The sequence below is a fragment of the Ahaetulla prasina genome, chromosome 3 (genome assembly GCF_028640845.1).
Source record: "Ahaetulla prasina isolate Xishuangbanna chromosome 3, ASM2864084v1, whole genome shotgun sequence".
Classification (NCBI taxonomy): domain Eukaryota; kingdom Metazoa; phylum Chordata; class Lepidosauria; order Squamata; family Colubridae; genus Ahaetulla; species Ahaetulla prasina.
The window spans coordinates 130050942-130123030 of NC_080541.1; positions in this window are offsets into that span (position 1 = coordinate 130050942).

A 72089-nucleotide genomic window follows, 5' to 3' on the forward strand; every position below is an offset into this window, starting at 1 on the left:
TCTGTATAGATTCTTTTCTTTTGTTTCTTTGTACCATAGAATACCTATAAAGCACAGGTGTCAAACTCACCATATCACGTTGCCATCACATAATGTATCATAATGTTTTTGGTGTGGCCTGCGCATGACACATCAGGTCCATGAGTTGCCAGTTTGACACTTCTGCTATAAAATCCATTATCTAGGCCTGCTCTTCCTATAATTGATCTACTCTTGAATGAGATAATTTGGTGCACTGATTAAGGTATCAGGCTAGAAACCAGGAGACAACAAGTTCTATTTCTCCTTTGTGCAAAAAGCCAGCTGCATGATCTTGGACCAGTTAGTAACTCTCAGCCCTAAGAAGTAGACACTCCTACCAAGAAAACTGCAGGCACTTACCTGGGCAGCCACCAAGAGTTAGCATTGGCGTGAAGGCGTATGCGCACACAACAGACAGACAGACAGACAGACAGACACACACACACACACACACACACACACACACACAGAGAGTTTGAAAATGTAAGCCATTCTGTTATCCTCTGTTAATTGGCCATTTTCTCTGTAATGTAATTAGGAAAATCTATTCCACCTCTTTCTTTTGAGTTTTGCAAGTTTTTGTATCTTATAGTTTTTCTGCCCACTCCATATAAACCTGTTAATTATTCTTTGCCCATTCTGCAGATTTTTGTCTGCAATTGGAACTAGTGCCACATGAGTACACCCTTCGTCTTTCTGTCTATGGAGATTCTCAGTCATCCAGGTCATAGTTGTCTCAAAGGTGCTTTTTCAAAGGACAACTGGACTGTGTTTTTGAGGAAGAAGAAGATGTTTCGCTTCTCACCCAAGAAGCTTCATATTTATTTATTTATTTATTTATTTATTTATTTATTTATTTATTTATTTATTTATTTATTTATTTATTTATTTATTTATTATTTATTTATTTATTTATTTATTTATTTATTTATTAAATTTGTATACCGCCCTTCTCCCAAAGGACTCAGGGTGGTTCACAGCCAATAAAACCACAATACATATAATACACATTAAAAACAGTATAAAAAATTATTTCAATATACGGCCTAAAAAGTTTTAAATACAATTAAAAAACCCATTTAAAAGCCCCAATTTAAAACCCCAAGTTAAAACTACATTTAAGCTAATCCTGCACATCGAAACAACAACGTCTTCAGCTCGCGGCGGAAGGTCCGGAGATCGAGGAGTTGACGGAGCCCCGGAGGCAGCTCATTCCAGAGGGCAGGAGCCCCCACAGAGAAGGCCCTCCCCCTGGAGGTCACCAGCTGACATTGTCTGGCTGACGGTATCCAAAGGAGGCCCTCTCTGTGAGAGCGCACTGGTCGGTGGGAGGCTACCGGTGGCAGTAGGCAGTCCCGTAGATACCCCGGTCCTAAGCCATGGAGCGATTTAAAGGTGATAACAAGCACCTTGAATTGGACCCAGAAGATCACTGGGAGCCAGTGCAGACTGCGCAGGAGAGGTGTCACATGGGAGCCACGAAGTGCTCCCTCTATCACCTGCGCAGCCGCATTCTGGACCAGTTGAAACCTCCGGGTACTCTTCAAGGGGAGTCCCATGTAGAGAGCATTACAGTAGTCCAGGAGGGATGTAACAAGGGCATGAATGACCGTGCACAAGGAAGCCCGATCCAGAAAGGGGCGCAACTGGCGTATCAGGCGAATCTGATAAAAAGCCCCCCTGGCGACGGCCGTCATATGCTCTTCTAAAGACAGCCGTACATCCAGGAGGACGCCCAGATTGCTAGCCCTCTCCATGGGGGCCAATGACTTGCCCCCAATGGAGTTAGCTGACTGTTTCGGGCTGCCGGCATCCACAGCCACTCGGTCTTGGTGGGATTGAGCCTGAGTCTGTTTCTCCCCATCCAGACCCATACGGCCTCCAGACACTGGGACATCACTTTAACAGCCTCGTTGGGGTGGTTAGGGGTGGAAATATACAGCTGTGTATCATCAGCGTAACCATGGATGATTTCACCCAGCGGCTTCATATAGATGTTGAACAGAAGAGGCGAGAGAACTGACCCTTGCAGCACCCCACATAAGAGGCGCCTCGGGGCCGATCTCGGCTCTCCTGTCAATACCGTTTGCGACCGGTCGGAGAGATAGGAGGAGAACCACCGATGAACGGTGCCCCCCACTCCAAGTCCTCCGAGTCGGCGCAGCAGGATACCATGGTCGATGGTATCGAAAGCTGCTGAGAGATCTAATAGGACCAGGACAGAGGAATAACCTCTGTCCCGAGCCCTTCAGAGATCATCGACCAACGCGACCAAGGCCATTTCTATGCTGTAACCAGGCCAGAAACTGGACTGGAACGGGTCTAGATAGACAGTTTCATCCAGGTACTGGGGTAACTGTCGTGCAACCACACTCTCAACAACCTTTGCCACAAAACGAAGGTTGGAGACAGGACGATAATTTGCCAAAACAGCTGGATCCAGGGAAGGCTTCTTGAGGAGGGGCCTCACCACCGCCTCTTTCAAGGCGGTAGGGAAGATACCCTCCATCAAAGAAGCATTAACAATTCCCTGGAGCCAGCCTTGTGTAACCTCATGTAATCTTTCTGAACTTTCTAAACAATTCTTATTGAGGTAGAGGGACATCAATTAATCTGCTTATTTGTAATTTGTAATGTAAATGGTAATTTATTAAAATTAAACATCAGGTCACATGGAAGAATCAGAGTGTAAACAGTGTAACATCAAGGACAATCAAAGAAAGAAAGAAGTACATCATACATCAATATACTAGGTTTGCAATATACTAGGTTTGCAATATACCATATACTAGGTTTGCAATTCTGAATTACCTATAAATGGTTTTTTTAGAAACCTAGCTTTCTTTTCATGTTCTTTATGTGTCCCTTTTGGTTTTCAGAGCTTTACTAAGCTTTTGGTATACCACATAGGTTTTTTTTTTTAATATACCTCTCTTTACCTACTGAAAGTTTTTTGAATTATGCTTTTATTATCTCCTTTCTAGGAACCTTTATGATCAAGTTCCTTTTTCTATCAGCTTCTGCCACCATGAAATCCCAGCTATCATTGTCCTAAATTATTAAACACTTACAGTGCCTTAGTTTGTTGTTGTTTTTTTACTATGACTGCATTTGTATGCCTGTACACTTTTCTAGTATAGGCAGAATTAATCTATTTCTTGGCCCAAGGCATTTCCTCGCAAGCTTGCCCATACATCCAGTCTTTCTTATTTTCACATTAATCTAACGTTATTGCTATTTTAGTTTCGAAAATCCTGTAGGAAATTTCCCGTTCAAGGAAAAATTAGACTGCCTTTTCTGGAGATTTATATTCAAACTCTGATGAAATCGAGATATGAGCAGGATCTGGTGCTTTTCTTAAAATGAGCAGAACAGCAGCACGCCATCGTGCTGCCAGCTGTGCTCCTCTCATATATGCACACGACATCATGACAAATTGTAAAAGAAATAGAATTTGCATTGTGTTGGTGCCATCATCATCCACAGTCCCTTGAAAGGTCTTTTAAGACTATCCCACTCCATTGTTTCAAAGTTTCATCTGAGAAACTTTTAACTTCTCTTGGGATAACAGGCCAAGAAGGGGTCAATGTATTGAGAGTAGAAGAAAGAAGAGGAACAGCTCTTTATTTTCTTTTTCTACTCTTCTTTTTTCTTTCAATAGCATTCAGCATGTCAGTAAGTTGCAGTGACTGGACTATAAAACTATAAACTTGAATCCTCCATTAGCAATAAGCCTATCACTCAGCAGTAAATTCACTTCTACCTAATTCAATTGAGTTTAAATGAATGGGTTCCGGTTTTAATTTTTCTGCAGTCAGAAAGATAAGATTTTAGTCCTGTCACATGTCATAATAGAGAACAAATTATTCTTTCAAGAAAACCTAAATTTAACACTATTAGCTCATTACAGAAAGATTTTTCTCCCCAGAGAACACTCTAATACACGAGGGTTAATTATACATATCTTCAATGCTTCTTGTTAATTTGGAAAGCCTTGCCTTAGATGGGATTTTTCATGTATCACTTTATTTGATTTTGGGGTTGTTGTTTTAGTACTTCATTAGTGGAATTATTTCAAGTTTGGTGGTGGAAACAGAAAACAGAAAAATGACCCCTAGAGAAGAAGATTTCTTCTTCTTTCTTTTTTTACAAATACCTTTTCTTCAGATTTTTTTTTCATTTGCGGAAACCAGGAACAAACACCAGTTTTATGCATCATTTTGTATTTATGTGAAAAAAATTGTGTGACCTAGTCTCTACATTATTTCTGATAGCATTGACATGGAGCTAGAGTCATTAGTGTCAGTCACCATGTTGGAGTGAAGTAAAGAGGAAATTTCCTGAACAGGAACATAAATCACAGCCCCTAATTCTGGAAGTGTCAGGACAAGGCACTGTCAGGAATCCAAATCAAACGATACTGGAAAATGCCCTGGGCAGTTTCAAGCCATAGGTAGCTCCCATTGAACCTTTAGATAGGAACTGTCTAGTAGGTCATTGAACTGAAGCAAGCAACATAATACAGCATTCTATACATGTTGTGGCATGTCGGCTGCTGGCCCCTCCAGCAGCCAAATCAGAGGAGGCATGGGAGTCAGGATCAGATCTCTGAGGGGGTAGAGGGAATGGAACTGGCAGAGAGAGAGAGGGAGAGGGAGAGGGAGAGGGAGAGAGAGAAGGACAGAGCCATCCGTCAACCCTCAGATGGAGAGTCAACAGCCCCCAAGTCTGGAGGTGTCTGATGAGGAAGAGGAGGAACAGCAGGGTCTAGTGCAGCGGTTCTCAACCTGTGGGTCGGGACCCCATTGAGGGTCGAATGATGATTTGCCAGGGGTCGCCTAAGACCATCGGAAATATGGGAAGTATACTTGCGAGTCAAAGAATTGCGCTCCAATGGTTGACTCCACAAGCCAGCTGCAGGCTCTTCAAATCACTAGCCGAATTCGGCTTCAGGCGGGATGAATTAAAAAAGAGAGAAATCTTTGCTCTGATGTCTCCCTCTCAAGCCAGCTGCAATAATTCCCAATCGCTAGCCTAATCTGGCTTCAGGCGCGATAAACGTAATAGGGGAGGAATCTCCGCTTTAATGCCTCCGTCCTCAAGGCAATTGCAAGCAGTTCAGTCCAATACGGCTTCAGGCGCAATAAATTCAAAACGAAAATAATTTTACGGTTGGGGTCGCCACATTGTGGGGAATTGTATTAAAGGGGTCGCAGCACTATAAAGGTTGAGAACCAATGTGTTGTGACCCAGGTTCCTGGACCCGGACTCCTGGACTCGGATGATTCAGAAAGTGAGGGAGAAGACCTGGCAAGCCCTGCTTCTCTTGAGCCCTTTCCCTCCCTGGCACCCACTCAAAGGGAGGAGGAGGGGCTGGCAAGACCTGATTCTCTGGAGCCTTCTTCTGATTTGGCAACGCCCCAAGAACAGTTTTGGAGTGATGCAAGACTGCGCAGGCGTGAATGGCGCGCGCAGCAGAAGCAGTGTTGGGATAAAGCCAAGTCATAATTGTCATGCAGTGACATCTGCAGAGACTATAAATAGGAGGCGGGACTTCCTGGTTTTTTGTCTTGGACAAAGCAATGAATTTGCGCGGGCAAACTGTATCAATGGAGGGAAGAATATATTCGTGAGTAATTCTGGCCTTATCTATAATTTCCTCGTTATCTCCAGAAACTTGGCAGGCCCGTGGGTAGACGTGGCCAGGACATCTATTTATGTAAATAAAAGGAGAAAAGAAGGCCTCTGACTGACTCTTTGCTGGGAGTATTGGGGGGAGGGAAACAGAACACACTGGTCTAGTGCCTGATGTGAAGATGCACAGAAGGCAGAGGAGAGAAGAGCAGTGGAAATCTGTGAGCCGGTCCTTGGAAAGGAAGAGCCACCACTGCTAGTGAAGACCCACCCTAGCTCTGGGGATAAAAGGCAGGGGGCAGGGATGAATAGATGTGGCAGTCAACTATTCATCTTCCGGCTGGATGGACTTGTTAGCCTGCGGTTAGAGAGAAACTTTTTGCCAGGGCTGCTGGTGCTAATAAAAGAATCTTTGGATTAACTTCAGATGGTTTGTCATGTTTGGGGAGCTGGGTCAGAACAATACATTAATGTTGAATTCTGTTGCACCATATTAAATAATAAATAAATGTGACCAGCCCAAGGTGTGCTATTGTTCATATTTCCAAAAGATGTTATACCCTGCTACATTGGAGGCACTGTGAACTGGGCCTCTGGTGGTTCAGACTGCTAAGACAGTCTGTTATTAACACAGCTGCTTGCAATTATTGCAGGTTCAAGTCCCACCAGGCCCAAGGTTGACTCAGCCTTCCATCCTTTATAAGGTAGGTGAAATGAGGACCCAGATTGTTGGGGGCAATAAGTTGACTTTGTATATAATATACAAATGGATGAAAACTATTGCTTAACATAGTGAAAGCCGCACTGAGTCTTCGGAGAAGGGCGGGATATAAATGCAAATAATAATAAAAAAAACTATATTGACAGAAGACAATATTCTTACGTCAGGATTAAATTGTAGAAACCTTGGTCCTCCCTGAACTTTGTGGTTTTCTTGCAGACATTTCATTACCAAGCTAGGTAACATCATCCTGAATAATGAAACATTTGTAAGGAAACCATCAAGCTATGAATTACTAAATCACTGCATTGCATTTCCCAGATACTTACTCAGATCTCCTGACTTCATTTTCTGAAATTATATTGCATTAGGGTTATTGTAGGGAATTCAAACATTTGTTTAGCAGATCCAGTAATTTAAGGTGGGAATATGTGATGAGTCATGGTAGCTGCCAGATAATGTAGTACAGCATAGCTGAGTTTGACTACAGCTGTTCAGAAATCCCAAAACTTTTCCATATATAGAGACTAAAGAGCCTCTCTTTAAGTATCAGAACCTGTTTTGCGATTTATCTCTCTGTTACTTGATTAGTGAATGTCATGTTTTACTTAATTTCCATTCCCTCTATTGTGTTTAGAGCTGTCAATATTTGATTCCTTTTTCTTTTTTCATTTTCTAATAGTACCGTGCATTTTTTAAAAAAAAACCCTCCCTAATATTCCAACAAATATAAATCGTTGGGCAGAAATACAAATATAATAAATATGAGTGGAATCAAATAACATTGCACTCCAAGCGTAACCTTGAAACAGACATTGCTAACTTAGATGTCCCAAGAGCACTAATAAGGCATTATGACCAAAAAAAAGGCAGAAGACTTGTTTGCCAGTTCAGCAAATTCCTGCCACCAACTTTGTTCTTAATAAAAGGGCATAAAATTTTCAGTTGAACAATAAGTTTGTTTGTATCTATCTATCTATCTATCTATCTATCTGTCTGTCTGTCTGTCTGTCTGTCTGTCTGTCTGTCTGTCTATCATCTATCATCTATCTATCTATCTATCTATCTATCTATCTATCTATCTATCTATCTATCTATCTATCTATCTATCTATCTATCTATCTATCTAATCTAATTTAATCTATCTGCCTACTTACCATCTGTTTGTCAATCCATCACTCCATTGTTCCTCTTCCTAATAGCGGCTCCCACTTTCTAGCCAACTTCTATTTTTGCTATGTTATTTCTTGCCATATAAAGAATAAATTATCCTATTCTCCAATTAGCTTTGCATTGCCATTACAACTTAAACTGAGAAACACCTTTGCCGTTCTCCAAATCTGTTATGTCATAATAACAAAAGCAAAGAAGGCCTTTATAGGCAATGAAGAATTTCACAAAGATAAGTGGTAGGATTTAGCACAATGGATCATTTGACCCAGAACTTCACTGGAATAGAATAGCCACAATCCACAAAGCTGCACTTCACTAAATCAGCCCCGATTGTTCTAAGATACAGAGGGAAGGTAGTATTCCAACACTGTGACTCACATTGTGCTATCAGTGAAAGAAAGGACTTTGTAATGTATGATAATCTGTATCAACAGAGCTCTATTAGACTGGGCTACATTAGGCACTAAATGCTATTGTCTATTAAAAAAAATGAACAAGCCATTATCTCATTATATTTTTATATGTCAGAGAGGAGTTGCTTTGCTTTGGTTTCCCTATACCATAAAAGCATTGCCCATGACCTCATGGGAACAATATTTAATATTTAAGAGCTAACTGAGGAGCCATTGTGATAAGTATTGTTTTCTTTAGATCACAAATTTAACGTATTTCTTAAAATGAAGTAAGTCCATAATGACGCACTTTACATGGAGAGGAAGAGACTTTAATTCACTCTCTTCAAAGAAAGAAATAACTATAATAACTGCAGTGTCTTGGGTAACATTAAACAAATAATAATCATTTCATTATGCTAGCGACTTTCAAGGCTTCTATCCATAGAAAATCTCTTCCAGATCCACTTATCAATTGTAGAATCTGTTGTGCCTTTGATAGAAACAACAGAAAATGAAATCCATTGTAAAAGATTGTGTGACATTTTATTTATTTATTTATTTATTTATTTATTTATTTATTTATTTATTTATTTTGTCACAACAATATATATAAGCATCGTACAAAAGGTTATATAATATATAAACATATATATGAGTAAATATTAGGAGGTATAAGCATATATATATATATATATATATATATATATATATATATATATATATATATATATATATATATATATATATATATATATATATATATAAAGGAAGAAGAAAAGAAAAACAATAGGACAGGAACGGTAGGCACTTTTGTGCTCTTATGCACACCCCTTATGGTCCTCTTTGGAATGGGGTGAGGTCAATAGTAGAAAGTTTTTGGTTAAAGTTTTTAGGATTATGGGAAGAGACCACAGTCAGGTAAAGTGTTCCAAGCACTAATGATTCTGTTACAGAAGTCATATTTTCTGCAATCTAGATTAAAGCGGTTAACATTAAGTTTAAATCTATTGGTTGATCTTGTATTATTGCAATTAAAGCTGAAGTAGTCTTTAACAGGAAGGACATTACAATAGATGATTCTATGAGTTAAACTTAGGTCTTGTCGAAGGAGTTATACCTTGTACATCTAAGAAGTACATCTTCTTAGATGTACAAGGCAGGTGTAAACAAATGACTTTTCCTTATATATAAAACCAAGGAAACTAGCAAATGACTCCAGCTATTTTTTCTCGCACTAGTTTGTGTCCCATTCCTTGCTATCCAGGCAGAAAATATCATCCATCAACTGGAATATCACCTAAGAGAACTTGCAGTTATGCAACAGTATGAATGTTGAATCTCCATCTCTAATAGCACATAATTTCCGCTATCTGCCAAATGCATTACTTGTCCAGGGAATGTTTCATTCAGTTTGCAGGTGCTGGCTAAGGTCAGAAATGTAAGCAGTGGAACGTGCCAATTGCACACGGGCTGTTGAGAGCCGTCATTTCATCAACTACAGGTTCTCCCCTCTCACTTTACAACACTTTGTTAAGTGCAGGCAAATTGATAGATGAGTATTTCTTGGAAATTTGAAAAGCCCTTGCTAAGCAGGTAGAGGATGCCAAGCTTCCCTGAAATTCAATATACAAATACCATCATTATACTACCTAATGTAATAATGACAGATTTACACTACAGTTCCTATAGAGTCTTTCTGTTCAATTTCCAGTTGGAAACTGGCTCTAGATCTTGATGAAAGATTTGATTCCTTCTTTCTTACCAGATTTCGGGATTAGCTGTAATGGCACAGTGGTTAGAATGCAGTCTGCAGGCTACATCTGCTGACCTGCCACTGCCAGCAGTTCAAAGTTCAATTCTCAACCACTCAAGGTTGACTCAGCCTTCCGTCCTTTCAAGGTGGGTAAAATGATGACCCAGATTGTTGGGGGCAATATGCTGACTCTGTCAACTGCATAGAGAGGGCTGAAAATCACTGTGAAGCAGAATATAAGTCTAAGTGCTATTGCTATAAGAGGAGAATGGAGCTTGGGCCTCATTGTCCTCCTAGATTCCAGCCATTAGAAAAATGGCTCCTTTGCCTTAGTATATTATGTAAATTTATTATGTGATTATGTGCTATTAGAATATCCCCAATCACTGCATCATACCCTTGGGTCCTAGTTTGTACCTGTAAGATTACCCAGAAGATTGATATTTGTTTCCCAACACATAAATCAGTTGTTATTGTCCCACAATATAAATATGTAAAGCAGCTGACGAGATGGTACAATGCATTCTATCCCCAACTAGATGTGCTGATGCATGTAATATTTCAGTTTACCTTTATTTTGTGGCAATACATTTTAAGAGGCAATGCAGACAAGCTACCATGGTGCAGTAATAGGAATTGGATTATTGTAATCATCACAAAACTAATGTAAAGCAAACTAATACTTTTTCGTTTAAAATGACAGAACATTCATAATGATTTATCATTTTGTTTGGAAGTGTGCCCTGTGCAATGTTTTCCTCTCCTTTGACCATGAACTTTTGACATGATTGTTGATCAGTTGTTCTACACACAGAAATAATTCTTTTCACGTTTCATCATTTAGACGGGTTTTGGAAGGGAGCAGAATATATTTACTGGCATATTTCATGCTGACTAAACTAAAAGAGGCATATTTAAATCTGCAGTATGACAGAGCTATTTGCTTTGCTGCAGGCGTGAAAAGCTTCTAAAATGTACCCAGAGTTAAAATTAATTCTTTAATATCTTAGCAGCTCATGGCATTCTTGGTTGAAATGAAATGGACTTGTGATGTCAACAAAAATCCTTAAAATGAAACCTTCATTGTGTGTGTGAGTAAATGTGTTCATTTAATCACCAGGAAGGATATGTTTTCATAACTTGTGTTTAATATTATACTATAAATTCAATGCATTTTGAATTTTTAAAAAGTTCTATTTTATTTGACTGTTGAGTTTTCTCAGTTGTATATTTGGCCCCTCCCAAAGAACTAGTTATTTGCTTAATGTTATTTAGCTTCCTGTTCCCCAAACTTTATAGAATATTTTGCTTGCTTAATATATCTGTACTTCATCTCTTTACTGGTGAGACTAGAACACATTTTATTCTTTTTTGTTCTTTAGGCTAAAAGGTTTATTTGTGTTTGAATGGCTTGCTAGGAGCTACTCCAAAAAGTAAAAATGGCTAGAATGAAGAAGTAGACACGTCCAGGATAGCAGTGAAATGTCTTTTAATTTAAAATATTCAGATTTATTAATGATATTCCATTATAAAAACTTAATATGAGTATTCCCCATGTATTTAATCATTATTACCCTGAACCATAATGTAAAAAAAAAACAAAAACATAATTTGGAGGCAACTATTGGAAGGATCCTGGGGCCACACCAAAGCTTTGAGATTTGGAGGATGATTCAATACGTCTGTGGCTCAGACTGGTAAGACAGTCTGTTATTAACAGCAGCTGCTTGCAGTTACTGCAGGTTCAAGCCCCACCAGGCCCAAGGTTGACTCAGCCTTCCATCCTTTATAAGGTAGGTAAAATGAGGACCCAGATTGTTGGGGGCAATAAGTTGACTTTGTATATAATATACAAATGGATGAAGACTATTGCTTGACATAGTGTAAGCCGCCCTGAGTCTTCGGAGAAGGGCGGGATATAAAAAATGCAAATGCAAATAATGCAGCTTTGGGGGCTGAGATTGTATTCCCCTATTCGAGCCCAAGAAGATTACATTTAATATTATTTTGCAGTGAATGAACAATTCAGTGGGAAGGCCTTTGAATGAACACACACACACACACACACACACACACTATACAGGCTTTATAAGGCTATGTAGGCAGTTGGAGCAGTTGGAGAGTTCTTGACTAAATTTTCATTTTCTTCCTGTCTGCATAGCTTTCCAGCATCCATGTACAACTAACTAACTAATAGCTATCAAATTATAGAAAAGAGTAAAATCTCCCTTGAATCAAGGGAAATGAATTATGGGATATCACTATTATGGCCCGTCATAGGCAAAGAGCAATTTTCTCATAAACATATTTTTATCAGGAGCCAGTATACTGACTCAATGTGTATGTATCTATCGTGTCCCACTCCTCCTCTGACGGCTGGGTTGGGGAAGTCCGTATCAAGCGTGCCTCTGCAGCTCTGCCAAAGTCCTATCAGAGTCCTCAGGGCAGGCAGGAATCCAAGGTGTGACTTCAGCAATCCAGATTAGACTTTGCCTGACTCAGAGAATGCCAGAAAGCAGATCCTTTATATAGGCCATGCGGTGTGGCTCCATGACTCAGCACTTATCCAGGCCTGCCCCTCCCTTCCTTTTGCTGACGTCACCTCTCCATTCTCCGGAAGCGTGGATCTCTCCAGCTTCCGCTGTTGGTAATTCCAGCCCAGCTGTTGGTAATTCCAGCTCGTGACTGGCGTCATATTCCGCAGGCTCACATGCTGTGGGGAAGGGGCCCAGCTGCTCCGTTTGTCCGGGCATGGTGCCAGGACTGGGGGCTGGAGGCATCTCAGGCCATTCGTCTTGCTTGGACTGTCCGGGCGTGGTGCCAGGACTGGGGGCTGGAGGCATGCCAGGACATTCTTCTGTACTATCAGTGTCTGGCAGGAGATGAGAGGGGCCCGGCTGCGGTGAGGGGGGTGAGCGAGACACAACAGTATCTTTCAGGAAAATTTTACTCCAATGAGAGGTTCCAATCAGGGGTGAAATGCTCCCTGTTCAGACCGGACCAGCCAATCCAGTAGCAGTGGCAGTTGGTGGTTTGGAGAACTGATAGCAAAAATCCCTGGCCCCCATGTCCACCCAATGCCCGGTCACCCACTTCCCTGCTTGCTGCTTCTTTTAAAAAAAGCTTTTAAAAGGTAAAAAAACAGAGCCTTTTTTATTTTTAAAAACATTTTTTACAACCTATTTGGCTGAATAGGTTGTAAAAAAATGCTTTTAAAAGTAAAAAAAAAAACGCACCACAGCTGATCACACCTCACCCTGCATGCTATTCTACTTACCCCATGCCTCCTTTTGGCGTGCATTGCACGCACACACACCTTGCATTTGGTGCATGGCGTGCACTGTGCATGCACGTGTGCAGCGCGCATGCACAGCCAGCAAACCAATAGTAAACCGGTTCAGATTTCACCACTGGTTCCAATATAGGTGAGCCTTGAGGGTAGGTTCAAATGATCATCAGTTTGGAATCATGACATCCCTGTAAGAAACCTAAGTCCACCCCCTGAAATCCATTGCCTCTTTTCTTGTGCAAATTTGCCTTGACCACAAGTAGATCAGATGTATAGGTAGCATGAAATAAACTTGTGTTTTTTGAACTATATCCTGGCTTCTAATAACTTATGCCTGAAGCTCCAACCAACTGTTTCTTGGATTATCTTTTAATGTGAGTCAAACAATGTGGAAAATTCTTCTGAGATATTCCATAAATCCAATCAAAACTCCGTGGATTTTTCTTAAGGTTCTTCAAAGTTACAGTCTGACCAAGAACCTCCACATTCATTTCAAATTTGATTTAAAGTAGAAATGGTGGCAATTATTATATACAATGTTGTGGAAGAAATGACAACATACTTTTTATTTTATTTTTTTGTTTATTCTTTATTTCATTTATTTATTTATCCCACTTTTATTATTCTTTACAAATAACTCAAGGTGGCAAACACATCCAACACACTTTCCTCCTCTTATTTGTCCCACAACTTTATGAGGTGAATTGTGCTGATGGAGTGTGAGGGGCCCAAGGATATCCAGTTGGCCATAGCTAAGGAGGAGCTTGAAGCCATGGTCTCTGGCTTTCTAGCCTGGTGTGTCAACCACTAGACCAAACTAGCTCTCAGTTTATTTGTAATGCTGTTTCACATTTTAAGGAGTTATAAGAACAAGAAATCTGAAAGAATAAAAGCAATATATTTTGATTTCTTAAAACTTACCATGGGTTTAGATATATAGTTTGCAAAAGAATGTTACCTATATTTGGCTGTCTCAATGCAAAAGTGTATATGAAAGAAATTCATACATACAAGGTTAAATAATTATAAATGAAATACAGCACAGTATAACACATAAAATGGCATTTATCAGCTTTCTTTTAATGCTATAAGAGAAATAAATAATGTTTGTTTACCATTAAGCTCTCTCTTTTTTAAATGCACTTTCTGCCATCTGAAAGGGAAGAAAATAGAGCAGAAGGGAGCTGCGTTGAAAAGCTGTCTTTCTGACAAACATTTCCCATAATATATAGTGACACTCAATTTTGCTTATTTATTTCTTGGAGGAAAAAAATTCATCATTAATGGCAGAACATTTAGAAAAAGGAAGACTTTGGCAGAAAAAAAAACTGCTAGTGAGGATGATGTAAATATGAAGTTAAAATGTGCACTAAAGGTTTTTTGTTAAAAAAATCTATTTCAGATATGGCATGCAACTATTTTTTTTTAAAAAACCCCGATCTATTATTTATGGGTAAGCAAATCAATAGAATAAGGTTGGCTAAAGGTGTGGAAAACCACTTTGTAAGTCAGGGGAATAAAAGCCAAATATTTGATGCTTTCCACTGCTGGATCATTAGAATGTAGCAGGAAATGTTTCTATTTTCAGTAGTTTTCAGTAGTTCTATGGCATCAATGATGATTCTTTTTGAACACTGTTACTGAGATATTTCTTTCTAATCCTTCCAAAAGGACCATTTAAACAATTTCCTGAATTCAACCTACACACACACACACACACACACACACACACACACACACACACACACACACTTCTCAATAGGAACTCACTGAATGTTTGCAATGTTCATTACAGTATTTAAAAACAAAAAAAAATCATATTGAAAAATGGCTGTTTTTTTTTTAACTGTTTATAGCTTAAATATCTCGAGCCACTTGATTTCACTGTAATTGTAGGAACAGAGAGAATCAGGAATATGGTCTCCAGGAAAGCTTTGTATATAAAGAGATGCAAAGATTCCTATATTATTCTCCATTTTGTGTTCTGATCTTTAAAGTTGATTGCAATGTACAGCAAACAGAGATAAATTCATCTGGCTCAGTTCTCCTTTTTCACATTTAACTAATATGAACAGAATATTGAACTAATAACATTCCTTGACTCTTTATCTCTGTGACTGTATGTATGTACATATGCATGTGTGTACATTTATGTATATACACACATATGATGTATGTGTGTGTGTATACCTATAGGTATAGGATCTATATAATTATAGATCATACATACACATCTCCCAGAAATCTTTTGTTAATAAGGTGGCTACTGGAAGGAAACCACCTTAATGGTTTCTGTGTCTGTGGATGTTGTGTAGATGTGTATGTGTGTATTTGTGTGTGCATGTGTGTGTGTGTGTGTCTGAATGAGAGAAAGAAATTATTGCACGATATTTATTTAATATAGCAATATATATTTAAAGAAATATATTTCATTTCTCTTTGTTAAGTGCCTAGTTTTTATTGTAGACATATAAAGCTGAAACAGTTTATTCAGATGAATAAAAGTTTGTGTTTGGGGGTGCATATGCATGCAATCAGTATATTACTGAGGGAAAATTGGAGGAAAGCTTTTCTCTTTTGATTGAAAATAGGAAACTTGCAATAGAAAATAAGGAGCAAGATTACAAAGGTAAGCATTTACTTAAAAACCAACAGAGTCATAAATTTATATTTGAGTAACTTTGCTTGATAAAGAAACAACTTGTACCATTTTATATTCTTCGGAAATTATTTGGCTTCACATCATTGAGGCTGTTGGGTATTAGGCGTAGTACAGTATGAAAGACACTTTTATGTCCTCCATACTATGTCTCAAAGGACAGGAGTTTAGTAGTTTGGCTTATAATAATCAAGTTTATTTTGCATAAGAGGTAAAGGTGATATTATTTGACATTTAAAAAGGTTGTAAAATAATTATGTCTCTCATTTGGTTGGAGATTATTTCTGATTTTTCATTTCCAGCAGATCCATCAAGATAGAAGAAGTGTGGACTTAGCTCATATCTTTTTTAAAACTATAATTTTTAAAGGCCAGTGAATTTTGAAAATATTGAACTGTCTGGGGCTTTTTACATTTTTCCTTATTTTCTTTAAAAAAACAACTACCGCTCTATTCATGGAAGGGATTAAGGGATTTCATCAAAAATGTACCCTTTTTAGCACATCCTTGAATGTTCCTAAGACTCTAATACGTATAATAGAGTGACTTGGTCATTTCAGAAGAGGCAAAATCCACATCTGAAGACTTTTGTCACTAATGTAAGGTCTTGGAGTATTTTTACCATTTTCAAAATGAATGAATAAGCATCAAGATCATAGTCTTCATTCAGAGCTTCCAAAATAAATGAATTTCTCTTTTCCCCAGAAATGAATATGTGAATATTTAAAACAGTTCAGATCTACATCAATCTACACATTCTTAACCTTAAGGTGTGAGTCCTGAATGATGTTGAGAATGTCCATGATTTGTTTAAAGTAGCGATAGAGCAGATACTTCCTCATAAAACTCTGCTCTAAGGCTTCATATGAAACTATGTGAAACTAAATTGTATTTTTAATCTCTGTTACTTGCCAAGTGGAAAAGGGATTATGAAAATGGTAAAATAAACTGTTTAGTCCTTATGCTGTACTAACTGATACTATTCTAAATGTCTAACCAGATCAGGGGTCTCCAACCTTGGCAGCAAAGCTGGCTGGGGAATTCTGGGAGTTGAAGTCCGCCAGGCTTAAAGCTGCCATGGTTGGAGACCCCTGAACTAGATTATATGCAACCCACCATACCTGTTATGCATTTTGAATCTTACCTTTTCTCAAGGAGTTTAAGTGACACATATTGAAATTCCTTCTGTGAGACAGTATGGCTGGGACTCCACAGATACCGACTCCATTCTCAAGTGAGGATTTGAAATTTAATCTTCCCAACCTTCCAGTTCAGTTCTACTATATTACATTGCTTCTTCCATTTAGAAATACTTTCTTTTTCCCATTGCTGTGAAATGTGTTTGATATGCATCCTGCAAAAGAGCAAGATGAGTCACTTAAATGTATGTTATTAGCAAGTGAGATGGAATGGAGAATATAAACAGTGTCTACTATGTGATATTTCCAAACTTACAACTTAACTGTGGTAATAACTACTAAAAAAATAATAATACTACATTCCATTTTCCTTAGAAGGTAGTCTCCAGAAGAGAGGGGGAAGTGAAACACACAGTGTAGACATTAGTTGAATGCTGTTTGCATGGTTAGCTGACTCAAGGAATCAATCTAATATCTTTCTATCCTTACTATGCTGCAAGTAAAGAGAACAGTTCAACAGGAAGGCCTTTCCATGCATGCTGTATCTTATCTGATAAATCCTTAGAATTCACAATATTAAGCAACCATTTTTGAACATGTAGTATTAAGTTGATCACTCGTGTGAAAATAAGTAGCAAGACTGCCTTGATTACCTGAATACTGCATTTGTATTCCTTAGAGAAATTCAGGTTATTCTGCATTGTTCACATAAAGTATTAAAGGCTTTCAGCAAAAAGTACACAGCTTACAGGCACAAATTTATACATCCTTAGCTTGTGTTAGGGCTGAAGTTGACAAAGCAAAGCTCAGACAAAGCTACTGCTCAGGCCAGGAAAAAATAAAACCAACAACCAGTCAATCGTTTTATAAACTTAAGCAAGTATATCTTAAATTAAAGGTTTGGGGAAAGAATAATCAATTCTGGCTAGGAGAAAAACCTCAAAATATATAGCTTTCAAAAATATACACAAATATGTACACACACACACACACACACACACACACAGATATATATATATATCTCCTCAAGGTAGCATTCTTGGACCAACACTCTTCATACTATACATAAATGATCTTTGTGACCATATCTCAAGTAATTGTGTTCTCTTTGCTGATGATGTCAAACTATTTTACACCACTGACAATACATCTACCATGCAAAAAGACCTTGATCTTCTAACGCTTGGTCTAAAACTTGGCAACTCCAAATCTCAACCAGCAAATGCTCAGTCTTACATATTGGAAAAAGGAACCCGAACACTAAGTACATGCTTGATGGACATTACTTTACAGATGAACCCCACCCTGTTAAAGACCTTGGAGTTTTCATATCAAATGATCTAAGTGCCAAAGCCCACTGCAACTACATAGCAAAAAAGGCTCTAAGAGTTGTAAACCTAATTTTACACAGCTTCTTTTCTAAAAACTCTACACTTCTAACCAGAGCATATAAAACATTTGCTAGGCCAATCCTTGAATACAGTTCACCTGTTTGGAACCCACACCACATTTCTGACATCAATACAATTGAACGTGTCCAGAAATATTTTACAAGAAGAGTTCTCCACTCCTCTGAAAACAACTAAATACCTTATCCCACCAGACTTGAAATCCTAGGTTTAGAAAACTTAGAACTCCGTCGCCTTCGACAAGACCTAAGTTCAAAGACTCATCTATTGTAATGTCCTTCCTGTTAAAGACTACTTCAGCTTCAATTACAATATACAAGAGCAACCAATAGATTTAAACTTAATGTTAACCGCTTCAATCTAGATTGCAGAAAATATGACTTCTGTAACAGAATCATCAGTGCTTGGAACACTTTACCTGACTCTGTGGTCTCTTCCCATAATCCCAAAAGCTTTAACCAAAAACTTTCTACTATTGACCTCATCCCATTCCTAAAAGGACTATAAGGGGCGTGCATAAAAGCACAAACGTGCCTACTGTTCCTGTCCTATCATCAACCGGCATGTCATCGATGGCGGCTCGGGAGTTCAAGGCCTCCATGACGGCCATGGACCTGATACAAGTAGTTGATGGCCCTACTCACATTGGGGGAGGCACACTGGACCTGATTTATATCTCTGGACAGTGGATATCTCTGGATGATCTGGATTTAGGAGATTTAGCAACAGAGCCGTTGTCATGGGCAGATCATTTTCTCCTTCGCTTGGACTTTCGGACCGCTACCCACTACCACAGGGAGACGGGACCAATACGGTGGTTCCGTCCCAGGCGCCTGATGGACCCGGAGAGGTTCCTGACAGAGCTTGGGCCGTTCCCTGAGGATCTGGCCCATGGCACGGCTGAAGAACTAGTTGCGGCCTGTTCCCAGGCCACGGCTGGGGCTTTAGACCATGTCGTGCCTTTGCGGCCTCTGACCCGGCGTAGATCTCAACCAGCCCCTTGTTTCTCCGAGGAGCTGAGGGAGATGAAACGCCGGAGAAGACGCCTAGAGAGTACCTGGAGATCCAGCCGTTCCAAAGCTGACCGGACACTAGTTAGATCTTATACTAAGACCTACCTAGTGGCATTGAGGGAAGCGAAGCGTTCCTACTTATCTTCCTCACTGCGTCGGCAGATAACTGCCCGACCGCACTGTTTCGGGTGACCCGCTCTCTCCTTCATCAGGAGGTGCGGGATGACCCCTTACAGGGACATGCCGAGGAGTTTAGTGGTTATCTATACGATAAAATCATTCAGCTTCGGGATGGTCTGGATCAAAATTGGGATGATCCAGGTGAGAGGGTGGAGACTCGTCTTGTTGAGATTGTTTGGGATGAGTTTGACCCTGTGGCTCTTGAGGACGTGGACAGGTTGTTGGGGAGGTTGCATGCCACCACATGTTTACGGGACCCTTGCTCCTCCTGGTTGGTGCTGGCCACACAGGAGGTGACACGAGGCTGGCTCCGGGGGATTATAAATGCTTCCTTGTTGGAAGGGGCTTTCCCTGCCGCCTTGAAAGAGGCAGTGGTGAGACCCCTCCTCAAGAAGCCTTCCCTGGACCCAGCTGTTTTGGAAAATTATCATCCGATCTCCAACCTTCGCTTTGTTGCGAAGGTTGTAGAGTGTGTGGTGGCATGTCAGCTACCCCAATACCTGGATGAAGCTGTCTATCTAGACCCATTCCAGTCCGGCTTCCGGCCCGGATATAGTACGAATACGGCTTTGGTCGCGTTGGTGGATGATCTCTGGAGGGCCAGGGCCAGGGGTTGTTCCTCTGCCCTGGTCCTATTAGATCTCTCAGCGGCTTTTGATACCATCGACCATGGTATCTTGCTGCACCGGTTGGGGAGTATGGGAGTGGGAGGCACCGTTTATCGGTGGTTCTCCTCCTATCTCTCTGACTGGTCGCAGACGGTGTTGACAGGGGGGCAGAGATTGACCGTGAGGCGCCTCACTTGTGGGGTGCCGCAGGGGTCAATTCTCTCGCCTCTCCTGTTCAACATCTATATGAAGCCGCTGGGTGAGATCATCAGTGGCTTTGGGGTGAGGTACCAACTGTACGCTGATGATACGCAGCTGTACTTTTCCACCCCAGGCCACCCCAACGAAGCTATCGAAGTACTGTCCCGGTGCCTGGAAGCCATACGGATCTGGATGGGGAGAAACAGGCTCAAGCTCAATCCCTCCAAGACGGAGTGGCTGTGGATGCTGGCACCCCGGTATAGTCAGCTGCAGTCGCACCTGACTGTTGGGGGCGAATCATTGGCCCCAATGGAAAAGGTGCGCAACTTGGGTGTTCTCCTGGATGGACGGTTGTCGTTTGAAGATCACTTGACGGCCATCTCCAGGAGAGCTTTTTACCAGGTCCGCCTGGTTCGCCAGTTGCGCCCCTTCCTTGACCGGGATGCCCTATGCACGGTCACTCACACTCTTGTTACCTCTCGCTTGGATTATTGCAATGCTCTCTACATGGGGCTCCCCTTGAAGTGCACCCGGAGGCTCCAGTTAGTTCAGAATGCAGCTGCGCGGGTGATAGAGGGAGCCGCACGCGGCTCCCATGTAACACCACTCCTGCGCAGGCTGCACTGGCTGCCTGTGGTCTTTCGGGTGCACTTTAAAGTTCTGGTTACTACCTTTAAAGCGCTCCATGGCTTAGGGCCAGGGTACTTATGGGACCACCTACTGCTACCAAACGCCTCCCACCGACCCGTACACTCACACAGAGAGGGACTTCTTAGGGTGCCGTCCGCCAAGCAATGTTGGCTGGCGGCCCCCAGGGGAAGGTCCTTCTCTGTGGGGGCTCCCACCCTCTGGAACAAACTTGCCCCTGGCTTGCGTCAACTGCCTGACCTTCGGATCTTTTGCCGCGAGCTGAAGACGTATTTGTTTATTCACGTGGGACTGGCTTAGGAATTTTAAATTTTAAAATTTTAAAGGGTTTGAATTTTAATATTTATATTCGATACAAATTTTAAGGGGTTTTTAACGGTATAAATGTTTTAAATTTTTTGCCAAACATATAATAAGTTTTTTAATTTCTGTTTTTTATCTGTAGATTGTCATTGTTTTTATTGTGGCTGTGAACTGTCCTAAGTCCTTCGGGAGAAGAGCGATATAAAAAATTTAATAAATACTAATACTAATACTAATTTTTTTTGTTTTTTTGTTTTATTCTTATACATATATGCTTATACTTCCTCATATTTCCTCATATATATGTTTATATACTATATAACCATTTTGTGTGATGCTTATGTATATTATTGTGACAAACATAAATAAATAGATAGATAGATAGATAGATAGATAGATAGATAGATAGATAGATAGATAGATAGATAGATAGAATACTGCTGAAGGCAGAGCTTTCTCCTCTGTATAACACAACTTATGTAGCAGTAACAAATCTGTATACCAAATTTATGCCTCTTATCAATTTCTGAAGGCAAAGTTTAAATTTAGACTGCTTTGATTTATAGCCATGTCTGGCAGAAAGTCTGACAGCTTACCTGGGCAAGATCAGTGGTATTTACAGACATCTGTCATTTATCAATCAGAGTAAAAGTGACAATTTATGTATTTGTTTCCATTCTCCCATTAATATCTAGAAGCCAAGCACCATTTTAAGCATGCCCAAATGGCAAAGTTGACTTTTGAAATATTCTATTTGGGAGGGGGAGGGAGGTTGAGCATGCAGTTTGTTGTGGAAGACTTCAGATATGATTCAAAGACTTTCAAACTCATGCCAATGGTTCTGAAAAATTATGCTGGGTTCCTGTCAGATCAATCTGGCTTTCATCTGAATGAGTATGCATTAGCTATCTCATATCCAATCAATTTCTTTCCTTAAGTACTGTGCAGAACCATCATATTCTTAAATGGAACAAATAGTAATTGGGCATTTAGAAGAAAGTAAAGTTTACCAATGTGTGGTTCTCATGTGCAAAACCTATAGTTGCTTTATGACCTGGTGACTGCAAGTTTAAACTGTAAACAGATCCTTAATATTCTTCTCTTCAGCCAAATAAGAGTCCCTGGAGTAAGTGTTTCAAAATCTGCAAGGTGGTGGGTTTGTCATCATGATTGAAGCACTCTTCCCATACTCTACCCCACCCATTGAGGGACTGTTTGTCAACCCTCTGAGGTGGCAACATCTCCCCAGGTTTGACTGGAACCGTATTGATATAGGTTATAGCGACTGAATTTTGAAGATTCTGTAACACAGGCGTGTCAAACTCACGTCATCATGTGACATATCAGGACTTTTTCCCCCTTCACTAAACTGGGAGTGGGCATTGCCTGCATGTGAAATATCCAGCCCTCAGGCCGTGAATTTCACACCCCTGTTGTAACAGCTTTGTTCCTGATGCCATTTGTCTGGTAAACTTGCAAGATATGCTTCTCTCACCATGTACATGTATACATCCAAACTAGACTGTGTTGTTTCTCCGTGCTGTAAAATATATATGGGTGCATGCATAATTTTGTATTTATTTATTTATCTTGTCATGTTTATGTTTATGACCCTTTGAGAGCTGTATGCAACATAATTTCAATGTATGCTGATTAGTGTATGTTCAAAGTGACAATAAAGGTATTCTAAGTTCTAAGTGTGAAACCTTGAGTGTATTTTCTTTTCCTTCATTCTAATACTCCAAGGAGTAAAGTGGAATCAGTCTGAGTTCCTTACTTATGCTTTCCTAATTTCTCAGGCTTAAATCATGCTTTTGTCTCTGTTGCTGCATAGATTCTTTAAAATGGAAGAGGTTTTGATCATGATACCATATTCACCATGTTGTAGATTGTGACAGTAAACACTCCCCTGTCAGCAACTAAGTACTATAATCAAAGAAACAATTCGTTCATCGGTTTTGAGAGCACTTTTTAGAAAAACAAATCCCACATATTATTAAAGCTAACTTCAGGCACAGTAACATTATGCTTATTTTTGTTTTATTTTAATCAAATATATTAATGTAAGCAGGAAACAAAGAGTTTTTATGCTGCCAAAAACATTCGGGAAAGATAATTAATTTATAGTTAATTTTCAGTTTTTCTCATTCCATATCTACAAATACATTATAGAATTATAGAAATTATAATTATAATTTATTATACAATTATAGAAATTAAAATAACATTGGAAAATTCATATGGCAAGCAAATGTACATCATACATTTAATTCTTCCTTATTTCTGTAAAATATGTGGTGTTTAAAGGACAGGAAGCAGTGTGTTAGTAGGTGTATGGATGTAGTAAAAATATGATTACAGAAATATGTTTAATCCTATTGGTCCAGACTGGAATAAGTTAGATTTTTTTTCCTCATAATTGGTGTTTTTCATTTTTGTTGTTGTTGTTGTTGTTGTTGTTGTTCACTGCTTTTCTGCATAATGTTGCTAACCCCAAAAGAGCATAGGCTGTTAACTGTGTATATATCTGTGCATGATTTTTCAGTGAAACGTCTGTGCGGAATGAACTTCTCAAGAGTATTTGTAGGAAGATAAGAAAATACTTTAAATTTTAATCAGATATTGTTTTGCGGGGGGAAAAAATAAGTCCGAGAATAGATTAAAATGACAGAAACAAAAACCCTTGCAGCTATTCATATCCTTCTAGATCCCAAATAACACTGGTTAAATTATGCTTACTAATTGCCTCCAGCATTTAACCATTCCTCTTAAATTGTGAATGTTTGCAAAAGCAGCATTAAAGGGAGGGTGGAAATCGATTAGATACATAATCACTGCCAACTCTCTAGGCATAATCAACAGTGGAAAGGAAAAGCTGTAAGTGTGCATTCCTAGACCATTTTTCACTCAGGCAATAGAATGAGTTTAATAAATTGCCATTATACTTCTGTAGTTGAGTATTTAAAAAAGGTGAAATACTGAAACTATAAGTAAAAAGTAACATCATTCAATTTAGTTTTGAGCACCTGATACTCTCACATTGTTTGTTTTCTTCTGGGCTTTTATTTATTTAATTCTAGGGCTTGCAACTACACACGTGTGCCATGGGCACGCATATACTGCACACCACACATACAGACACAGAAGTTTCTAATTAGTGAATAAATAAAATACCCATAATGACCCTTCTATGTCATTAGCACCATCTTTCTCAAGTTCAGAATGAAATGCCATATAATTCACCTCCAGGTCCTGAAGTATCTGTATAAAAGCAAGAGTCACCCTTACCTACAAGAGTAAGCTATATCAGAGAAGGGAGCAGGTTAGTTTCAAGATTCTCATCTGTCTTTTCTCCTGACAGATGGAACCTATGACAGGGGGTCACTCTTCTAGATCCTTTTGGGCAAGCAGATCCTATTTCGAATGGGATAGTCTCAATGATATTCAAATTCCAAACGATATAGGGCTTTATAGATTATTACTAGCACATTGGTTTGCACTTTGAAGCAAACTTGTAACAGAGAGATTACACAGCTGTAATAGCTCTCATTTGTTATTAAGCAGGCACGAGTAGTAGTTTTTAAGAAACCTTCAAGGCAGCTTTATATAAAGTGCATGTCAAAGAAACAAATAACTTCATTCAACTCAACAAAATGTCACAACTGATGCATCAGTCATACTTGCCATCGGATTTTATAATTTGAGCCACAAGTGTAGGAGAGACTTACCTACCTGTTCCTTCAAAGAGAGTTCAATTCCATATAGAGCCAAATATATCACTAACCTGGCCTTTGATAGCTATCAGAACAATAGTCACTCCTTGTCAGGGTTGAATTTGAGCTAGTTTTTTTCCATCCAATCCTTTATAACATCCAGGCACTGACTCAAGACCATTCCATCAACTTCTTGCCAAGCAATTATCTCTTCCAATGTTTTGAGAGATATTGATCATATCAGGGAGAGGAGCAAGCTTTGGGACCAAGGGTCAGATTCTGCTTTTTTACTACTGCCAACTAAAACCAGTGACTTAAAATGAGTATAATCCTTGTAACATAGTGCTTCCAACTTTCAATCCTTCCAGGTAGCCTACAGGACTACCATCAATAATGGTACTGAAAGCCATTAAAGTATTGAGCAAAATGAAGAATACCAAGAATGATGATGTTGAAAGCCATTAAAGGCCCACACTTTTCTCCATGTACCATTTAAAAGAATCACCAGTATGATTCACTCCCATGCAGCTGGTTTCATGATTAAGGTGAGACTAAAATTCACAGTTTCACAGTTTCTAGCCTGTTAGCTTAACCATTGCACCAAACTGTCTTGCTAGTCTACAAATATTTTACAGAAAATATGAGGACTGATATATGGATTAAGTAATGGGAAGAAGGACCAGAACCAGTCATTCAATAAACAAGGAAGGGGCTTTGAGCTAGGCATGATTCTTTAAGCTGCTAAACTGCTTATGATAGAAATAAAACATGGTTAATACATGAATGTATTAACTAGCTTTAATTTAAATTACATTTGATGTACACGACACCAGATTTAGCAATTGTTTTGTCCACCTTTTACTTTAAAAGTGTAAATCCCTAAGCCTTCTATACAGTAGCTCTAGACTCAGGAAAAAAAAAGTGGTGGCTTTTCAGGGACCATCTAGAATTCTTGGAGGAAAGATTTCCTACATATAAAAATAATGAACAAAATTACACAGCCTGTTGAAATGCATTTCACATAAAAATTTGCCCACCCAGAGGTGATATTCAGCAGGTTCTGAACAGCTCTGGAGAACCAGTAGTGGAAATTTTGAGTAGTTCAGAGAACTGGTAAATACTACTTCTGACTGGACCCACCCACATCTATTCTCTGCCTCCCAAGACCCAGCTGATTGGGAGGAAATGGGGATTTTGCAGTAACCTTCCCCTGAAGCGGAGTGGGAACAGAGATTTTACAATATCCTTCCCCACCAAGCCATACCCACCAAGCCACGTCCACAGCACTGGTAGTAAAAACATTTGAATCGCACCACTGGGCCCACCCATATTTAACATTAGCAAGTCAACAACATGCCTGCTCAAAACAAACATCACAAGCATGCAACTTGAGCATGTAGCTAAGCCAGTCATAGAAGCAGATTGTCCCATATGGTGCCTCCTATAATTCAATGGCATCCCCTGTGCAATGAAAGGAAATGTTGTGGTCTGCCAGCAGCCTGTGGAGTTGGCAGCAGAGTCAGGCAGTAAGGAGAATGGGGAGGAACATAGGCCAGTCCTGGAGTCTGGGGAAGGCTCGGACGAGGGCTCTGTGTCAGAGGGAGAGATGGGGCCAGGGCCATCTGGGAGTTAAGTGCAGACTCTGGAGCCTCCAGAGTCGGACATAAGAGAGGCAGAGAAACAGGGAAAGCCTGTTCCTAGTGCATGCATGCGCAGAGCTGCCAGAAGGCAAGAACAGTTAAAACAAAAGGGACAACTCGGGAGATGATTGGCCCCTCCCATAAGACATAAAGGAAGAGCAAAGGCACGTGGGCCTTTGTAGGAAAGAATGTTGTGGATGGTGTCAGTTTGTACTTTGAAACTCCGTTTTTGACTCTGTGTTTCTGTGTGGCCTTGCCAAGATAATTGCCAATTAGGTCTTTGGCAGCATGTCAAAGAAGATAAAGGTGGGTGTTTACCAGCCTTATTCAAAGGACTGTGGCAGACTTCTGTTGGACTGTTTATAAACTCTCGGTTATTCAGCATGTGCTGTGAATGAAAGGAATTCACAGCCGTTAAAATAATAAAAAGCGGGGGAGGGTTGGGAGTAATTGTGTGCTTTTTACTATATCAGGAAGCCTAGGTCATAACAGGAAAGCAGTCATTCTGAACTCACCCTCCACCTAACATTATGAGTGCTCTAGGAATAGGGAATAAAATGTTCCTAAAATAATAAGTGTTCCACTCATCCACTTCTCTTGCTGCATCAGAATGCATTAGTGAGAGCTGTTTATGGAAAGTAAATTAAATACTGCCAAAAGGAAATCTCTACATGGAACATGGGCTGTTGGGTGCTGTTCAATAATAATTTTATTGCTGCTTCACTGTAAAATTAAAAGAAAGCAGTTGTTCTTGCCAGCAGTATATTTGGAATATTTAGCATTCAGGTAGAATAGGCAAAAGTAACTGAATGCTAACACAAGGTAATATTTGGTTCAAAACTCCTCCTTAAGCACCTCCAGTTTCCGTTTGGCTTTTTATATGCAACCAAGTGATCTTTTCAAAGTCTACCTCTAAAGCATATAAATCAGTGATTGTTCTGCACTGAATAACAATGCCCCCCCATTTCTACTGAAAATCACTGTTGCTCAGAGGTTCTGAAAATCAAGTGTCATGACTGAGATGGCCTCTTCTATTCATATGTTCAGACGATCGCTTCTTATATCACACATTTGAAGTCATAAAGGTGTATGGATGAACTGTAATGGAATTGGTCAAAAGTACCACCCTGCACATTTTTTTTCTTTACATTTTAAAGCCATAAAACAAACATTTCAACTATTTGGAAAATTGACAGAGAGCAAATTAAGGTGGTATACAGATAGTCCTCAAGTTATAACTGTTCATTTAGTGACTGTTCAAAGTTACAATGGCACTGAAGAAAGTGACTTATGACCTTTTTTCACACTTACAACCCTTGCAGCATCCTTATGGTCCTGTAATTAAGGTGGCCTACAAAATCCTGTTCAGGACAAAGGTACATGAACTCTAATTATATTCACAATAAGACTATGTACAGTTACTGTAAGGATGGCCAGAAAGTGGTTTGCTTCAGCTCTACTACCCCCCTCAGAATGACCGTTACCTTGTACAGAGGGTATGCCGGGGTCCATATGGGTAAGATAGAGGGCAGATATAAATATGTCATCCATCCTCTCTAATTGTTGTCTGCAAATAGATGAAACAGGAAAAGTGATAAAGCAGTTGACCACTGAAATTCGGCAGCTTACTCATAATCCCGACCAGGTATGGAAAAAGAACTTCAACCTACAAGAAATCTTTGGTACCTGGTTTCCCAAGTTACCAGGCTTACAAGCGATTGTTGCTCTCATAGGCTTAATTGCTGCTGGCTGTGTAATCATACCTTGTGTAATGCCTATCTTTGTGTGAACTATTTCTAACAGTGTATCCTTGTTAGCTGAGAGAAAGGCTACAGCCCAGGTCATGGCTATGTGGCAGTTGGAACGTACGGTCGCCGAGGAGCTCGAAGAACCTGAATATGTTACTCTTCTCGAGAATTGAGATGAGTAACAAAGGGGGGAATAAGGTGGCCTACAAAATCCTGTTCAGGACAAAGGTACACATAACAGGCCGCAAGCCATGGGAAAAACTTTGGTCAAGCATAGCTCCCCGCCTGAGGAAATGCCTTGTCAGCTATATTAAGGAAACCGCTTTCTCAGCTTGATGTATGGCCATAGCAAGGCCAAGATACACCCATAAATATGCTGAGCTTAGATAACCATATCCTCTTGTCAAGCAATAACGACATCCTGGTATCGGTACAAACATATTGTGTTGCCTCCCCTATGTCTGGTATCAGTTCCCCAATATCTAGTTCTTGGAATTATAGCCATATATGGAATGTAACATGCTAAACAATGTATACGCTGCTTATACGTAACAAAACAGTATATAAAGCCCTGTTGGAAACCCCCTGACTTTGTTCAGACCCTCAGCTTTGTTCTGTTTCCTGAACCTGCGCATAAATAAACCTTTCCTTCCCAGAAGAGCTGGCTTGTGTCTCATCTTTCCACAACATAATCAAAATTCAAACACTTGGCAACTGATTCATATTTATGACTGTTGCAGTGTCCCAGAGTCCCGTAATCTCCTTTTGTGACCTTCTGGCAAACAAAGTCAATGGGGAAGCCAGATTCGCTTAACATCTGTGTGACTAATTTAAGAACTGCATTGATTCACTTAAGAATGGTGGCAAGGAAGGTTGTAAAATGGGGAAAAAACTCACTTAACAAATGCTTCACTTAGCAACAGAAGTTTTCCGCTCAATTGTGGTCATAAACTGAGGACTACCTTTAGTAGACAGTTTTGGTTTTTTGAATTCAAAAATACAGATGGACGGGTGAAATAAAGAAAAAAATTAGTCTTAAGGAGGAATTTGATGACAGCCATAATGGATAAGTATATTTCTATGACAAGAAAGATAGTTGAAAAGCTCTTTGCAGTCATAAAGCGCTCCATGAAAGTGACAGAATTAAGATGAACAGTTTTGAAATATGGATGAGGAATGGCTGCTAAGAAAACCACAGACTGGAAGAACCAATACTTGAGGGGTGAAATTCAGCAGATTCTGACAGTTTCTGAAGAACTGGTAGCGGAAATTTTGAGTAGTTTAGAGAACTGGCAAATACCACCTCTGGCTGGCCCCAGAGTAGGGTGGGAATGGAGAGTTTGCACTATCCTTCCCCTGCCACGCCCACCAAACCACTTCCACCAAGCCACACCATGCCCACCAAGCCACGCCCACATAACTGGTTGTAAACAAAAAAATGAATTTCACCACTGTAATACTGATCCTTTGAAAGAATGACCACCAAGCCAAAAAAAAAATCACATATTTTGAGCATATAATTAAGCATTGTGAGCCAGCATTATGTGTTCAAAGCATTTTGAGCATATAATGAACATTGCCGAGAGGGAAAAAAAAGTCATGCTTGGCAAAGATTAAGGGAGTAGAAGAACGGAACATAACACATACTGGGATCAAGAGATTATATGACTGTGCTTGAAGATTTGGTTCTATTTATTAAAGACAGGATGAGGCATTGGGCATTTGTTCATACAGTCCCCAAACATTGTGTGATGACTTGGGGCTGGGCAAGGAAGCAACACAGCCAGAACAAAGGCTTAACTCCCGTTTATTGCTCCAACTTTTCCCCAAAAGTCCCACTATTCACTGCAAGCTCAGGAACAAAGCTCTAAACAAAGCCTCCAATAGTCCAGAGGAGCAGCACAGTTCTGAGAGCAGCCACAGTTCAGGGAATTTGGTTCCAAGGAGTCCTTGTCACAGGAAGAGTTCACTGGGACTGCAGCACAACCCAGAGCAGAACTGGGTTGCTGCGAACTCACACATAGCCAAGCAAGGCAAGCAGGGCAAGGCAAGGAGAATATCCAGACATCGGTAACAGCACGAGACTGAGAAAAGGCAATGCTTGTTCCCGACAAGTGCCCCTCCCAACAGCATCACTATTCTGACCTAGGCTTCCTGATACAGTAAAAACACACAATGACTCCCAAAAACCCCTCTTTTTATTTCAACAGCTGTGAATTCTGCTCATTCAGAGCCTGCTCATTCTCAATCTGTTCATTCACAGATGAGTCCCAAATAGTTGTAAAGAGTCTGACAGAAATCTGCCACAGTTCTTCTGATAAGGCTGATAAACACCCACCTTTATCTTCCTTGACACGCTGCCAAGGCCTAATTGGCAATTAACTTTGCAAGGCTACATGGAACACAGAGTCAACGCAGAGCTGCAGTCTTGAAACTGGCCAACACAAACAACAGTTGCTTCCTGCAAAGGCCCACATGCCTTTGCTCCTCCTTTATGTCTTATGGAAGGGGCCAATCATCTCCAAGCCCTACTCCTGAGTTGACCTTTCTGACAGCTCTGTGCATGCGCGCACTGGGAACAGGCTCCTTGTCATGCCACTGTCAGAGTCTGAATCCGAAGGGGAAGAGGAACGGCTGACAGAGAGTGAGAGAGTGGATCTATTGGCTGTGGAAAAAATTGGGGAAGAGAGCAAAGTGAGGCTGGGCAGAGCAGAGCAAAGGTAAAACAAGGGAGAGGGGTTCAGATGAAGACCAAGGCCTACCCCCTCCTCATCCTAGGCAGCACAGGGAGGAAAGGAGAAGAGAGCAATGTGGGTTGCCGTGGCTTACGAGGGAGGAAAGGGATCCAATCTTCTTTACAAGGCACAGCTGCTGATGGAGTTTAAAAGGAAAGGCAAATGGGAGGGGCATTTGTCGGGAACAAATGCTGAGTTTATCTGGTGTTTCTTTGAATCCTGGCATCCTCCCAACAGGTTTGATTTATTGCCGTGCTACTTTACTTGTGGAATTCCTTATTTTGCTTGCCCTTCCAGATTAATTATCTTGTTTCGCCTTTGGATTTTTTGTTAGAAGTTTTCTGTTTACAAGGGACCTGGGACTCCTTTATTCTGCTCCTCCAGTCGTTCCTCCATTGGTCTTAGCTTCGTCTCTTTGTCATCAGACCCAAGCTCATATGGGGCCATGACACATTGAGTCCAATTTGATAACAGTTCTCGAACAGGGAAAATAGATAGAAAATTAACTGAGACTTTGCAACTGTGGTGAGCTGGCATCTATCATTGTAGATACCACAATATGCATCAGCTGTCACAAGAAAGGGTAACTCCACATTTTTTTTAATACTTAAGATGTTAGGAATATTGGTTGGTGTTATCACAAACATATTGATGCAGTTTAATATAGATTGGCCTTTTTAAAAACAAGTTGTTTGAAATTATTCTACCTAGACAGCCTCTTATTGATCTCTTGAAAAGGATTTTAAGGAAGTCCAAATCTTTTCAAAAAGGCCAATATTATCAGCTTTATTTCTTCCAAATTCAGTTCCATATGAAAAACGTTAAGAATCTTTTTGTTGGGGAATGAATACACCAAAGTCAGATTACTATTCACTGATGACGACAACAATAGCAGGTTAGGATGACAAAAAATGCCCAAGCAAAGCAAACAAGTTAGAAGTCTTAACTTCTACAAAAATTCAGAGGAATATTGACTTTGACTGTGTACTAAGAGACATCTGCCAACTGGGAGAAAGATCGTGAGAAATTTAGGTAAAAATTAATATGCATAGACATCACAATGACAACAAGTCTTTATTGTCAAAGCCATGATTCTCCCAGGTATTAGCTATAACTGTGAAATCTGTACCATCTGTTTCTCAATATATTTAAATTCATGAATCTATTGCAAGGTGTGGGAAATAGATTTGTGGATTTGCTTGTAATGAACACACAAATGAGGGATAATCTCAAAAAAACTGAGTGAAGAAAAGGGAAACCTTTAACAGCAGAATGTAACATAGGTAGGAAATATCCACAAGAAAAGCAGTAAAAGAGAACATGAGAGCATGTAACATAGGAATAAAAATATTACTCAGTGCTTAGACGCTCACCCATCTTCAAAGTTAGAAGCTAGATTGCCCTGGATCTACCGATTATTTTGAGCATGGCCTCATCTGAAGCTCATTGCTAGGTGTAGTTTCAAAGTTTATAAAGAACTCTATTGAAATTTTTCATACTTTTAATTACACATGGTTATTATTTGCATTTTTGCATATTACCAAATATATGTAAGGCAATACCAGTTCCCCTGTCATTTCCTTCCTGTGCAGGTAGCTGGTCTTGAAAGTAAAGGGGGTGGGGGGAAAGTGATAATGCTTTTAAGCTGGATGCTTGAGAAAACAGTTAATTGTGTGAAACGACTTCATGAGAGAAGAATGCACAGAGACTTGCTTTTGAAAACTCAAGTTTTAACAATACTGTACTGAGCACAAGAACATAGAAGAAAAGCTATTTTGTTCAGGAAAGCACAGGGGGGAAATGTAGAATATAATATCTAAGCTTCCATGCCTTTAGAAATGTCTTTTGCAATAAGCACTAAGCCTTTAGAAAGGCTGAATGAAGAAATAAAATCATGCTTCTCAATTGTGGTACGGGGAAAATTCTTTAAAATGTGACTAATGAAAGAACAGATCATTTAGTACTAGACAAAGTAAAACCAGTTTGCACTAGTAGCACTAATAATGAAGGTAGCACTTAAATATTTTGAACACATACTGCGAACGACTAGCCTTGTGGTGCAACCAAAACAATCTGGAACTGAACACACACAAAACCGTAGAAATGGTGGTAGACTTTAGGAAAAACCCTTCCATACTTCCACCTCTCACAATACTTGACAACACAGTATCAACAGTAGAAACCTTCAAATTTCTGGGTTCTATCATATCGCAAGATCTCAAATGGACAGCTAATATCAAAAACATCATTAAAAAAGGACAACAAAGAATGTTCTTTCTGCGCCAACTCAATAAGCTCAAACTGCCCAAGGAGCTGCTGATCCAATTCTACAGAGGAATTATTGAGTCTGTCATTTGCACCTCTATAACTGTCTGGTTCGGTTCTGCAACCCAACAAGAAAAACACAGACTTCAGAGGATAATTAGAACTGCAGAAAAAATAATTGCTACCAACCTGCCTTCCATTGAGGACCTGTATACTGCACGAATCAAGAAGAGGGCCGTGAAAATATTTGCAGATCCCTCGCATCCTGGACATAAACTGTTTCAACTCCTACCCTCAAACGACGCTATAGAGCACTGCACACCAGAACAACTAGACACAAGAACAGTTTTTTCCCGAAGGCCATCACTCTGCTAAACAAATAATTCCCTCAACACTGTCAGACTATTTACTGAATCTGCACTACTATTAATCGTTTCATAGTTCCCATCACCAATCTCTTTCCACTTATGACTGTATGACTATAACTTGTTGCTGGCAATCCTTATGATTTATATTGATATATTGATCATCAATTGTGTTGTAAATGTTGTACCTTGATGAACGTATCTTTTCTTTTATGTACACTGAGAGCATATGCACCAAGACAAATTCCTTGTGTGTCCAATCACACTTGGCCAATAAAATTCTATTCTATTCTATTCTATTCTATTCTAACCCAAGAGTCATTGGAGAAGAACCTGCTGCTTAGAAAAGTCAAAAGCAATAAGAAAGAAGACAAGATGGTTAAATACTGTTATTGATGAGACAAGCATGACTTCCAAGAAATTCAAGAAAGAATTAAGGTAAAGGTAAAGGTTCCCCTCACACATACATGCTAGTCGTTGCCGACTCTAGGGGGTGGTGCTCATCTCCATTTCAAAGCCGAAGAGCCAGCGCTGTCCGAAGACATCTCCGTGGTCATGTGGCCGGCATGACTCAATGCCAAAGGTGCACAGAACGCTGTTACCTTCCCACCAAAGGTGGTCCCTATTTTTTCTACTTGCATTTTTACATGCTTTCGAAACTACTAGGTTGGCAGAAGCTGGGAGCAGGAGCTCACCCCATTACATGGCAACACCAGGGATTCGAACCACCGAGTTGCCAACCTTTCAATCGACAAGCTCAACGTCCTAGGCCCTGAGCCACCATGTCCCTTAAGAAAGAATTACTGATGTCCAAATAGTGTCCATTAGGTAGTGAAGAGTTAGAAGAGCTGAACAATGATGCCAATAGAAGAACTTTGTTGTTGCTTTTTTTGTCGTATAAGCAAGGATGAAACAAGTCGAAATAGTACAATAGAAAGGAGGACATTCACACCTCCCATTGCAGTTGCCATGGCTACCTAAAGCTGCTCCCAGCTGATGCAAATTAGAACTTCCAGCAGGGGGAAGTTGTAAAAGTGCCACTGAAGGATTAGTTCATTTTTTTCCACTTCAGCTCAACAATCCTAACACAGTTTGCCAACTCTAATGACAGCTGCAACCTACTAAGCCTCTGCATGGATCAGTCAAACCAATTTGGGGATGGATCCTAAATTCTAGAAATAGATGGATCCATTTTGCATTGATCCAGCGGTAGTTTTTTCCTAATCTGTTCCACTTTTAGAAGTAAGAATAATAAAAATAATTTAAAAATTCCAAGTTGCTATACCAGTGCCTAAGCCTATTTTATTAACGCCAGTCATTTTATTTACTATATAAACAGAAGAGGCTTAGAGTCTTTTGTAGCTTATTCAAAAACATGGAATTTTGCTGATTGTTTGTCTTGATTAGATGTTTGTGGCAGTAGAATTTGAAAGATCTCTGCCTCTAAAATTCTGGCTGAATACATTTGGTACTTTAACCATCCATTTTGGGTTCCTAATAGTAACTGCTAACACTTGAGAGGGTAAATTAACACTGCCTGTTAAAGCTGCTCCTTTTCTTCAAGCTTATTTACTTCAGCTTCTTCACTGAAAAAGAAGCAATTCACAATTATAAAGAGACTCCTTTCGTGAGGCAGAAAGATGACATCAGCCAACTTTAACTCAGGTGACTGACTATATCTTTATGGATTTATCCTCTGAGATCAGGGGCAAAAAGTCAGAACATTCAGTCACGGCCAGTCATTTGGATCTCCTGACAGACAAAAATCCAGGTCAGTATTTCTACTGAATGGAAACCCATAAAGGTCAAGGTGTAAATCATAAAGATCAGAATCATGCATTTATTCTCTTGCCTAAGTTTTAGATGGGATATTTGGATAGGGTGGATCAAAGATGAAACTTGCAAGTAGTTAATGATTTTTTTTAAAGTTACAAGTCGGTCTGTTTTTCAGAGATGGCTGTACCCCAGAGAGATAAAATTGTATCTTAATTCCTATGGGAATTGCTCTGTAGTGGCACAGTTGCCTAGAGCATGGGGAGATTTTGGATTCAAAATTCATCTTCCAGGTCAAATTGGAACACTTCATTTTTAAGCGACAACTGGTGACTGGTGGAAGTGATACAAAAATTATGGCTGGAGGATGAAAAAGCACCGGAGTTGACTTGACCACTTTAGCTTGCTTAGCTTGAAGCGCTTTTTCATCTCTTGCTACCTGTACCAAGAAACATCTGTTGTAGACAAAAACAATCTGTCTGCAAAAGCACCCTTGTTATATTTTATTCTTTGGGTCCATTTTTACATTTAAACACTTTTGCCACTCTGCCTTCCCACAAGTTCTTTCAACCATAGCTGGGTCTGTACAACTTCGCATCTCTCTGCATTTGTCTTGAGCAGCAAGAACATAAATCAAAGCACCACCAATCTGTCTTCATAAACTGATACCAGAGAAAGCAGTGTCTGAATTCTAACCTTGTTTAATAAACTACTGGGATTGTCAATCAAGAAAATAGTTCCTGTAATTCTGGCCACTGCTAAACATTCTCTCTCTCTCTCTCTCTTTTTCTCCCCCCAGTACTATTATATAACACAAACACAAAGACATTTGTCCATTTGTAACTTTCTAAAATAAAAATGTTATTCATTCTTTTGCTGATTATTCCAGAATAACAAATAAGTTATTAAACTTGTATTGAAAACTTATTTCACTAACTGTTGGAAGAAATGTCCATCTGGGTTCAGTTCCAAGTGGAAGAAAGACACTGGAAACATGGAGACTGCTTGGAAAGATAGTTTAATTGTGGACAGGACCACATGGTTTGAGGTCCTAGGCAAAAAGAGCACATGGGTGAGAAAGAGAGATTTATACCCTCTCTTGGGCCTCACCTTGGAACTTCCTGTTCCTCTGTAAGAAATGTATTCTGATTGGTTGTCAGACTCCCACGGGGCTATGCAGGGGTAACTTTGTAGGTTGTCTTGAGTCCCAGGCTTGGTTGAACCTTGCTGGGCGATGCAATATCCCCAGATGCCATGTGGTGAGTTCTGTTGCTAGATAGGTAGAGGGCTGATCCTATTATGTCATGAGGGTGAAGATCTATTGTTTTGTAGATAAGCTGGACCAGTCTTTTGTCTTGTAGATAACCAAAATATCTGCTGGGGACAGGGAGTTGGGGCTGTGTTTCTGTCTTAAGATTTCTATTTCTCTTTCAGGGGAAATATTCTGCCTTTTTAATATTTCCTAAAATATTTCATTCTTCTAGGAGAGTGGTGGTTGCTAACTTTCTACACTAACAATTAAAGGAAACCTACCCAGTGCTGCAAAACCTTTCAGTCTAATGGTTCCTGACACCTAAAAAAGTGGTTAACAAGCAATTTTGAAAGTGAATAAAAAAGGAAGTAACAAGTATCCTTTTGAAGATAGCAACTCTGGCTTCAGCAAAATGATGGCTATTTCCTCATGTTTCATAGCATTAAACTCACCGCAGGCTGCTTTGGTCTCCTTACAAGGAATAATTGTATGAAATTCTTATGGCGGTCTCATGGCTTCTCCTTGTTCTGGGAGAAATTATAAAGAATTGGCCTATTTGCCAGCTCTTAATTCTGAGATGTTCATCAGTTCTACTTTTAGCATGGCCATCTTAGCAATTTCTTCCCCAGAGGTCCACCACTGCTAAACTCTATTCTCAAGTTACAGCAATGGTTGCCCCAAGAAGATCAGGAGCAAACCACCAATTGCAATTCTGCAAAGCTACTCAAACAGACAAACAAACAAACTGGCAAAAATTTCGTACTTGGTATCCCATGTTTCCAAAAAAGTCTTCTTTTTTCATGTCTAGTTCAAACTTTAAACTGCCAGATCTTCCCGAAAAGTGTTATGTATTATGTGATGATTTCAATCTTCTTTGGATGTTTGATTTTTTTATGATGTTCACCTACTATTATTTTTATAATGCCATTTATTTTAACAATGCATTTAGTAAGAAAAGACTACTAAAAGACATTGTAAATTAATCTGATTTTAATCTCTATGTTGATTTACCATGGACTCATATGTTTACTCTCAGTTTTGTTATTACGCCTTGTTTTCCCTTTAGGAAAAAATAATTACTTTGAAAACAATTGTTAAATTATTACATTGTTACTAAAAATTGTCCTTGAATGACAAGAGGATTTGAGTTTGATGAATAAATTTTAAATATAAGAACATTCTCAAAACATTAAGGTTACAGAAATTGAAAGCATAACCTGCTAGTAAGAAAAAATAAACTATAAAAAGTGCAAAATGAGTTTCAATCAAGTCTGTAAGTTGAGTTCCATACATTTTGAAGGGTGATTTGGTAGGAGAAGACTAAGCAAAACCACTTGATTTGTGCCAGTGTCGTATAAATTTACACACATACCAGTTCAAATCGGTTTTAATGATTAACATGTAGAGAATGAAACAAAAATGGACATATTGACAAGGTCTGTCAGAAAACAGCCAAATACGGAATAAAGAATTGGAAGAGACCTTGAAGGTCTTCTAGTCCAATCTCATGTCCAAGCAAGAAATCCTATACCATTCCAGACAAATGGCTGTCCAATCTCTTCTTAAAAACCTCCAGTGATTGAGCAACTCACAACTTCTGATGGCACTGATCAATTGTTCTTACTGTCAGAAAATTTCCCCTTAGATCTAGATCCTTTAATAAGTTTCCATCCATTACTTTTCATCTTGCCCACAACTACTTTGGCAAACAGCTTTTTTTTATGCCAGTCTTCTAATATTGGAAGACTGCTATCATGTCATAACCAGTTGTTGTGTTTTCTCAACACAACCAAGCAGTATAGATCAGTAACTGTCAAAAAGTAACACTGATCCTTCATGAACCACCAAGACATTATAGCAATAGCAATAGCACTTAGACTTATATACTGCTTCACAGTGCTTTACAGCCCTGTCTAAGCGGTTTACAGAGTCAGCATATTGCTCCCAACAATCCTCATTTTACTGACCTCAGAAGGATGGAAGGCTGAGTCAATCTTGAGCCTGGTGAGATTTGATCTGCCAAACTTCTGGCAGCAGGTGATCAGTAGAATAGCCTGCAGTACTGCACTCTAACCACTGCGCCACCGCAGCTACGTTCATGTGCTTTCCTCAATGTAAGCAGTGCAACCACTTGGCCAGTTCCAATTGTAATCTCTGTTGTCCAAGATGGTGAACTATCTACTGCATAGAATAATCAGTTTCAATCAGAAGAAAGGAAACATTTGACCAAGATGAATAAAGGGCTTTGAATCTTTGAATGGTGAAAAAGAGGTAGGTTGGAGCAAAACAATGCCTTTTGGGGAATATACTTTTTTCCATCTTAAAGAATCAACCTAGTATAATGTGTGAAGCAAATCACTGGCTGTATTTGCCTGACATATTAAACTTGGTTAATATTAATTTGGTTTTGCTGAATTGACTGAATTTCTTGAATTTCACAACAAATTGAGGAATAAGTCAACTGCTGGGTTTTTCACAACAGCTTAAGTGTTTTTGTGTATGTGTGTCAGTGGTGGGTTGCTCCCAGTTCTGTCCAGTTCTTGAGAACTGGTAGTAAAATCAGCAGGAGGCTCCACCCACCGGCTCTGATGTCATATTTGGCAATCTGCACATGCACAGAAGTGCACATGTGCTCCCGTTGCGAACCCATAGTAAAGGTAAGTAGAACCCACCCCTGATGTATGTGTATATATATTCTTCCACTTTATCATTCTTGGAAATGACTGGACAAGTTGCTACAGATATTTTGGCAATTTTTTTTAGAATTAGTTTGCCATTGTCTCATTCTTAGTGCTGAGAGAAAACGACTATGTAGCCCAAGGCCCCCAGCTCGCTTTGTGCCTAAGGACTAGAATTTATGGTCTCCCAGTTTCTAGCCTGAGGTGTTTGATTTTTTTTAACCTCCACATCAGACTCACTCTCTATAAAAAATATTAATCACATTAAAATGGATTAAGAAAATGAATTTTATTACTACATTAGATGGGAGAATATACCCAATGGAGTCAGTGGTAAATGTGCTGTATAACTAATTCATCCTTCTGTTTATAATAATAGAAATAGTTGGATTAATGCATTCCACACAATTTGAAGCTGCATGTTTCCCACTTGAAAACTTTAGCTTATAAAAAAAGTTGGTGTTTGGACAGTTCTGGTATTATCATAAAATATTATTGCTATAGGAGATCCATTGATTATATGTACATTTCTGAATGCAATTCAAGGTTCCATGAATAGAATAGAATAGAATAGAATAGAATAGAATAGAATAGAATAGAATAGAATAGAATAGAATAGAATAGAATTAGAATTTTTTATTGGCCAAGCATGATTGGACACACAAGAAATTTGTCTCGGTGCATATGCACTTAGTGTATATAAAATAAAAGATACATTCATCAAGAATTCTAAGGCACAACACTTAATGATAGTCATAGGATACAAATAAGCAATCAGGAAACAATCAATATCAATATAAATTTTAAGGATACAAGCAACAAAGTTACAGTCATAAATGTTAATAGTGTAATAATATATTCAGCCAATGTCGTACTGATCTCCTCCAGACATCTGGGAACACAATCAAATATTCCAAATTAATTTCCCCCTCCAAATTCAAAATAAAATTCCTTCACTGATGAGGAATGTGTAATTGAAACAATGGAGGGATAATTATGTTAATTATATTTAAGAATGAAATCAAATTTAAGATTTTTTTTCCCCTTTCTAATCATAGCCCTGTTCAAGTTTTTGTCCTGTCTTTAGGACTGTGGCACATAGCAATCAAAGGCCGGATAAGGCTGGTTGGCTCCTACATTTCACATCATACACACTCACCCCTTAATATTGGTGGGATTTCAAAGGAATTAAAAGCAAGTTTAACCAGAACAATGACTTAAATTAGAACATTTCTGAATTCCCACATAGGGTTCATAGAAAACATTAGTGCAAGTAACTAATCAAACAGCACTGCAGGGGTTAGTTATCTCTCCCCACCACTGGTTTCTGTCAAAGCCAAGGTCTGGCAAACAATCTTTCCAAGGAGTTTGAGGTTACCTTTGCATCTGGGGCTACTTTGAACTATAAATGAATGCCAGGATGCTATGCAAGGGCACATGGACACCAGAGGAAATAGCCTCTGATGCAAGAATTAAAAACATATTCCAAAACAGGAAAAGTCAAACCCTTTTGAAGTCCTATGATTCAGATTCAAAGTGCTTGTTGCCCTATGAGAATCTTTGAAGATTCTCAAAGTTAAAATAAGCTGCAGACTGGGAATGATGTCATTTCTATTTACAAATTCATTTAATTTTCACACAATGCCTTTATTTCTCATTCCTTTCTTCTTTGACTATTGGTCTCAGTTAGTGTTTCAAAGGTGAGAGTTTGCAGAATTGTCACGTAGGCTCTTCAGAGCTGTCATAATGCAAAATTGTCTCAAATTTGAGACATTATCTCTTTTCTATGGCAACAGGCAGGTATCAATGAAAGAAAATTAGACTTTCCCAGCAGGATCAAGCAGTAGGAGAAACAGAAATATGAAGTGGCAGAAAGACTTTTATCCTAACGCAAATGCTTCCCATAATAAGACAAAGGGGGAAATAAAACTCAAAAACTGCTGGGATAATAAATTGCATGTTGTTTTGGATCTTTATAGCTTGCTCTAACATGAATAAAGCATAAACTTGAATAGCAACATGATTTTATAATTCTTTTGTATTTTTATCCCAGCGTCCATAAGGAAAAGCAACAATATTGGCTTCTGCTGATATTGATAGTATCTTAACAGTAAAATGCTTATTAAATTCTCCATGGAGGAAGTAGAATCACGGTTTACCGTTCTTTTTTATAGTAATAGGAACTCTTCCTGACTTTTGAGCTTTGACCTTTGTCTCTTATGGAAACCAAAAGATGTGATGATGTCTCAAAATGTCACTCTCCTGCTAAATGTCAGACCTGGAAGCCATCTTTTACATTTGGGCCTTCAGGCCTGCCAAATTTATGTAATCCTTCTCATTTGGATGCATAATTAACCAATTCAGAAGACAAATATACCGAATTTATGATTAATCCACTAGAATCATCTAGGCCTGATCATGATGTCGTTGCTAAATGAGTCATACCCAATTTTATAGCATTTTTTGCCATGGTCATGAAGGGTATCTGGCTTTCCCATTGACTTTGTTTGTCAGAAAAGCCTTGGGAAGATGCTTATGTGACCCTGGGACACAGCAGCCATCATAAATTCCAGCTAGCTGCCAAGTGCCTGAATTTTTAGCATGGGACCATGGGACCCTGTCACAGCTGTAAGTGTGAGGACTGGTTGCATCATAACTTCAAATAATCTGTCTGATTCTGATATGAGTAAGATGGCATTCCTGGATCTTCCTATGGATCTCCTGATCCTGCATATTGTATGTTACTCAAATCTGTCTTCTCCATAGTTTTCAGCTCTATGTTGATAGCTGTCCCAAAGGTGCTTTTTCAAAAGGCAACTGGATTTTCCTTGAAAAAAGAAAAGTTTAGTAGCCTTTCGAAAAAGTATCTTTGGGATAACCATGACCTGGATGACTGAGAATCTCCACAGACATTATGTTGACAGCAGTTTATTTTTCCTGCATGACATCGATTACATTAACACTGTGATGTTCTTCCTATTTTTTTTCTTCCTTGGAAAAGGTTTTTTGTGTTATCACCCCTATTTCAGGCTCAGCCTTAAAAATCTTTTGATAATTTATTTGGGAATAATTCCTTCTAGGTTTCTCTCGAGACTGAACGCAAGCTGCAGATTCTCATATGCACTTTTGCCCACTTCGTAACTAACATAAGAACATGTGCTTAAACTGTGACATTTATCCAATAATTGTCTTATCCTTCAGAAAAATTAAAATGAAAAGGAACTTCTTTTCCAACAATTTAAATAAGCAACAGTAAAATCATTTAGTTCTTTTTTTCTGCAGTACACGTTTCTTCAGAGAAGATGTGGTTAAAAGAGGGGATTCACTATCTCAAGGCAGAGTGATGGCTACTTACTGCTACCTACTGCTTTAAAGGATGATTAGACAAACTGCCAATAGCTTCTAATTATAACGGCTAAATGCTCCTTTGCAGAAGCAGCAATAATCTTTGGACATTGACAGCAAGAGGCAGTTATTGCCTTCTCATCTTGCTTGAAGACTTCCCCAAGGAATTTGAGATATCGCAGTGGGAATTAAATTTGAAAGGTATTTAATTTCTTCCTGCAGGTTTGTTATCCTTATACTTCCCATTCAATCCCAATTTGAAGGACATGATAATAAGAACAAAAAGAACAGAAGGGAATCAATTCATGGAAATGAAATAAAACCCAAATTCATACCCCACCTCCCCTGAAAGGTAAAACTTTCTGTTTTGAATTTAAATCCATTATTATTATTTTTAATGGTCTTCAAACATGTTACAATAAACATCTTACAAATTTCAGAATGGGTGGAACATTTCAGAATGCAAAGAAGCCAGTGATCAAGTAGCTTCTAGAATAACACTTTACCAATTCCAACATTTCAAAAGGACCTCTTCTGAATATTTTATCAAGTGACCACACAGATAATGGCAAAGACTTGCTAGTTCTTCACATCTAATAACATTAGATATTAAAGGAAAACAGTGGAACATTAATTCTAGTGCTTCATCAGAAATATAATATGTACAGTAAGTGCTCCAACCCTTATTTCTTCATTGTATCCCAGGTGTAGCTTCTGGGCTGAGTATAAGAGAAGATCCCCCAAACCACACAGGAGCCAAAAGGTGTGGCTATTATTGTGAAAAACAATAAGTTTCCCGGGGACGCGCGTCCTGATCCCTCAGACTTCTCCCGTTCCCCAGATGGTCGAGACCCTCAGAACCTGGGCCTTTGGCTGATGTTGTGCAACGCACGGTCCGTGGTCAATAAGGCCCCCCTAATATATGATCTTATCCAGGGGGGTGCCGCGGACCTTATGGGCGTTACGGAAACCTGGTTGGGCACAGAAGGGGGCGTGCCCCTTGTTGAAATGTGCCCACTGGGTTTCCGGGCATTCCATCAGCCAAGGGCCCAGGGTAGGGGTGGGGGAGGTGGCGGTTGTGATTAAGGAGAGTCTAGAGCCGAGGGAGACCACTGTACCTCAGATGGCCGGGTGTGAATCCCTCTTTGTGAGGTGGGGCCATAGGTGTCAGATGAGCTTGTTTGTCACGTACCTGGCTCCTTGCTGCGTGACAGCTGCCCTGCCCGAGCTCCTGGAGGTGCTTGCTGGGGTGGCAGTTGGGACCCCCAGACTTATTGTCATGGGGATTTCAACTTGCCATCGACCGGCATGTCGTCAACAGCAGCTCGGGAGTTCATGGCTTCCATGACGGCCTTGGACCTGACCCAAGTAGTTGATGGCCCTACTCACATTGGGGGTGGCACGCTGGATCTGTTTTTTATCTCTGGTCAGTGGTTGAAGGATCTGGACTTGAGGGATTTAGTCACTGAACCTTTGTCATGGTCAGATCACTCTCTCCTTCACCTGGACTTTCTGACTGCCACTCAACACCGCAGGGAGATGGAACCAATCAATAAGTGGAACAACTTGCCTGCAGAAGTTGTGAATGCTCCAACACTGGAAATTTTTAAGAAAATGTTGGATAGCCATTTGTCTGAAATGGTGTAGGGTTTCCTGCCTGGGCAGGGGGTTGGACTAGAAGACCTCCAAGACCTCCAAGACCTCCAAGACCTTCCAACTCTGTTATTATGTTATGTTATTGCTTCCTTTCTACAGCTGAAAGAGAGTGATTGGCCTAATGTCATCCAGATTCTAGGCTAATCTGGCTCTCTTCTCAAATTTATATTAAGATAAAATGGGTATAATAGAATCAGGGCTATTGATATGATTTCAATTCTGATTTGAACTGCTTTTGATTTATTTCACCTTTTTCTTTGGTCTTAGATTTCCAAATTTCCTACATCTATTTAGTTCTCATTTATAGCATTCATGTACCACTGCACTCTTCTAAAATAGTGGCTTAATTGTTAGCAAATATTTTGTTGGATTTCATAGATTTATTTACATTTAACTTTAAATTTTCTGAAGGCTACTTCTTTAAATCTGCATTGAGGTGCTATAGCAATAACACTTAGACTTATATACCACTTCATAGTGCTTTTACAGCCCTCTATAAGTGGTTTACAGAGTCAGCATATTGCCCCCAACTATCTGGGTTCTATGTAAGAACCTCTGCCCAAATGGTAACACAGTTCATTTCATAATTCTCAATTTATAAGCTATAACAAGATTGTTATCAGGCATTATTCCCACCTGCAGCTGCTAAGTATCTCTAGTAGCAGATCCCAAGGAAGTAACAATTTTAAATATTCTTTTAAATGTTAAGGATATGTGGCATGGTGACCTAGTGATCATGATACTTGGAAGGTTGAGATTCAATCCTAAGTAGTGTCTGATGTTTCCTTCTTAGGGCGCAAAAAGAAAATATCTGCTGCAAACTCCACATAGGCATCAGGAAGGGCATCTGGCCAGCAAATGCTCAGCTCCATCCAGTCACCCCAATTCTACCCTGAATTAAGGGATTACAGGGTTGTTAAAAGGGGGAGTTCTTAAATATTAAAGCTAATTTTAATAAAGTTTAAAAAGTTTTCTCTCAGAATTCCACAATTTTTTCATAGCATAATTTATCCCTTCAAGAAATTTGCCATAATCAGACTGTTCATCTGCATGTCCTGCAGGGGAGTCTCCTTTTATTTTTGTTTATGAAATCTGAAAGCCTTGGCAAAAAAAATAAAAGAACTGGGGCACCAAAGGGTCCTGTATTATTTTTACTAGTTCAACAAAGTTGAATTGTAAGGATTTTATGGGCACTTTATCTTCTCAATAAGCTGTAATCTTGCCTCCCATGACACCCAGTAAAAAAGGGCATTCATTTTTCACTAACTATCCCACCTGTCTCAAAAAAAAAACCTGTTCAACTCTCTGGTATACAATGTCCAATCATTTCTTGCAATTTTAAACCCAGACTCTTCTGTCCTGTTATTTCTTTCTTTCTATTTACCCACTGCAACCTGTTGAGGCTTACCCTTCCATTATTTGTTTTCTTTTTGTCTTTTCAGCTGACCTTTCTTTGCCTTCCATGATCAGGCAAGGCTTATGCGGCTTTTTAAAATCCTGTTGTTTCTATTGTATCTTTTCTACAGACCAAACATAACAGGCTTGAGTTGGGGGATTTGTGTGTGTGTGTGTGTGTGTGTGCTTTACTGAAACTTCCAGAAGAGTATTTGCAAGAATCACAACATATAGCGACAAAACTCTAGTCGTCAGGGTCAGAGAAGTTCTTTTGGTTCATTGGCTAAGCTTGTCCTATTTTGGAAAAGATTTCTTGTGACTCAACCAATAATTTTCTTGACTACATCTCTCTTAATACACTAATTATGCTCTCTTAATATGCTAACTGATGTTGCACTGAGCTGGGTGAAATGAATGCTGCTCAAGTCTCAGGAATGCATGCTACATAAAGTCCCTTAATGATTTAAGTCACAGCAGGATCTGATCTTGTCTTGAGCCGACCTGGCTTTCACAATCAAGTAGGATGAGAGGCCGGTCCATCCTGATGAGAAAGAGATACTTCCTCTGTAAGGATCATGTAACACTTTGCTCAACCCTGGCTAGTCGCTTGCCTACCTCCTCCAGTTTTTGGATGTTCAAATCCAGTTATATTCCTTATTGTCTGCAGCCACTGTGTCATTCACACAAGGAAAACAAGACATGGGAAGGAGGAGGAATAAATAAAAACCCACAGATTAATTTGTGAACATTCATTTGCATTTATTTATTTACCATACTTTTTGGAGTATAAGACGCACCGGAGTATAAAATGCACCTTAGTTTTTGGGGAGGAAAATAAGAAAAAAGCTGATTGGCAGGTGGATCAGCCACCCGGAATAGCCCCAATCAGCTGTTCCAGAGGTGAATTTTAGCAAAAGGTTCTTTTGTTGTGAGCTCTGTGCCTTGCTTTTTTTTTTTTTTTTTGCTTTTTTTTTTCTGCCTCTGAAGCTTCTGAAACTCCATTTCAGAAAAAACTTTTTTTTTAATGCCTCTGAAAGCCTCTGAAACAGCTTCAGAAAAAAAGCCTCTGAAGCTCTATTTGGGGACTTCTTTTCTGAAGCTTCATTTCTGATGCTTTTTTCAGCCTCTGAAACCTCCTTTTGAGAAGCTGTGCGGGGCTATATTCAGAGTATAAGACGCCCCCAGATTTTCACTCTCTTTTTTGGGGGAAAAAGGTACGTCTTATACTCCGAAAAATACGGTACTTACTTACTTACTTATTTACTTATTTGTTTATGAATTGATATTGTATCTGGATGGCTTACAACATAACAACATTAAACAATAAAACAATCAATTATGGTCTAATTCGAGACAATGACGAATCCGCATATAGACGAGAGGTCGAACGACTAGCCTTGTGGTGCAACCAAAACAATCTGGAACTGAACACACACAAAACCGTAGAAATGGTGGTAGACTTTAGGAGAAACCCTTCCATACTTCCACCTCTCACAATACTTGACAACACAGTATCAACAGTAGAAACCTTCAAATTTCTAGGTTCTATCATATCGCAAGATCTAAAATGGACAGCTAACATCAAAAACATCATTAAAAAAGGACAACAAAGAATGTTCTTTCTGCGCCAATTCAGAAAGCTCAAACTGCCCAAGGAGCTGCAGTTCTACACAGGAATTATTGAGTCTGTCATTTGCACCTCTATAACTGTCTGGTTCGGTTCTGCAACCCAGCAAGAAAAACACAGACTTCAGAGGATAATTAGAACTGCAGAAAAAATAATTGCTACCAACCTGCCTTCCATTGAGGACCTGTATACTGCACGAATCAAGAAGAGGGCCGTGAAAATATTTGCAGATCCCTTGCATCCTGGACATAAACTGTTTCAACTCCTACCCTCAAAACGACGCTATAGAGCACTGCACACCAGAACAACTAGACACAAGAACAGTTTTTTCCCAAAGGCCATCACTCTGCTAAACAAATAATTCCATCAACACTGTCAGACTATTTACTGAATCTGCACTACTATTAATCGTCTCATAGTTCCCATCACCAATCTCTTTCCACTTATGACTGTATGACTATAACTTGTTGCTGGCAATCCTTATGATTTATATTGATATATTGACCATCAATTGTGTTGTAAATGTTGTACCTTGATGAACGTATCTTTTCTTTTATGTACACTGAGAGCATATGCACCAAGACAAATTCCTTGTGTGTCCAATCACACTTGGCCAATAAAATTCTATTCTATTCTATTCTATAAACTAACACAGGAGATAATATCATTAACACAAGTTGGCAAAGAAGGGAGACAGACCCGTGGGGGTGCGATAGGGTGGGGGATGAGGTGGGATTAAGTTATAATTAATCAACCATCTCCAGTGTGAGGAGCCAAGGAAGTCACAGTATATTTAGTCATACTTATTTAGAAAGTCACACTGTTGGGGAGGGGAATCATCCTGTAAAACTAAACAAGATTAGTCCTCGTTAATACCACCAGAAAGTTCTAGATAGGGGTTGGACTAAAAGGTGCAGGGAAAATAGTATGGGAACAAAATGTTGCTGACAAAAGTTCCATATTGCTATCATGAGAACTGTGCATCCATGGCTCTGAGGCCACTTTCTTTGAGAAAAATAATCCATGGGAAAAGCAGTGCTATTGTTGTGTTGGAATTATCCATATTCAAAGCATGTTCATATATTTTAAATTCCTGTTCAAAAATAAAAACAGCAGCACAACAGGAATAATGATGAAGAGTTATTTCTTTATTGTTTTCCATTTACTGTGGGGAAAATAGCTTTACTGGCCAAGACCTAAAACCAAATTAAATTGCTGATGCTGTTGCAAAATTGTAAGCTGCCCAAAATCATTGATTGAGATGAGTGGCTATAGAAATTAAATAAACAAATAAAACAAAAAGAAAATAAAGGGTTGCTTACAGTTGGGAGCTCATTTAAAAATACTATATAATAGAGTATGTGATGAATAAATGTATGCATGATCTTTACAAAGGGACCAAATATGGGACAATTGGCAGTTTACCGCAGCAGTCTCCAAACATTTTGACTCCATGGATCGGCAGGGTGGCAGTGACAGAATGATTTTGCGCATGCAATGTAATCCCAAACATGCACAAATAAAGCTTCAAATACTCACCCACTGCTTGCACAGCCAGTTCCCAATGGGTCACGACTCAGTACCAATCCATAGCCCGGGTGTTGGGATCCCTGATTTTAGAGAGTATTATAGATTTAATCAGGGGTGGGCTTCAGATTCTTTAGCGGGTTTGCTGCCCTGTTGCTGGATGGGCGTGACCATGGTGGGCGACGCCTGCACCACACAGAGGGGGTTTGCCCACCCCAGGCTCTAGAGGCTTTCCTCGAGCCTCTGGGAGGGTGAAAACTGCTTCCCCTGGGCTCCAGAGACCAGAAACAAGCCAGTTTCCAAACTTCCGGAACCTCAGGTAGGCCCATTTTTTGCCCTCTCAGACCCTCCGAGCAGCCCCTGCACTTACCTAGAATGATGAACAGGCCGGAGGAGACTCCTGGGAGGGGTAGGAGGGGCGGGGTGGGAGGGGCCAGCCAGGGTGGCATTTGAGGGTTTACCAATCCTTGGCTAGAGGATAGCCCGAACCCTGCTGAACTCCCAGGAGCCCACCCCTGATTTAATAAGAAGCCAACTGTCGCAGATATTAACTAAGAGCAGATTTTCATAACTGCAGAGCAAAATTTAACTACTGAGTAGATAATGTTATTATATTATTTATTATAAAATTTCATATTTCATATTTGCATATTAATAATTTTCTATCTCATTTTGAAGGTGAAATTTAAGAAATTTTGAAGAATTTCTTAAATTTCAATATCTTTGGGCAACTGTTTTTTTTTTAAACAAAAAGAAAACCTAGTAGTAAGGAATGGAAATAGATTAGGAATGGAAATAGAATTTACCAACCGCTGTGCCCAATTAAAGTTGTCAAACTTATTTCTGGTGATATTTTAAATGTGCAGAGGTACACCAATAATTTATCCTAGAAACACATGAAATAAGTGATATGCATTTATAGCTGATAACACTGGATTTGGAAATCAAAAACAAAGGTGGAGAGATTAGAAGTAGAGTCTGTAAAAACAGATTTCAGAAACAAGACAAAACATTTCAAAATTTCAAACTCAATGGAAAATGTCAGATGAAAACAATTTCAAATTCTTGTACGATGAGAACCTGCACAGTTAAACTGTTTCTTGGAGAGTGGCTGGAATTGAAAGAAAAAAAATGGAAGTAAGAAGCTTCCTAATTAAAAAGAATACTTGATGATTCCCTGCTAGTAGACTTTATGCCTATTGCTTAATGTCTTCTCTACCTCTATCTTCAGCAATAAACTATGGCTGTCTTTGTAGGACTATGTGTTGAGAGCTTGCTTGGGAATAGTCATCTTTTTTTACATCTTATGATGCTTGGTAGCTTTTAATTGTATTTTCTCTTGAAAATTTGTGGAGGAGTACATCTGCAACACTGCAGATTAAGAGTTGATATACACTGAATTCTGCTTTGATGGCTTTCCTTTGTTCTCACAATCAGTAGCCTACTCTTCATATACTGTCAGGCAATTATCTAGAATACTTGTAACAGTATGCAAGAAAGAACTTAGAAGACTTGAGAGGGGATTGTACTTTTACACTTGCAAGATTCTGTCAACGTAGCTGTTGTGGCTCCAGCCTCCCCCCACCCCTGGCCTCCTTCCAGAAAGTGACTCAGAGAGTGAGGGGGGAGGGCCATCGGGGCTCCCCTCTGCAGGGCCGGCCTCTCTGGCTCAGCTCCAGGAGCCAGAGGCAGGCCAGGTGGAAGAGGTGATGAGGCCTCTGTCTCCTGTATCTCCCTCCAGCCAGGCAATGCTTCCAGAACAGCTGTGGACAATCAGTCCTGGTTAGATCCCAGGTTTCGTAGACAAGAGAGGCAGGAACAACAAAAGAAGGGGTGGGGCAGGCCTAGAGAGTGCTGAGTCACGGAGCCACACCCCACAGGGTATAAAAGCAGGAGGGGCTGCTCTACTACTTTGTGATGGACAAAACAAACTGACTTGAGAAAATTTGAGCTGAACTATTTGACTGAGCATTTGGCCTGGATTGCTGTTTGTTCCTGACTTCCTGGTTGCTCCTGTAACGAGCTTCTGTGACCCCAGCATCAGGGAAGATAAAGAAACCTTGGCAGACGTTCGCTGGTCTGCTGCCAGAGCTGATAGCTGCCGTGGACTAAATTGCTGATTAATTGAGTCAATTCACGCGTCTCCCGGACTGAGGTGGGGGGGACAGAAAGTAGCATTACAGTAAAGTAGACTTAGTTCATCTGTTGGTGATTCCAATCTGAGCTGTGGTGGCACAGTGGTTAGAATGCAGTATTGCAATTTAATTCTGCTGAGTCGTGACAATTCAATCCTGACCTGCTCAAGGTTGACTCAGCCTTCTAAGATTGGTAAAATAAGGACCCAGATTGTTGGGGGCAATATGCTGACTCTGTAAACTGCTTATAGCTGTAAATCACTGTGAAGTAGTACATAAGTCTAAGCACTATTGCTATTTACCTAAGTGTTGTTGCTATTGTGAGGCAACGTCAATCTTTCATCTTTCCTGAAGTACAATTCTCCCCACCTCCCACTCTATCTCCTTTACTAGGAAGTGTCTTTTTGAAGCCTCTTGCCCTGTCCACTATCCAGATGTGTGTTATGCTGTCTTTTATCTGATCTTTCCTTAGTAGTTTTCTGCCCAATCACCAAGATCTTTCTCGCATACCATTATAAAAATTGACTTCAGTTCATTACATTAAATCAACATCCTGTGGATATAGGCAGAGATTGTCATTGTGATTATTTTAATGCTGCTATTAATTTTATTTTTCATACTTGTTATTCCCATTCAGGCATTTGATACAGCAGAAGATATAAGCATCTTTAGTAATATGTTCTTCTCAAGGTCACTTAATAATATCATTTTGTTTTCTGAATGGAAAGGAAAGTTGGCTTAACCTTGAAAGGGAATGTGCCATTAAAGGGAAAGGGAGACTTTCAGAGAAGATTATTCAATCCTGAGAAAGAAGAAGGAGCAAAATTATTTTCACCTTGATTTTATTTGTTATATGTTTGGCTCTGACAGGCTTTCACAATTCTATATTTTATCCTACAACAATCAAGAGTCTTTCTGGAATCTCTGCCATGCCTGTTTCTTGATTGTTGCCTACTTCAAAGGGCTGACATTAAATTTCTAACATTTGAGTTTTAGTTAAACAACCTGCACAACAAAACAATATATATTCTCTATCAACTATATTCATTAAAATTTGAGTTCACAATATGCAACCACACTAACAAAACAACTGAGCCAATTTAGGCATCAGTGCTGTCAAATAGGGATATAGATTTATCCATGAAAATATTATTGTTGATTTACACAAGCAGAGAAGCAGAAATATTTCAACAACATCTTATTTAATATACAGTACAACTCATACAAGCATACCTACCACACTTACAATACCTATTCATTTTTGAATAAGCAATTTTATGTAAAGTGAAAGAAAGGGAGTGTGTAATAATAGAAAAAAGAAAACTAAAAATATGGAATAATGAAAAAAAAGGAATTACAGCTAAATCCAGTTTACACTAATATCATTCACTTATCTCTCCAATCCTTTTTAACTTTTTCAACCTGCTTCCGTACACTGGAATGGATGCATTCCATACATGGCATCCCCTACATTGCCTCATTCTTTGTCTTCTGTCCTTTAAACATTCCATCTCTTTCTTTAAAAAAAAAAACACCTTATAAATGCCCTCCAATTATGATTTGGTCAGGATTTTTCTTTCCCCTCAAACCATCTGCTCTTATTTAACATTTGTTTTGTGATCCAAGATTAATTTATTTTCTGTATATGCCCAAACTATCTCAGTCTGCTTCCTTCAACCATGATCGTCACTTCTGTAATCAGTTCACAACCCATTAAAAACTGTTTTTTCTTACTTGTTCCTTTTTAAAAATTACATCTTTCCCATGGTGGTAGGTGAGATGGTGTGTCTTCAGAAACCTTATCATGAAGAGAACTAGGTGCCATCCAGATTTCTGGACTTCCTTCCATCTTCAGCCTTTTCCATGGCTCAGTTCACTTGGTGAAAGGCAAAGGATCTTGTGTTCTGGAGACGTCTTTTCTTTTTGCTTTAAGATCTGTAAAACCTGGAGGAGATTCTAATTCTGGCAGTTGTTGAACTTTCTTTAATTCTCCCTAATGGTTCATAATTCCTTCTTTAAATCTTAACTTTATGTTGCAAACTAGAGAGAGTGATTTTACAGTCATGATTCTCATTTGATCGCTGGTTGATTAATGGCATTGCATTCTTCCTTTAATCAAAATTTGACAAAGGCAATCGGAGTCTTACTGTAATTAGGACTGGATTTAAATGGAGTTCTGGAATTGCATAAAAGCCCAATTAAAACTTACACTTGAACAGATCATGGGGCAGTCAATTATGTATTTTACTATAGCATTGTTTCTATGAATTGATAACCTTGACAAAGAAACGAGCCCAGTATAGCAAAATGAAAGCTTGGTTTCACTTAATGGAAAAATTGAGTGCTATTTGGATTATCTTTCTAGGTCACTCATGAGAAATACAGTTCAAAAGAAAAAAAAGAAGGTAATACAATTTACCTGTGACAGGTATAATGCAGTTATATTGTTAAGAGAAAAGCAGAAAAAGCAGTATGCTATTGTTTTCTTGTCAAAAACCTGAATTATTAATTACTATCATGTATGATCAAAATGCATACTACCGTAAAAAGTAAAGAGTCAAGAGACCTTCAAGTTTTTTATTTGTTTGTTTAAATAAAATTTCTCTTTGTATGTAATATATATATATTCGGTAGATACAGTTACTAGCAGCATTTATTTTTTCTTGCTGGGTGGCAGTAGAAAATTTCTTAGACACTTAGCCTAATTGTAAAAAAAAAAATTCCAGTTGTAAATTGAATAGCGAACAATGTGTACTTATGTTTAGGGTTGAGCAATAAATTATACATACTTGATTGAGCTGCATAAATGATGCACCTGATTTTTTTTTAAAAAAAAGTCTTACATACATATTAAAGTATATGGCATCAATGACCACATTTCTCATCTTGAAAATGTATTTAAAGCAGGCAATATAGAAAGGAAACTATATATTTTTGCATAATTATTAGAATTTTTTTTCTCTTTTGTGAGGTATAATTGGGTACAGTAGAAAAAAGGGAAGTGTTCTGTTTGTCCTGTTATCTCGCTTAGAAAAAGACTAAAATTGGGTTTGTGAGTGCAAAAACCATTCCAAACATAGTTAGAGCAGCAAATAACTTCTCCTCTTTCTCCTTCTCTTCCTCCTCTTGTTCCAGTCATTCCGGATTATGCAAAACTGCTAAGCAAATTTCCATCCCTATATATGTCATCCTCATTTTATTTCTCCATATGTTGTTGATTCCCCACTTGGGATGTCATCTCCTGAAACGAAGATGGGAGAAACACAATTTCTATGTGGAAACTCCTAAAATTGGCCTTAGCTACCTTAATGGCATTTGGCAGCAAGACTGGGGTTTTGCCATGAGAAGATGTTCTTTGATTGATTAGAGAGAGTCTAGAGCCGAGGGAGACCACTGTACCTCAGATTGCCGGGTGCGAATCCCTCTTTGTGAGATGGGGTCATAGGTGCCAGATGGGTTTGCTGATCACGTACCTGGCTCCTTGCTGCGTGACAGCTGCCCTGCCCGAGCTCCTGGAGGTGCTGGCCGGGGTGGCAGTTGAAACCCCCAGACTTTTAGTCATGGGGGACTTTAACTTGCCATCGTCCGGCTCGTCATCGACGGCAGCTCGGGAGTTCATGGCTTCCATGACGGCCTTGGACCTGACCCAAGTAGTTGATGGCCCTACTCACATTGGGGGTGGCACTCTGGACCTGATTTTTGTCTCTGGTCAGTGGTCGAGAGATCTGGACTTAAAGGAAATAGTCACTGAACCTTTGTCATGGTCAGATCACTCTCTTCTTCGTCTGGACTTTCTCACCGCCATTCACCACCGCGGGGAGGCCGGAGCCGATCGTTGGTTCCGTCCCAGGCGCCTGATGGACCGGAGGGGTTCGGACGGAGCTTGGGCCATTTCCTGAGGTCTGGCTCACGGCTCGGCTGAGGAACTTGTTGCGGCCTGGGGCGGGCGGCGGGCCTTAGACCGTGTCGTGCCTTTGCGGCCTCTGACCCGGCGCAGGTCCCAACCGGCTCCTTGGTTCTCCGAGGAGCTGAGAGGATGAAGCGCGGAGAAGGCGCCTAGAGAGTTCCTGGAGGTCCAGCCGTTCAGAAGCTGATCGGACACTAGTGAAGTCCTATACTAGGACTTACCTAGTGGCATTGAGGAAGCAGGCGTAGCTCGCCTCCTCCCTCATTGCATCGGCAGATAACCGCCCAGCCGCCCTGTTTGGTGACCGCTCCCTCCTACACCAGGGGAGCGGGATGACCCGTGCAGGGACGTGCTGAGGAGTTTAACGGTTATCTATACGATAAAATCGTTCAGCTTGGGATGGTTTGGACCAAGATTGCGTGATCTGGTGAGACAGCTGAGGGTGGTCTTGGCGACATTTTATGGGATGAGTTTGACCCTGTCGCTCCCGAGGACATGGACAGGTTGTTGGGGAGGCTGAATGCCACCACGTGTTTACTGGACCCGTGCCCCTCCTGGCTGGTGCTGGCCACTCAGGAGGTGACACGAGGCTGGCTCCAGGCGATTACGAGCGCTTCCTTGGTGGAGGGTGTCTTTCCGGCCGCCTTGAAAGAGGCGGTGGTGAGGCCCCTCCTCAAGAAGCCTTCCCTGGACCCGGCTGTTTTAGGTAATTATCGTCCGGTCTCCAACCTTCGCTTCGCGAAGGTGGCATATCAGTTTCCCTTGCACCTGGATGAAACTGTCTATCTAGACCCGTTCCAGTCCGGTTTCCGGCCCGGTTACAGCACGGAGACGGCTTTGGTCGCGTTGGTGGATGATCTCTGGAGGGCCAGGGATAGGGGTTGTTCCTCTGCCCTGGTCCTATTAGACCTCTCAGCGGCTTTTGATACCATCGACCATGGTATCCTGCTGCGCCGGTTGGAGGGATTGGGAGTGGGAGGCACCGTTTATCGGTGGTTCTCCTCCTATCTCTCCACCGAGTGCGTCGATGTTGACAGGGGGCAGAGGTCGGCCCGGGCGCCTCCCTGGTGGGGTGCCGCAGGGGGCGATCCCCTCGCCCCTCCTGTTCAACGTCTACATGAAGCCGCTGGGTGAGAGCATCAGTGGGTTCGGTGTGAGGTACCAGCTGTATGCGGATGACACCCAGCTGTACTTTTCCACACCAGACCACCCCAACGGCCGTCGAGTGCTGTCCCGGTGTCTGGAGGCCGTCACGGGTCTGGATGGGGAGAAACAGGCTCAAGCTCAATCCCTCCAAGACAGAGTGGCTGTGGATGCGGCATCCCGGTACAGTCAGCTAAATCCAGCGGCTGACCATCGGTGGCGAGTCATTGGCCCCGATGGAAGGTGCGCAACACGGCGTCCTCCTGGATGAGCGGCTGTCTCTAGAAGATCACTTGACGGCCGTCTCCAGGAGAGGCGTTCAGGTTCGCCTGGTGCGCCAGTTGCGCCTTTCTGGACCGGGAGGCCCTATGCACGGTCACTCACGCTCTCGTGACGTCTCGCCTGGATTACTGCAACGCTCTCTACATGGGGCTTCCTTGAAGGGCATCCGGAGGCTGCAGTTAGTCAGAATGCGGCTGCGGGTGATAGATGGAGCCCCGTGGCTCCCGCATAACACCATCCTGCGCAGGCTGCACTGGCTACCTGTGGCCTTCGGGTGCGCTTCAAGGTTTTGGTGACCACCTTTAAAGCGCTCCATGGCATAGGGCCGGGTTATTACTGGGACCGCCTACTGCGACCAGATACCTCTCACCGACCCGTGCGCTCTCACAGGAGGGACTCCTCAGGGTGCCGTCAGCTAGGCAGTGTCGTCTGGCGGCGCCCAGGAAGGGCCTTCTGTGGGGCTCCCACCCTCTGGAACGAACTCCCCCCAGGACTCCGTCAACTTCCAGATCTTCGGACCTTCCGTCGCGAGCTCAAGACTCATTTATTCATCTGCGCAGGACTGGCTTAGATTTTTTAAATTTAGAGGGGTTTTAAATCGATTTTAATATTTATATTTCTATTTTTAACAATTGGTATTATTAACTATTGGCATTAGAATAAGTCTTTTAATGATTATTTTAATTTGTATATTGATGTTTTTTATATGCCTGTAAACCGCCCTGAGTCCTTTGGGAGATAGGGCGGTATATAAGTTTAAATAATAAATAAATAAATAATAAATTGGGGTGTCTGAGCATCAAAGGGAGGATACTGGGTGTATTAGCTGCAAGCAGCAGTAATATGTCAGGGAGTATCATGAACTGCTTCTCGAGAAAAGGTTTTTTTAAAGCAAGGAGAGCGCACTAGAAAAGAGTTTTGTTTCGTTTTGTTTTTTAGTATGGAGAGCACTTCCCTAATGCCTATAAAGCAGTGGTGATATTCAGCTAGTTCTATGCGGTTTGGGTGAACTGGAAGCAGCGGCGATGGGAGGCTCCACCAGGGGTGAAATCCAGCAGGTTCTGACAGGTTCTGGAGAACGGGTAGCGGAAATTTTGAACAGTTCAGAGAACCGGTAGCGGAAATTTTGAGTAGTTCAGAGATCCAGCAAATACCACCTCTGGCTGGCCCCAGAGTGGGATGGGAATGGAGATTTTGTAATATCCTTCCCTCGGGAGGGAATGGGGATTTTGTAGTATTCTTCCCCTGCCACCCCCACCAAGCCACACCATGCCCACCAAGCCACACCATGCCCATCAAGCCATGCACACAGAACCAGTAGTAAAAAAATTTGGATTTCACCACTGGGCTCTGCCCACCCACCTGGATGTAATCACATCCTGTTTTTGACGCTCTGCATGCGCACTCACATTTGCAAACAGGTAGCAAAGGTAAGTGAAGACCACCCCTGCTATAAAGTGCCAAGAGTTGGATACAACAGAATAATGGAGAATGAATGCATGGCTTCATTAAAATGAAAGGATATATATTATATACCTTTAATAAAATTTAAATTGCAGCAGAAAAGAAAGTCTAATGAGTTTAAGACAGATTCAACAGGGATTCATATTTAAGGATTTCTTAATTTTAAATTTAGGCTTTTTAAAAAAATAAATATTTCCTTCTCCCAGATATTAGTATTTGCTATGAAAACGGGAGGCATTACAAATGTGTCCTTCGTAAAGGAATGGAATAAGAGTTAGAATGAGGATTAATTTGAGTAAAGATTGGAATCATTAAATAATAAACAGACCAGATCTATCAACTATTTTTTTTAAAAAAAGTTTTCTTTCTTTTGTCCTGCCTTCCCATTTCAATGGAATATTTGCAGACGTTACAGCAATCCAGGCACTAAATATGTTCATTTGTCTTGTTTACTTTAATGTTCTATTATTTTACTTCTGTTCTGTTTACATGCCTTTTCATTTTTCTTCCTTTTTTATTATTGTAATAATAATTGCCTAGAGAAGCCCCATGGTGAGATAGGTGGCAAATAAATAATTCTACTTGCTTCCAAATTATTCTTCCACAAAAAGAGAACAAACATAAAACTATAAGAAGAATCTTGGTAGATCTAATTAAAGTCATTCCCTCTTGCCAATATGCTACCTTCACATATGGTGGCTCATATTGTCATTCCAGCTTATACCCATTAATAAACCAATTCTTCATTAATTTGTCTAATTGTATTTTAAAGCCTCTAAGCTAGTGGGAATTACCCCATCTGATGTTTGTGATTTCTATTATCCTTTCAATAAAAAAGAATATATATTTATCTTCTTGCATCAGCTGCCAACTAATCCCACACATGGAAGCTTTAAAGATGATAAATAATAAATTGGTAAAACATAACAAGTTTATATAAAGGACATTGAGTGTTATCAGCTGCTGGATTTCCAGTTTCTTTCCTAATAGCCTTTTTTGTGGTCCGCCAGCAGCCTGTGGAGCTGGCAGCAGAGTCAGACAGTGAGGAGGCTGGGGAGGACATTGGTTCAGTCCTGGAGTCAGGGCATGGCCTGGATGAGGGCTCTGCGTCGGAGGCAGAAATGGGGGCAGGGCCATCTGGGAGCAATGTGTGGACTCTGGAGCCTTCAGAAGCAGACAGCAGAGAGGCAGAGGAACAGGAGGAGCCTGTTCCTAGTGCACGCATGTGAAGAGCTGCCAGAAGGCAAGAGCAGCTAAAGCAAAAAAGACGACTTGGGAGTAGGGCCAGGAGATGATTGGCCCCTCCCATAAGGCTTAAAAGAGCAGCAACGGCTCTTGGGTTCTTTGTAGGAAAGCAACGTTGCTACAATTCTTTCTTGTCTCCTGTTTCTGAACTTTGTGGGGTTCTTGCCAAGAAAAGCCTTTGGCAGGGTGCCAAAGAAGACAAAGGTTTGTGATAACACCGAAGGACTTTTTATGAAGGACGTTGTTTTGGACTTAATTTGGACTAAGCTGAGAATGAAGTAATTTTCAGCTGTTCTAATAAAATATGTTTGTTTAGGACTGTGTCTGGTAATAACTACTTGGGCCTAGGTCACAACAACCTTAGTGATAAAGATGGAGTTTTTTCCTCTTTCCCACTGCATGTTGAATTAGCATTTATTTAAGCTGTTTATCATAAAGATATAAATTAGAAGGGAAAATCTCCAGTCTTTCTATCCCTTGATAAATCCACATATAATTATCTGGTTCCAATATCCTACTGAGCAGTCTTCCAAGTTCTATTTTATCTGGAATCCCAAACTGAAAATAAAAAGCAAAACAATTATGGCCATTTTCTACATCTTATTTTCCATAGCCAGCACACCAAGCCAAAGGCTACACTGATGTTTTCTGTACTTCCAGCGATAAATATTTGCTACTTTCAGTTCCTTAAATATTTATTTTCTTATGAAAGAGGCTCTGGTTTTTTTAAACCTTATTTTTAACTTGCCTGCTGTTTATCTACTCCAGCCTGCCACAGCAGTAGTGATGGAAATGATTATATTTTGGAATAATGGTGAAAATATGGACCTCTTATAGTTTAGGAATCAGAGTTCTGAAGAAAACCTATAGAAATGATTTTCTTTCTTTCTTTCTTTCTTTCTTTCTTTCTTTCTTTCTTTCTTTCTTTCTTTCTTTTTTTCTTTCTTTCTTTCTTTCTTTCTATCATTAATGTAACTAAAACAATTTAGAGTAAAAGCAGATTAATCAAAATTCACCTCAAATCACCAGAACTTTAATTTTTCTAAAACAAAAAAATATTGATATATTTCCCAGAAACAAACAAAAAAGGGGATAAAGACAAGCAACAGAAAAATTAAAGACTAAAGAAACTTAAAAAATGTAACAATAGGCCAAAGTGACTCAAGTTTTTTATCAACACATTGCCTTGCTCATCCAGAATCCAGGGGTGAAATCCAGCAGGTTCTGACTGGTTCTGGAGAACCGATAGTGGAAATTTTGAGTAGTTCAGAGAACTGATAAATATCACCTCTGTCTGGTCCCAGAGTGGGGTGGGAATGGAGATTTTACAATATCCTTCTCCCAGGAGTGGGGAGGCAATGGGGATTTTGTAGTATCCTTTCCCTGGAGTGGGTGGGAATTGAGATTTTGCAATATCCTTCCTCTGACATGCCCACCAAGACATGCCCACCAAGCCACACCATGCCCACCAAACCACACCCACAGAACCAGTAGTAAAAAAAATTGAATTTCACCACTGACAGAATCATATTCTCACATTTCTGTTCCCAATAAATAGAGCAAATTTATAGGCTGAGAATGAACATGCATCTTCAGTCCATCCTTCTTTCTTTGAAATTTTATTTGATATAAAATTATCTTTTCAGCTATACACCATTCTAATAAGTTCCAAATGCTTTATAAATTAAGGTATTCCACATTCTGTCATAATGTCATAATAATAATAATAATAATCATCGCTGGATTGCCTGTAGTCTCTTTGGTACTTTAGACCAGTGGTCACCAACCCGGTGGTCTGCGGACCACTGGTGGTCCACGATAAAATTTTGGTGGTCCGTGGCTGGGTCGGGCTCCTCGAGAGATGAGAGCTTGCAGGCAGGTGATCTGGCTTCCGCCTCCCTGCAAGCTCTCGTCTCACAAATTCTCCCTGAAGCAGCACGGGAAGCTTGGGTTGGGCTCCTGGAGAGGAGAGTTTGCAGGGAGGCGGAGCCAGATTGCCTCCCTGCAAGCTCTCCTCTCAAGGAGCCTGACCCAAGTTTCCCCTGCTGCTTCAGGGAGAACTCGAGAGGTGAGAGTATGCAGGGAGATGGACGTCAGATCACCTCCCTGCAAGCTCTCGTCTCTCGGGTTCTCCCTGAAGTGGCATGGGATGTCTGCAAGTGACAACTATAATGAATATGTCCACCTGCCTTCCTGAAGCACCACTGCAGCGAACAAAACAACCCCATTGCTCTGTGCCTCTTCCTGCAGCCAAACGTACCCAGCCATGTATGCCCTTTCCTCAAATGGGCTGTGCATGGGGTGCTTGGAGAGCAAGTGAGAAAGACAGCTCTCTAACCTCTGTTTTTGTGCGTGTGTGTGTGTGAGAGAGAGAGGGAGCGATTTGAAGGCGAGCCATCCAAACTTCTGGAAGAGATGAGGGCAGCTTCTGAACAGCCCTGAATCAGCCAGCTCCACCTGACCGATTCCCTGAGTCTCGCCATTCTCCTCGCCCCCCCCCCCACTCAAGCAGCAACATTTCTTCTCTGTTTCTCTCGGGATGCTGGTGCAGGCACCATGGATGCATAGCTTGTTGGGGCTGAGCAGGGAAGCCGCTGCCTGATGGGGGGCATGGCGAGGCAAACTGCAACACTCAGGGAATAGGTCAGCTGGAGCTGGCTGATTCAGGACTGCACAGAAGCCGCCCCCATCTCTGCCAGAAGTTTTGGTGGCTCAGCTTCAGATCGCTCCTGTAATGTATCTTTAAAAGTTTTGGCGGGAAAAAAGCACGTTGTTGATTGGTTGAAGCCACCGGCTGAACTGTATATAAAGAGAGGTTTTTCCCAGCCCGGGTTGCTGGGTTCACCATATAGTAAAGAGCTGTTGTCACTATCCTGGTCTCCTGCCTCGTTATTGCCCGGATCTAACACTGGCGACGAGGATGGGATCTCGAGGCTAAGAGCGCCAGGAAAAGAGCTGAACTCACCAGGAGGACGCGAACCCAGCAAACAAGGGGCGGAAAGCAGCGATGTCCGGCTACACACCGCCAGCGCCATTCGACCCAGCTAAGGAAAAATGGGGGTCATACATGGCTCGTTTCGAGTGTTTCCTCGAGGCGAACGAACTTCAAGGAGTTTCAGACAACAGGAAGCGGCGTATTTCCTGAGCCACTGCGGTCCAGAAGTTTTCGACACCGCAGAATCCTGGCGAGCCAACGCCGGTACAGTCGGTACCGTGGCAAACTCTGCAGACTTTATTGAAAGCCCATTTTGCACCAATGCCGTCCAAGTATGTACAGCGGTTGGTCGGGGCGCAGACAGCAAGAGGCGAGTCCATCAGCGCATACATGGCCGCCCTGAGGAAAGCCTCAAAACATTGCGAGTACCGAGACTTGGATGAGGCATTGCTGGAGCAACTCATCCGTGGGGTCAGGGACATCCGTTTGCGGGCGGCTGCTGTCTAAAAGCAACCTAACGCTGGCAAGCGCCTTGGATGAAGCCAGGGCTCACGAGATGTCTACCCAAGCGGCGGAAACCCTACAAAAGCAGGTCGCACCAGCGGCTGGTGCGAAATCAACCCCGGTCCACAATGAAGAGGTCCAGGCTGAGTCGGACGGTGAGGAGGAGGAAGAGTCTTCCACACGGGAGGCGGAGAAAGAAGACCGGGTGACTGCGCGAGTTGCGGAGGCAACACCAACGACAACAATGCAAATTTAAGGATGCGACTTGTCGGCGGTGCGAAGGAAGGGCACCTAGCACAGGTCTGTCGAGCACCCCAACCTTCCCGCCAAAAATTCAAACCGACCAATCAGGCGCGGGAGCGGCGGCCCGTGATTGGTCAATTCAAAAAAGCGCAGTTGAATCAGACTGTCGTGAGAGTGGGTCACGCATCAACACGCCTAGAAAAAATCTTTACAAAACAAAGATTGAGGGGTGCCGTGCCGATTGGAGGTGGACACGGCTCAGCGATCACGATCATGTCCTGGGACACTCTCGTGAGAGCCTTACCCGCCATCATAAGCGCAAGCTGCAACCACAGAAATTAAAGGTACAAGACTACCAAGGGAATCGCATCCCTGTTCGAGGGGTAACGTCCGTCCACGTCAGTATGGACAATACAAGAAAACTCTGCCCATCACCATCGTCGATGGGACCCTGCCAAGCTTGTTGGGACTGGACTGGTTCCGAGCATTGGGCATGGGAGTGACTGGAATCTTCAGAAGCGAAGTCGACCTCAAAGACGCACTCATGAAGGAATTTGGGGCGTTTTCAGAGACTGCCTGGGCAAGTACAGGGACCCCTATCTCCTTTAACTTAGACCCCCAAGTTGCCCTATCCGTCTAAAGGCTAGGAGGGTCCCGTTAGCCTAAAGCCCAGGATTGACCGGGAACTGGACAAGCTAGTAAACCAGGAATTCTAGTGCCAGTTGACCATGCTAAGTGGGAGACCCTATAGTCACCCAGTCAAACCGGACGGGTCGGTCCGGTTGCGCTGACTACAAGGCAACGCTTAACAAAGCGTTGCAAAGAGTGCTTACCCGTCGGTGGTACAGCACTTACTGCACTCAATGGGGCAAGGGCAGGTTTTGCCAAGCTAGACTTGGCCCAAGCCTATCAACAGCTGCCCGTAGATAGCAGCACAGCGAGCGCAGACAATTGTGACTCACAGAGGGCTTTTAAGTGTACCCGGTTACAGTTTGGGGTTAGTGTGGCTCCAGGGTTATTTCAGAACCTAATGGGCGGCTATTGCAGGACTACCAGGGTGGTACCATACTTTGACGATGTACTGGTATCCGCTGAGAATCTAGAGGAATTAGGGGTAAGGCTGCGAAAAGTTTTGGGCATTTTCCGGTCTGCGGTCTCACAGTTAAACTGAACAAATGCCAGATCGGGGTTGAGTCTGTGGAATTCCTGGGCTACGGATAGACAGGAAGGATTCACCCACTGAAAGCAAGGTACGGGCCATCAGGAAGGCCCCAGTTCCAAAGAACAAAAGCGGAGTTACAGGCATTCTTAGGTCTGGTCAACTTCTCGCGGTATTCTTAAGAATAAGGCAACAGTAGCCGAACTGCATAAATTACTAGCAAAGTCAGCTGCATGGTCTTGGGGAAAGGCGGAAGCTAGGGCATTCGAAGGGGTAAAGAATCTCCTATCGAGTGATAGCCTCCTTATCCAATACAATGGCACGCTGCCATTAGTGTTAAGCTGCGATGCATCTCCCTATGGGGTGGGGGCTGTGCTCAGCCACAGGTTGCCAAATGGCACAGAAGCCCCTATTGCATATTACTCCCGAACCATGTCATCAACTGAAAGGAATTATAGCCAGCTTGATAAGGAAGCCTTGGCTATAGTCTCCGGAGTAAAGAAATTCCATGAATATGTATTTGGTCGTGATTTTGAAATCATCACGGACCATAGACCTTTGCTAGGTCTGTTGGCAGGCGACCGCCCAACGCCCGTGGCACTTTCGCCCAGACTGACCCGATGGACTATCTTCCTGGCAGCGTATTCTTACAAACTACTACACCGGCCAGGGAAGGAATTAGGGCATGCAGACGCCCTGAGCAGATGCCCGTTACCAGAGACTATCGAAGACCCCACTCCGGGGACACCAGTTCTGCTAATTGACTCTTTGGACTCTGGCCCAGTCACATCCAAAGAGGTGGCTCGGGCTTCATACAAGGACATTACAATACGGACTGTAATTGGTTGGGTACAAAGAGGTTGGCCGCTGCGCGGGCGGCGTTTAAAGAATTTGTAAAAAACGTGGGGAACTCTCGGCTCAAGGGGTGCCTGCTATGGGGGATCAGTGGTGATCCCGGAGAAATTGAGGAAAAGGTATTGGATCTCCTTCACGAAGGCCACCCAGGGATCGTGAGAATGAAGGGTCTAGCGAGAAGCTATGTGTGGTGGCCCTTAATGGACACGGAAATTGCTGAAAGGGTAGGAAATGCCAGGCCTGCCAGGAGTCAGACCGCTACCCCAACGGCCCCGATTCGGGAATGGGAGAGACCCCAGGGCCCTGGTCTAGGATCCATATCGATTTTGCCGGCCCTTCCACGGCCAAACCTTTCTGGTAGTAGTCGATGCCTACTCCAAATGGCTGGAAATCATTCTCATGAGATCCATGACAGCCGAGGCCGTGATTTCAGTCCTATGGCACCTATTTGTAACTCACGGGTTGCCCGACACTCTAGTCTCCGATAACGGCCCGCAATTCACGGCAACCCAGTTTGAGGGTACTTGGCAGAGGAGGGCATCCGGCATGTCCTCTCGGCGCCTTTCCACCCTGCGACGACGGCCTTGCAGAGCGTTTCGTTCGGGCGCAAAGGCATTGTCCAGAATCAGGCCAGGCGATTGGCAAACAAAATCGATACATTCTAGCAGTCCAACACAGAACCCCTGTGTAACAACTGGCGCAGCCGGCAGAGCTATTAATGGGTCGGAAGCTTAGGTGCCCACTAGACCGTTTAAACCCAAACTACACACCAGGCGGTTACAAAGGGGCACGGTAAAACAAGAGGGATGGCAACAGGCGACCTAGTGTGGGCACACAACTACAGCGAGGCCCGACCTGGTTAGCAGGAAAAATCCTAGAAATAACAGGACCAAAATCATATCTAATAGAGTTAGAGGATGGCCGGGTATGGAAGCGCCACATAGACCAAATAAGAAAGCATAACAGGTAAACAGAGTCCGACAAAACAGGCCCTGACTATCAATGTTTGAATCCACAGCTGACTCAAACCCGGGGCAAGCGGGACTTATCTGTGTTCCAGGAGGTCCAGCGACGCCAACCGGGTCCACCTGAAGACAGCAGGGACGACTCTGCAAATAATCCAGGGCCGGATGGCCTAGAGGAGGAGCTGAGAGGAACAAACAGTCCCTCCGGTCAGCTCGACTCACTCCCAGAGAATGAATTGCGCAGGTCTGAAAGAGTCAGGAGACGCCCAGTCTACTTGCGTGATTACGTTGAAAAATAAAATGTAAAAGTTATGTAAATATGGGTAAAGTGTTTTCTGGGAGGGAAGGAGTGTAATGTATCTTTAAAAGTTTTGGCGGGAAAAAAGCACGTTGTTGATTGGTTGAAGCCACCGGCTGAACTGTATATAAAGAGAGGTTTTTCCCAGCCCGGGTTGCTGGGTTCACCATATAGTAAAGAGCTGTTGTCACTATCCTGGTCTCCTGCCTCGTTATTGCCCGGATCTAACAGCTCCCTCCCTCCCTCCCTCCCTCCCTCCCTCCCTCACACGCACGCACGCACGCACGCACACACAAAAATGATTTTGTGATTTTACCCCTGGGCTGAACCCACCAGTGGTTGTCCCCGCTCCTTGCCCCCCTTCCCAGTCACTCCTAGCCTGGCAAGGGAAGTGGGGGGGAATAGAGATTCGCTCCATATTCCAGAGTGGGAGCTGGATCTCGCGGCTATTTCTTCCGGCCCTTGTAGGTGCTCCTGCACTTCAGTCTCCCCGGCTTGAGTTCCTCTCAGCCCCAAGACACTGGCTGGCCAGTGGCCAGAGAAAGAGTGGGAGAGAGAGAAAGAGAAAGAGAAAGAGAGGGGGGAGAGAAGGGTAGAAAGAGATAGATAAAGAGAGAGAGAGAGAGAGAGAAAGAAAGAAAGAAAGAAAGAAAGAAAGAAAGAAAGAAAGAAAGAAAGAAAGAAAGAAAGAAAGAAAAGGAAAGAGGGGGGAGAGAAAGAGAGATGACAGAATGAGTGGGAGAGACAGAAAGAGAGAGGGGGTGAGAGAAAAAGAGACGGGAGAGAGAGAAAAGAGGCGAAAAGAAAGAGAGGGAGAGAGAGAGAAAAGGGGAGAGAGAAGAGAGATGACAGAATGAGTGTGAGAGAGAAAGAGAGGGAGAGAAGGGGAGAGAGAGAGAGGGGAGAAGAGAGAGAAAGAGGGAGAGAGAGAAAGAGGGGGGAGAGAGAGAGAAAGGGGGAGAGAAAGAGAGATGATGGAATGAGTGGGAGAGAGAGAAAGAGAGAGGGAGAGAGAGAGGGAGAGAGAGAAAGAGAGAGGAGGGACAGTGCCTGAAGGACTCCATCCTATCACTAGGAGTCCAGGCGCTTCAGCAAGCAGCGCACTGGATTCGTATTAGTGGTCCCTGGGATTTAAAATTATGGACTTGGTGGTCTCTGAGGTCCAAAAGGTTGGGTACCCCAGCTTTAGACTATCCTTTGGTCAGAAGTAAGGCAGAGGTGGTATTCAGCAGGTTCTGGCCAGTTCTGGAGAACCAGTAGTGATAATTTTGAGTAGTTCGGAGAACCGGTAAATACCACCTCTGACTGGTCCTACTCCCATCTATTCTCTGCCTCCCGAGTCCCAGCTGATTGGGAGGAAATGGGGATTTTGCAGTAACCTTCCCCTGGAGTGGAGAGGGAATGCAGATTTTACAGTATCCTTCCCCTGCCACACCCACCAAGCCATGCCACACCCACCAAGCCACACCTACAGAACTGGTAGTAAAAAAAAATTGAATACCACCACTGAAGTAAGGGTTACATTGAATGTCATTGTAAAGTCAGGTCACTCTCCCAAAGTTCCAGAAATCTACTATGTATTGATTCCTGAGAAACAGCAAGATTCTTGTACATTCTCACTTCCTCTAAGTCAAAGCTTCCCAAACCTTTTCCTTCATTTCCCAAACCTGTTTATGAGACAGTCCCTTTTACCCAATGTAGGTAAAAGACTTTAAGTCAATTTTAATGTCCCTATTGTGAGTGAATAATGGTTTTGTCTATCAATACCCAAAGGAAAAAAAAAACACTTTAACCCAATTTTGGGTAATTTATTCAAGTTTACGAAGCAGTGATTTAAGCTGAATCAGAGGTGTTTTCAGAGCAAGGCCCAATTGATGCTTCTATATAGCAAGCAGGCCAACTCTTTGTATGCCAGTGTACATGTTCTGGGGAAAATTGAAAAAATATAACATATCCTTCTTTACTACAATTTCTATGCAGATTTTGAAAACAACATTGTACTTCCCCTTTTAGTGCAAGTGCCAGGGAGACAAGATATTTTTTGTATTCATTATCTCCTTTCAGACTGAAATGGTGCCTTGCCCACAAAGTAGCTAAATTTATCACTGCTGTGGTTAAAACTAGGCAACAGATAACTTTAGGTTCAATCTCCTCGTCTTATAGGGCCCTGAGTTATTATTATAATAAACAGCTAAGTAGACATTAAGTAAGCATCATCAGTTAAACTTCAGGTAGAACTTTATCATTTTAGTGTATACTTCTGCATTTTATTGCTAGATTTTTTTAATCTGAATGTCTTAATATATGAGTATTTTAATGTTCTACCCAAGTGTTATACAACAATTTGGCTTTGTACTTATTTAACAGCAAAACATTTCTTGCAATTCTTACTGCTTACTTTAAACAGACTTGGTTACTCCAACTTCCACCTGCTGCTTTTTAGAAATGTTCTTCCTCTTTCAATGTAAATTGCTCATCTACTTCTATCCATCTCCCTTTCTCCACTATAATATTGTTTCTACATTTTTGTATTCTCCATCTTACCATTGACCATAACAATTTGACTGATTGATTGATATCAATATTTTTAGACTTTGTCTTCTCATAGAATAGAATAGAATAGAATATTTTAATTTGTATTTCTCCCGAAGGACTCAGGGTGGTGAACAGGCAGATAAAAAACAAACATACACAATAGTAAAAACAACCCTTAAAAAACTGATTTAAATTTGCCCAAATATTAAAATAACATACACCCCCATAAAATTACAAAAATTTAAATTTTAAAAACCCATCAAAAATCAATTAAAATTTAAAGATAAAAAATCAAGCTAGTCCAGCCATACGAAATAAATAGGTTTTAAGTTCGCGGCGAAAGGTCTTAAGGTCTGGTAGTTGTTGAAGTCCAGGGGGAAGTTCGTTCCACAGGGTTGAAGCCCCCACAGAGAAGGCCCTCCCCCTGGGGGCCGCCAGTCGACACTGTTTGGCTGACGGCACCCTGAGGAGTCCCTCTCTGTGGGAGCGCACCGGGCGATGGGAGATCGAGGCCGGCAGTAGACGGTCCCGTAAGTAACCCGGTCCTAAGCCATGGAGCGCTTTAAAGGTGGTAACCAATACCTTGAAGCGCACCCGGAAAACAACAGGTAGCCAGTGCAGTCTGCGCAGGATAGGTGTTACGTGGGAGCTCCGAGCCGTTCCCTCAATAACCCGCGCAGCCGCATTTTGGACTAGCTGAAGTCTCCAGGTGCTCTTCAAGGGGAGGCCCATGTAGAGAGCATTGCAGTAGTCCAGGCGAGAGGTAACGAGAGCATGAGTGACCGTGCATAAGGCATGGGAGGGAAGGGAGGCAACTGGCGGATCAGGCGAACCTGATAAAAAGCTCTCCTGGAGACGGTCGCCAAATGATCTTCAAAGGACAACCGACCATCCAGGAGCACGCCCAAGTTGCGTACCTTCTCCATCGGGGCCAATGACTCACCCCCGACAGACAGCCGCATCTGCAGCTGACTGTACCGAGATGCCGGCATCCACAGCCACTCCGTCTCATAAACATATTAACCAAAAAGTGAATGATAGGCCAAATTGGAACACTAGTGACCAAGTTAATCATATGTGTTATTTTCACATCTCATATTTACATCTCCAACATAAAACAGAAGATGGACTTCTATTTCTCAACTACCATCTGAACAAAGAAAAGAAAGTTCTGATCTAATAATCTCACCTTAATCCAAATCAATAGGATCTACTTTCTTGCTAATGTGAAATTCACTTTCAGGTGTTTTTGGGTCACTGTCCTCCTCATTATATTTTCTCTAGTGTTGCCACTTACAATGAAATCATTGCAATGGACAATATTAAATATAAATTAAATAAACAACTAAATAATCTGACATCTTAATTAATAATTACATAAGAATTCAAAACCCTTGCAAATGTACATTTGGTAATATATGCTGAAATCAATCAGTGTTGCTTGGAATAGCACATTATTAACTATGGGAATAATAGAGAATGACTTGTACATTGCCAGTCCAGGTACATGACAAGAAATGTTGATTATTTTGTTTAGGCATAATCTTAAAATACATACCGGTAAAATAGCAGAACACTCTAATTTCTGGGTATAAAGATGAATAGTTTCGTACTTTAAAGAGAGAAGCGTTTGAATATATTCAGCTGAAATAATTACTGGACTTTTCAAAAGGTTCACCCATTAGGCAGAGTGCTTTAATTGTCTCTAAAGGTGCTGAAGAGGTATTAAAATGTTGTACTAGAAAATCAAGTTATATGCACTTTTTATGCCTCAGCTGTTCTCTTTCAATGTTTTTATAAGAAAAAAATGAAGTGATTTATTTTCTTCTTTGAGAGTTTAACATTTCAAGCAGTACTGAAAATCTCTGTGCAAAACTGATTTTTTTTAACTTCCTTTTCTTGGTGAAGCTCTGCAATATTATCATTTGAATTCATACATTTGAATTCAATAAGATAGTATATTTAAAGCCTTACAGATTCTGGATTTTAATTTGCTCTTTCAGTGAAATAAACTGAAAGCAATGAGCTGAACAGAGGAAATGGAAAAAACAAAACAAGAGCTATTATTGGGTTTGACATACTTCAATACTGTATCAAAATATGATCTCTTGAATACCAGATTTTATTAAGCTCCAATCTCCAAATATTGCTTTCATTTTGACTGTGATAGAATAATTGGTTTCCCATTTTTTTCTTTGAAATATTGAAATCTAAGAAACTTTGAAAGCATTAGGTGAATTAGCTAGGTTTGGTTATCAGTAAATAAACTGCTATGGTGCAGACTTTTCAGAAATGAATGTAATTCCTTGCCTTCTAGCAAAAAGAAGCCATCTTTCCAAGACTAAGCTGTATTGGGTGGGAAGTTGGTGATGGTGCTACCTACTTAGACCCTTTGAGAACAGAAGCTCTGGACATTGACTACTTAAAGGGGACAGATGGTAAAGGGCCAAGTAGCTTCATTGGCTTGCCCCCCTTGGGATGTGAACAGCAAAAACAGTGGCTATCCAGTTCTAGAGAGAGAGAGAGATTTATTTTACAGATTGAATGATTTGATTTGATTGTGATGTTAATTGACCCAGACTCACAAAATAATAAACAAGGTAAAAAAAGCAAGTAAATGGGAATACAGTAACAGACACCTTCCCCTCAAAAATAAATAAATAAATAAATAAATATATGGATGGATGGAAGTTGTGTAGAAGACCTGTCAGTCAGAGATCAGAAAGATGCTTGGTAAGCAGGTTTGGATAGGGCATGTACAACAGTTGAGTAATAAATAGAAAAAACCTTGCATGCATGCCAGGGTAACTACAGTTTGGGCAGCATCATTGAAACTTCTGTTTCTGCATTACAGATACATCATGCCAAACCTTTATAATCGACATTGACGTTTGGATTAATACGTTCTACCCATAATTAGATTATCTTTACAGTTGTAGCTCCAGGTGCCTTTCATATTGAGTCTTGGGGTGTGTGTGTGTGTGTGTGTGTGTTTGTGTGTGTGTGTGTTTAGTAGTAGCCCCCAACTTTAAAATATTCTTCCCAGAGAGATATATTTCATGCTGACTTTGTTGTCTTTTCTTCTTGTAAGTAAAGACAGTGTTATTCCCTCAGGCATTTTCATCAATTAGCGTGTTTATCTTCAGAAAATTTCCTGTTTATAAACATTTAAAACACTTTAATTACTGTTTTTGGTGTTTTATCTTCTTACGTTGTGTTCTGTTGCATATTTTAATTATTTTGAATTTTCAAGGGCAAGTTGAAACTTTTGTAAGCTGTCTTGAAAAAAAAACCCAGCTTTTGAAAGGTGACAAACAAATTTTGAAAATGAAGCAAGCAAATAAAGTGAAGTAGCTCTCCCATAAAAAAGTAGCTTTCTTATTCATTTTGCCCTAGACACTGAATAGGAAATATGAATACAAAATGGTAACACAACATCCAGTATTCTTTTGTCCCATATACTAAACTAGGAAATGATACCTAAGACATGCCCTTACATAACTTTTGCAACTGAATTCTCTGGGGCGAAAAGGAGAAGTAGAAGTCTCTTCTTTC